Source organism: Malus domestica, chromosome 04 (genome assembly GCF_042453785.1).
Source record: "Malus domestica chromosome 04, GDT2T_hap1".
Lineage (NCBI taxonomy): Eukaryota > Viridiplantae > Streptophyta > Magnoliopsida > Rosales > Rosaceae > Malus > Malus domestica.
This window is the reverse complement of record NC_091664.1, coordinates 30,148,412-30,203,068: the sequence shown is the minus strand read 5'-3', so window position 1 is coordinate 30,203,068 and position 54,657 is coordinate 30,148,412. Positions and strand designations below refer to the sequence as shown.

Below are 54,657 nucleotides of genomic sequence, written 5' to 3'. Positions count from 1 at the left end.
TTACTCAAATTACATATATCATGCCAGGCAATTTATCGAAAGGAAGATACATGGCCCTATAGAATTTGTATGCTTTTAGTTCAATGCTTGATTAGTTAGACCATCTCGAACCGAAATGACTAAATATGTTCCCGTTTAGAATCTATAGTCCCACAAAAATTTATTTTAAAATGAACAGTATCAGGTCATACTTATATATGCGATAATAATTCGATGTACGAGATCCAGGGAAAACAATAACCCAACAATGTCTCTTGCAAAGACAATTTCGTATAGATTTTCCTAGAGTCCTTGTCCAGCCTACCCAACTGATATATTATCTCCAACCGAATTGGCTAAACATATCCCCCTTAATACATACCAAAAACAGTAGCGACCAGTCGGTCTTAATGAACAACGTGTTGATGCGTATTTCTATAAAAGGATTTCACGGGTCTATTCATATATACATTTCCGCGGTTGAACGAACTAAATTGTTTTTGAAAGGTTACCTCAATTAAGGTCTAAATTAGAACAATATATTGCGACTCATCTAATAGGTTGCAACCTTTGGAACTGTCTATATAGGTTAGATATTAGAATTTCAAAAGCATTCATTCCGTCCATTTATCTTCGAGTGAAACATATGTACTCTTCTTGCTAAATTCTAACGATTAAGTGTTAAGACGCTTAAAGATAGATGATTAAATTTTGATTAGATATCGTTCAGACTCTAACGCAGCACACGAGTGGAGAAGAAATTCTGTCCAAAGAACATTGCCGAAAAAGATCTTTAACAAACCATTCTGGTTCAAAAGAGCTCAAACTGAATGAGAAAGGGTTCCTCCCTATTTAAGTCAAAACACAAAAGGAGCTAACCGACTAGAAGTACTCTTGATATCTTTATGTATGAGTTGTTTGTTGGAAAGAAAAGCAGCAAAGCGGTGTGTTGGATTGGAAGTCTTCATATGGCAAAAACTTTTACTTAATTATTCTTTTGTTTTGTTTTGCTTTTAGTTTGCTGATTCAAAGTCTATACTCTTATACAACGCCGGCAACGCTTACACCTAAATTTGTACGCAATTTCAGTGAACTTACAAGCCGAAATTAAAGCTACTCAAACCTAGCCACGACTTTTCACATGCAATTTCAAGGTTAATTTGTTTTTGTTTTTTTTGTTAAACAATAGATTTTGTTAGATTAGATATTATATTAGCAGAGGTTGAACCTACTCCGTCATGCAAGAACTCAACACCATTCTACCACTGTTGTAAATGGTCACTTGCTTAAGGTTAATTTGTTTGCATGACCTATTGAATGTCGTTATACAACATGAACTATTGTTTAGAAGAGTAGAAAATTCATCAACCATAATCAAAATGACCAAAAGACTTATTTTGCACTGCTTCTAACTACGAAAAATCATGGTTGGATTATATACAAAATATCTAACTGAAACCGCAAAAATAAAAAAAAAAAAAAAAAAAAAAAATATATATATATATATATACGCATAGATCTGGATTTTTTTTTCTTTTTCTTTTAATATTTTGGGACTGAAACTTTTTGGTATTGACAACCAAAAAAAATTTAAATTTTGGCTCACCCTGAATTCTTTTTATTTTTCATTTTCCACATGGCCTCCACCCAAGACCAATTCCTGCATCTCAATGGACGCTAGTTTAGTGGGTCAAACATATATAAAGTAGAACACCGCGGCTCCAAGTCAAACTAATCAGACATAACGCACTAAACTCCAGTTAAACCCTAATTTATTACTATTATCTACACAATTATTCATCTCTATACATACCAAACCCTCCCACTCCATTAATGGCATAAACATAGAAGATTTCCATTAATTTCATATTGTTTGTAGGTATACAAAAATAGCCTACTTTCTTAAAAAAAAAAAGTACCAAAATGTTGCATTTGCTTTCACAATATTGTTATGGGTATCTGGTTTCCATGAAGTTTTGGCTATGAGGCCATTAGAGGGAGATCACCGGACACAAAATGATTCTCTCCACGTTCAATCACTTCGGGGTAAGGTGCCTCCGACCGGGGGCAATCCTTGCACTCATATTCCGGGACGCGGCAACGGACGGTGCGCATTTGGAATGGACGTTGCCGGTGGAGGACATGCAACGCAAGAAGCCTTCCCAGGCCACGTTGTTAGTCTTGCAGCAACTACTGCTTCTGTTCCCAGTGACATTAAAAAGCTAAGACCAAATTAGTTCTTGATGATCATGGTCGCCCAAGGTAGCTGAATTCAGCTATAAATAGAAAAATGGGTAAATTACACAGTAGCCCCTCAGGTATTGAGGTTATTACAACCTAATACAACAACTTTAAAACATTTCACTTTCATACATCATGTACTATTTTATTTCAAAACAACACCTCCGTTAGATTTTCCATCCAATGGACTGTTAAATGCTGACGTGGCTGCCACATTTGTGCTGATGTGGTTGCCACATGGCAAAAATAAATAAATTTTTATACATTAATAATATTATAATATTAACCCTAAAAAAAAAAAAAAAAAAAAAACCAGAAAACCCGAACCCAGATCCCCTTCCCCACAACCCCACATCTCACCCCCACCCCCTTACCCATCTCTTCCTTCCCGTCCGTCTGTCCCCACCCCCTTACCCATCTCTCCCACTCTTCTTCTTCCTCCACACCAACCCCAACACACTCCTTGACACCCTTTTTTAATTCCTTCATTCCCTCTCCTTCTCTAGGGTTTGAACTTCGAATTCCACCCATCTCCCCACCTCTTCCCCCGCCACCCTCTGCCTCCATGTGTCTCTTTCCCCCAAAACTCATATCCCCCTCCACCTCTCCCGCCTCAAAGCCCCCACCTTTAATCACTTATCTGCTTTTTTTTCACTAGTTTTCTTAGAAACCCCTGCAACCCAAATACCTGCAAAACCACAACCCGCAACCCACTACCTGCAAAACCACAACCCACAACCCACAACCCAAATACCTGCAACCGTCGCCCGGGGGGGTCGCGAGCTTATCATCGATGGGAAGGGCAGAGGTGCCTAGATGGGTCATCGCAGGGGGGTCACGACAGGTGGATCATCGCGCCGGGGGGTGTTCACAGCAAGTGGGTCATCGTGGGGGGGGGGTCACGACAGGTGGGTCGTTGCGCCAGGGGGGGTGGGTCACTGCAGATGGGTCGTCGCGCGGGGGGGTTTCACAGCAAGTGGGTCGTCGCGATGGGGGAAAGGCAAGTGGGTCTTCGGCGGGAGGGGGAGGGGTTTGGTTTCTTCTTCTTCTGGGGGAGTTACAGATAGGTGGGGGAAATGAAGGGGATTGGGTTCGGGTTGTTCTTGTTTTTTTTTTTTGTTTTTTTAATTTTTTTTAATAGGGTTAATATTATAATATTATTAATGTATAAAAAATTATTATTTTTGCCATGTGGCAGCCACATCAATACAAATGTGGCAGCCACGTCAGCATTTAACAGTCCATTGGATGGAAAATCTAACGGAGGTGTTGTTTTGAAATAAAATAGTACATGAGATATAAAAGTAAAATGTTTTAAAGTTGTTGTATGAGGTTGTAATAACCTCAATACCTAAGGGGCTACTGTGTAATTTACCCTAGAAAAATATTGACATTGTAATTATTTTTACTGTTTTTTCCTTAAATTTGTTTATTCTTTTTACTGTTTTTTTTTTTTCGTTAAAATAAACAGTACTGGAAGCCTTTCATTAAAGTTCTCATGTTAAAGCTCAAGCAAGAAGCACTGTTGTTTTGCAACCCCATTTAAGGAATCCATTGTTTAACAATTTACAAGCAGTAGTGCTGATGAAATTTAGATGATGTTTCTTTTTAATTTTATGGACGCTTTTTTATTATTGATATGGACTCGGAGAATTCAAATTTGTCATGCATGAACAATTATGTAGGTTATAGGTACAGCCTGCAAGGTTTGGATCATTGGATGGGGCCTTAAATTTTTTTGTCTTTCTTTGGGTCATGGGGCCTCTTTCTGGGTCTAAAACCTTCCACAAGTGCTTATTTTTTACAACATTCTTTCTCAATAGACATAATGAATTTGACACCTGTTTCCACTCATTAGGGGTGCAACTCAGGTGGGTCGGGCGGGTTAGACAATCAACCCAACCTTCATAATACGGGTTTTAGTTGGGTTTAATTGAGTTCAAGCTTATTCGAGTTCGTTTGGGTAAGTCCAACTTTACGAGTTCAATCTTTTTTTTTTTGGGTCAAATGTCGAGTTCAATTTTATAACACCGTATGTTGCATGATTTTTCAATTTTGCAACCAAACAACGTCAATATTAGTTAAAATTTCATTTACACATCACCATCCACACAAAAGTTAGAGCAAACAACTTGGAAACTATTTCTAATGTTTCAACCATGCAAAGTTGAAATTAAATTACAAGATGTTTAACAAAGCTTCAACCAAAGGAAATGTAAAAGTAACACTATCATTCATTATCCATATTAAAACCAACAATAAACTTCAAATATAGTCATTCCAAAACTTTCACATAATTTATAATATGATGAGGGATGGGTAATATGTGCATGAGCAAATTCGAGCTCAAAATCGGGTTGGGTTTGGGATGACATGAGCGGCAAGGCATCAACCCTGCCCCCCCCAATAAATGATGGGGTTGACTTCGGGTTGGGTTTTTGGAGGATTTTTCTTCCTTCTAACCCGCCTGATTTGGTTAAAAATCAGGTTGGGAATTAGTTGATTCGGGTTGACCCAACCCCTATTATATCTCTACCACTCATTAATGTATTACAATTACCTACATCATTGGAGATTATAGTGCTTTCTAGCCCTTGCTCTGCCATCTCTCCGTTTCACTCGGTCTCTCTCTTGTCTCTTGAACTCAAAGGCTCGAAATAAGACCCCACCCATCATCTGATCATCTACACCGTCTCAATCAGACCAAATTAAGTTGTAGGATGTACGATTGAAAAATAAATTGTTTTCTAGATTTAGAGATTTTGTTGGACGGTGCGCATTTGGAATGGACGTTGCTGGTGGAGGACATGCAACGCAAGAAGCCTTCCCAGGTCACGTTTTTAGTTTTGCAGCAGCTATTGCTTCTGTTCCCAGTGACACTAAAAAGCTAAGACCAAATTAGTTCTTGATGATCATGGTCTCCCAAGGTAGCTGAATTCAGCTATAAATTGAAAATTATTGACATTGTAATTCTTTTTACCATTTTTTTCCTTAAATTTGTTTATTCTTTATTACCTTTGAGAGCAAACAATAATGTTAAAGCTCAAGCAAGAAGCATGGTTGTTTGTTTTGCAACCCCATTTAAGGAATCCGTTGTTTAACAATTTACAAGCAGTAGTGCTGAATGAAATATAGATGATTTTTCTTTTTAATTTTCTGGACACTTTTTTTATTATTGATATAGACTCAGAGACTGCAAATTTGTCATGCATGAACAATCATGTATGTTATAGGTATAGCCTGCAAGGTTTGGGTCATTGGATGGGGCCTTGAATTTTTTTTATCTTTCTTCGGCTCATGGGGCTTCTTTTTGGGTCTAAAAAACCCCTACCAGCGCTTGTATTTTACAACATTCCCTCCTCGGTAGACATAATGAATTTGACACCTGTCTCCACTCATTAGAGGTGCAACTCGAATGGGTCGGGCATATTAGACTCAACCCAACCTTCATAATACAGGTTTCAGTTGGGTTTAACTGAGTTCAAGCTTATTTGAGTTGGTTCGGGTTAGTCCAACTTTACGAGTTCAATCTTTTTTTTTTTTGAGTCAAATGTCGAGTTCAATTTTATATCATCTTATGCTGCATGATTTTTCAAATTTGCAACCAAACAACGTCAATATCAGTTAAAATTTCGTTTACACATCACCATCCACACAAAATAAACTTCAAATTAAATTACAAGACATTTACCAAAGCTTCAACCAAAAGAAATGTAAAAGTAACACTATCATTCATTATCCATATTAAAACCAACAATAAACTTCAAATATAGTCATTCCAAACTTTCACATAATTTGTAATATGATGAGGGATGGGTACTATGTGCATGAGCGAATTTGAGCTCAAAATCGAGTTGGGTTTGGGATGACATGGGCATCAAGGCATCAACCCAACCCAACCCAATAAATGATGGGGTTGACTTCAAGTTGGGTTTGGGAGGATTTTTCTTTCTTCTAACCCACCTGATTTGGTTCTAAATCAAGTTGCGAATTAGTTGATTCGGGTTGACCCAACCCCTATTGTATCTCTACCACTCATTAATGTATTACAATTACCTACATCATTGGAGATGATAGTGCTTTCTAGCACGACCCAAGTACTAGTCCACCACAGGAAAAAAAAAATTATCATTCGAACAATGTCGCTTAGAAATTTCAAAAGAAAGGTACCTACCATTGTCACTATGACACTGTCAATGATTTGCTCCACCGCAAGCAAGCAACAATACCGATAGCAAAGATACCATCGAAGATCACATGGATGGCTTGTCGACAATTCTAGCACAATTTCCCAAGAGCTCACCAAAACTTCCAAAGAGGTATTTTTGCTCGCATAAGCGGTGGAGAAAATCATTGACAGTGTCGTAGTGACAATGGTTGGTGCCTCTCTATAGAAATTTCTGAGCGACATTGTTCGATTGAGGAATTTAGGGCTTTTTTCTTTTCTTTTATATGGTGGACTGATGTTTAGTTGGGCCAAAAAGGACGTCTTCAATGATGTAGGTAATTGATTAGAATATTGCTTCCTCTCAATATAGAATATCTTTGTTAGTTTCTTCATTGTAAGTTTCTTAACCAACTAATTAGCTTAACTTAATCAAAAAATAAAAAAATCAAGAAATTATTTCAAAGGACACTTCTCTTCCCCCTAATAAACATTTTTGGCTGCCCCATTTCATATATGTTCCATTTTGTTAGTCCTCTGAGAATGAGATGCTTCACAGTATGTGCCTCCTTTCCATAGACAACAATCTCACTTTCTCATATCTTATACCAAATTAAGGACCCAGTTGCCAGCAGTCGCAGATTCCCCCTGCCATTTTTCATATCGACTCATTGGTGCAGGTAGTAGGAGACTCCTCTCATTCACGAAAAAAGCATCCAAAAAAATGAAAAAACTGGCTCTTTTTTTATCTATTTTTATTCGAAGCCATGAGAAATGAAATTTTAAAGCTTTATTTTGCAGTTGTACAACAAATCCTCCACTCTGAAAACCTTATTTTATTTTTATGTGCTAGAAAAGCAAGTTTGTGTTGTGTGTGTCCTACCAAAAACAGTGTGTCAAACATATGGGACATGTTTCTGTGGCCAGTCACATGGTTAGTGTAGCACAGGGAAAAAAACAAAGTACCATATGTATACAAGTTTTGTTCGGTAAGGGCCCTGCCCCCGCCATAGGACCTACATGTATACAATAATTTCAGTGTGACTATCATATCGACATAAGTGATCCTCTGATGTAGAACTATTCATCATATCATGGTGCCTTTAACTATTAACATTATACTTTGAGTATATGACTCCACGATTCGGGACGTGCATGCGCCTCGTCTTTATAGTTAAGATTATAACAAGGTCAACCCCCTATTTGGACTCGGGAAGAAGTTAACAAAGGAAAGTCAACTCTCACAAGTCATGGAAAAATAAATGATCGAAGCAGATCCTCATCATGTAAGCGTAATTTTTTAATACGTACGATGTTATTATGTGAGCTTATAGTGTTTAGAGTAAGTTTTATCAAAATTCAATCTTAATCACACACGTTTTATTAATTTTCTTGTTGGATAATGGGAAAGCAGGAAAGTTTTTCCAAATAATAGAATGTGAGTATATATACAACCTAAAACCTTTTTTTAATTTTCAAAGTTATTTTCTATGTTAGCCTTTAGGACGAAATAATCAATAATATAAATTTCCTTATTCTCGTGGATTTAGTTTTTCATGTGCCATTAAGAATGATATGTATTTCCCGTTTTTAGGTAATCTCATATCTTGTTTTCCTCTCAAATAGATCATTACTAAGAAGAATAAAGAAATTCTTTATGTGTGTGGCATCATGAGAAAAATACCGATACATTGTTTAACTATTCTTCATCCACCTATATGGTATTTATGTGGCGGCAAATATTCGTACATAAATATGAAAATTCGTACTATATATGACGAATTATCAGTGATGTATATATATTTTTTTTTGGATACAAAGTAATGTAAATTTTTCATATCACATATTAAATGTATAAGCGTGTTGTAATCATCGCATGTTACTTTAATATGTGCCGTAATCACTTGCGTCACATATGTCAATTCAGATACCTATTAAGAACATCGTGTGATGAATCAAATATTTTCTCTTTTGTAATCTAAAATTACAATTTTTAACAAATATAAAGTAACTCTTCAGTCAATCACTTTTTCATATTAAACATATAAGATCAATATATACACCCAAGTGTACATCCCAAAAACTAACATAAACGATCTCAAAATCAATTTAAGTCGTGGTGTCCCATTTCAACTTAATAATAATTCAACATGGAGGGCACCAGCACTAAAAGTAAAGTTTTTCCTACCCTGAAATGCAGAGAGCTCGGATGGATCTCAAGATGACACTATCTGAAAGCTTTGCATAAGGGAATGGTGCTCTTGGTATTTTGAGGTTCATTTGCGAAGGAACTATGAATTGATGTGCTTATAAATAATACTCCTTATATTATCAATTGATTTTACATTGAAATTTTAAATTTTTTTCAAATATATTTAAATGTTTAAGATCTTGTAAAGTGCTTCTTGACTAATGTCTAATATTATACGAAGAATATTTATCTGTCTATTCATCTTCCTATTGCTTGCCATATAATATATGAATGACACATCAACAATTATACTGATATTTAATGAAATAGATTGAATCCAGGTAGAGTGATTTCTCCTTTTTTCAATCAAGCGTTTGGTTTGGTCGTGTGAGCGAATCCATGATTAGCAACGACAAGAAAGCTCCGTTAACTATTATGGCAATTCGCCTCTTTCAAGATCTATTAGATTCGAAAAATACCAATTACCATATCCGCCTACCCTTGGTTGAGTGAATCCCAGGCGATCCATCCCTAATCTCTTCGAGACCCTTGGTTTTTTCCTGCTTAGCTGATTTGGGTGTCTTACAATTCTGCAAACTCGATACCCTTGGTTTTTTTCCTGATTAGCGGATTTGGGTGTCTTACAATTCTACAAACAAACATAACAAGAGAAAAAAATTACAAAAGGATGTGTCGGAGACTCAATGTTTCAACTATAGCTCGAGCAAAAAGAAGAAAAATGTCATGTTAAAAAAGGGTGTCTTACAATTATGTTTATATTTTTTCTTTTTATAATGCTATTTATAAAAGGGTGTCTTACAATTCTTTTTGTTTTGTTTCTTTGTATGACGCTACTTATAAAACCGAGTTGAGAAGTTTTACTTATACTAGAAGTTGGAGTCATGTACTCACAGGACTAGCTCTATTGGATATAGATTTTTTTCATGTATAAATTGACGACTCTCTTCAATTCGATGTTTGTATTTAAAATTCCAAACTTAGGCAACAATCTGCAGTACACAATACTTTGCAAAGTATTGCAGAGGATACATAAAAGGATTACTGATAGTAGTTTTATAAGTGAACTTGTTTTGCAGCATTTTCTCGTTTCTGATCAAGGCGATAAATGATTCTAACTCGGCCCCATCAACATTGTGATCAGAAAGACTATTACGCGAAGAACTCAATTGACAAGGCCTACATCAAGAACTCAAGTTATGAAACAAATTAAACATGCAAAAATCAAACAAATATTTGTTATAAAAAAAAAAGAAAAAGAAAGGAGGGAGTACTCAACGAAAAATACTTTTACGAGGAGTGCGCAATTAAATTTTTATTTTAAAGGCAAGTGGCGCCCATTATAATGATAACGAGAATTTTTGTCTCATGAATGATAAACCAATTAGTATGCGATTAATAGGCAGACTGCATACACATCTTTATTGAATCTGCTATCCACGATTCACTCATTTTCTGTGATCAAGTGTCACAAAACTTAAGAAATTTTATCACCAACTTAATCTCATCAAATATAAAAATAATGTTCAGGAGCAAAGTAATTAACAAACGTACACCCAAAGTAACGAGCTTAAGAATTCTGAAAAGAACTTTGAGTCACATGGAGAAAAACTCAACGACTAAAAAATGGCAATGAAGACCTGCAAATGCATTGTGTATTGCATTCCATTTATTATTAAACACCATTACCAAAGGGCAAGACTCGACACACTTCTTAATCGTTCAATATGTTTTCTTCAGCAGCTTCGGCTTAGAGGATGAGATGAATAGAGGTTTATATGGTTTGTCCTTGGGACGTAGAGGTTTATATGGTTTGTCCTTGGGACGTTCAGGACACTTTTCCGACCAATGGAGACCAATAATCCTACAGTAGTTACAATATGCGACAATAAGACGTCCCTTCGAGGAACCACCAGGGTGGGCACAACGGTTGGGGTTTTTGTAGAGTCTACGAGTAAAAAGACCACAAACTACACCATAGCCATCGCCAACAATAGCGCCTGGTGGGACACCATTCCAATATGGGCAGGCCGAACTGAAGTGTTCATTTTCCTTACGGCAAACTCTACAGCGCCCGAAATTACGTTCTTCTTGTTCAGCTCTTCCCTCGATCTGGAGTTGAGCCTTAGAGTCTCCAACGTCTTTTAGTAAACATTTTTGTTTTTCTGTTTGTTAGCAGTTCCATTGTTAAATACAAGAACAAGAAGCAAATCACACGTATAGAGGTTATAACCATAGCATAATTTTTCTTGCAACACAGTATGTATACTACAGAGTCTTAAGAAACATGTAACGAGCCAATTACACAATTATTAAGTAGCAATTGAGTTGAATAGAACTGTGAATCTGAAGAACGTTAGATCCATGGGAGATGTTGAGGGTTATTTATATTACTCAATTAGTCAAATAAAAAAAGATTCAAGGTAATCTTCCCAGCACAAACCCTAAAACAAAAATCAAAAGCCATACCATGATTAGGTCTCTGGATATGGAGGACTTCTCGTTGGGGTTTCTCCACGGGCCCGGATCTCACACGATACTTGGATTTGGGTTTGGCTCCGAATTTGTAATTGGATTTGGCTTTCACTTTTGTCTTGGCGTCGTCGTCAGAGAGAAAGAGAGATTGCACAAGTAGGGTTTTAGCGTGAGGGAGGTGAGACTTGGATTTCGGTTTGGTTCTAGTTTTTTCTTTGGATTTGGCCATGGCTTTCCACGAAGAAAAGACGGCAGAGAGAGTCAAGAGAGAGATTTTCACAAATTAGGGTTTTAGCGTTATTTGGATTGTCAATGGTGATGTATAAATAGGGAGAGAGCCGACTTCGATCGGTTAAAAAGTGAATTTAAATTGCCTCTTTTGTTATTTCGATAAAATTAAAATTAAAAATTAAAAAAAAAAAACTTCCAAAATATTCTGATTTTTTTATAATTAATTACTCAAATTACATATATCATGCCAGGCAATTTATCGAAAGGAAGATACATAGCCCTATAGAATTTGTATGCTTTTAGTTCGATGCTTTATTAGTTAGGCCATCTCGAACCGAAATGATTAAATATGTTCCCGTTTAGAATCTATAGTCCTACAAAAATTTATTTTAAAATGAACAGTATCAGGTCATGCTCATATATGCGACAATAATTCGATGTACGAGATCCAGGGCAAACAATAACCCAACAATGTCTCTTGCAAAGACAATTTCGTATAGATTTTCCTAGAGTCCTTGTCCAGCCTCCCCAATTGATATACTATTTCCAACCGAATTGGCTAAACATATCCCCCTTAATACATACCAAGAACAGTAGCGACCAGTCGGTCTTAATGAACAACATGTTGATGCGTATTTCTATAAAAGGATTTAACGGGTCTATTCATACGTTTCCGCGGTTGAATTAACTAAATTGTTTTTGAAAGGTTACCTCAATTAAGGTCAAAATTAGAACAATTGCGACTCATCTAATAGGTTACAACCTTTGGAACGGTCTATATAGGTTAGATATTGGAATTTCAAAAGCATTCATTCCGTCCATTATCTTCGAAAGAAACATATGTACTCTTCTTGCTAAATTCTAACGATTAAGTGTTGGGACGTTTAAAGATAGATGATTAAATTTTGGTTAGATATCATCCAAATTCTAACACAGCACACGAGTGGAGATGAAAATCTGTCCAAGGACATTGCCGAAAATGTCTATATCTTTAAAAAACCATTCTGGTTCAAAAGAGCTCAAACTGAATGAGAAAGGGTTCCTCCCTATTTAAGTCAAACACAAAAGGAGCTAACCGACTAAAAGTACTCTTGATATCTTTATGTATGAGTTATTTGTCGGAAAGAAAAGCAGCAAAGCGGTGTGTTGGTTTGGAAGTTTTCATATGGCAAAGACTTTTACTTAATTAATCTTTTGTTTTGTTTTGCTTTTAATTTGCTGATTCAAAGTCTATACTCTTAGGGGTGTAGTCAATTTGGATTTTAGAAGATTTTAATGGACTTTTTTAAGTGACAGATTTCAAAGAATTTTAATATACTTTATAATCCTATATGAATTTGGCAGATTTACATAGATTTTCATTACGATCTTTGTGAATTTGTATAGATTTCTTTCATGGATTTCTAAGAATTTTTGAAAAAATTGAAAATCACACGCAGAACCGTCGGATCATTTTTAATGAAATCATGCGGCTGGGACTAAACAACTCCAATGCGTGTTCAGTTACGGGTCTCCTCTGTTTGACCTTCCTTCATTCCATCTAGCATACCGATCACAAGCTACAAGCATATTCACCATGATACTTTCGTTCCCCTTCAATCCCATGCCCACCATTTTCCTAAACTTCAATGCACACTCTGGCTTCCCACCATTCCAATACCCACCATGCATTACATTCCAAGAAACCATATTTCTCTCATGCATGTCATCAAACAACCTACATGCACCCTTCAAATCACCAAATCCAGACATTTATGTACAATCATCTAAACCTACAACTCAAGTCAGAAATATGAAATTACATAAGTTTATGTGAAATCATCCAAAGCTCCCATCTTTTCTATTAACTGAACTGAACGTTTAAAACCCTAAAAAATTAGGAATTATGTGAAATCAGAAATTGGGCATTAATTAAAATCCTAAAACCCATCAACATTGATTCCTAAACATCAGAACCATGGTTGCATCATCGCTCACCTTGCCTCTCATTTTCCTCTCCATTTACAATCTCAACCTCTCTCGCTATAACTCTTCTCTTACTCCCTATCCGCCCTCCACCTCATTCAAATCCAGCTTCTGCAACTCATCAGGTTCTCCATCCCTCTCCTCCACCTTCTCTTTCAAATCCATTTACAGTGGCTAAAATGTAGCACCCCTTATTTTTTTCCCACGACAGCAGCCCCAATTATAGTATGAGAAACATACCAAGCATCAGAACCATGGTAGATATAATAGAATTTTACGGCTTAATTTTCATGTTTTGCGTAATTGGGAATATAATACATACAATCCTTGTTCTCCAAGGTAAACTAGAAAAGTATATTGGCTCTCTTGCCGCTCAAGCATGCAGCAGCTACAAGTATTCTTTCTAGGTGATGGTGGTATTTCTGGGCTTTTACCATAACACTCAACTTCTATCCCAGCTAAGCTTTAGATATGCCAAATGGGTGAATCATGTGTTGGCGCAACATAAAGACCCGAACGTAGAACGACTAAAGGCTTGCTTCTTTCTAGGTTTTTGCAATGCAAGTTCCATTGATAGCTGGATTCAGTTTGCATTAGAAAAGAGAGTTCAAACACTTGAGTTGGAGTTTTTCACTGACATTTTTGCTTCCAACGACATGCATTTGCCCACAAGCTATTATGTACTAGCTAGTAGTATCAGTGCAAATAAAGGGCCTACGTTGGAGCAGTTCTTGCATTATGCATGGGAGAACTTGATGAGTTTTGACAATCCAAGTCTACACTCTTGTAGACACACTCCTAGTTTCAAGTCCCTTAAAGTTCTTCATTTGCGACAAATTAGAGTGAGTGATAAAGTTCCCGAGCAATCTAACTGTACAGTCCTTGTAGAGTGAGTGATGGCTGAGATCTTTGAAGTTTTCATTGTGGGTGGTAGGAGAGGTGGTGGTGGGGGGTTAGGGACGGGTAGAAATTGGGGGCGGTCGGGGTTTGGAGAGATGGGGTGGTCGGAATTTCTTAGTGTTGTAATTTTATTTTTTATTTTTTTGTTCTTTTTCATTATGGGTGTAAAAAGAGAATTATTGGACACTTTTAGAATTTAAAGACAAAAGAGGATAAGTTTGGTGTAAAAAGAAGATAAATGAGTCTGAATAAAATTTCTCGACGAGAAATGAAATGATATGAATTTACTTTAATTTCTTCTACTTTTTATGCTCTTTCCTTTCCCGTAATTTTCTTTTCCGATTATGGGGATCAATGATCCTATCAGCTTATAATTCAATCAGTATTCAAGTATAGAAAAACAATTCAAGGAAAGTCTTTTCGGACTCAGCTGAAGCGTCACACAAGTACCATTGAATTGGAACTAAACCAACACTGCGATGGAGGAGGAGGAGGAGAAGTCCATGTTGTAATTTTGTCGTTGATAAATTGTAAAAAACAATAAATCTAAAAAAACAAAAAACAAAAAAACAAAAAAGTTAGAATAATAAATGTAAAAATAAAAATAAATAGAATTCGAACAACTCTCAGCCGTTATATCGTCTCAAAGGCGTTCATCTCTACAGAGAGATATCTTCATTCGTAGCAGAGACCGACGACGCGAGACAGAGAGTAGAGAGAAAGAGAGAGAGAGATGGAGATGGCGAGGAAGAATTGTGGGGTTTTGATACGAGAGACGATGATCGGGATTGGGATTGGCAATCGCTATAACCCCCGAATCCCAATCCCAGGTCGTCTTCTTCATCATCACCGTACGGTCCAAACCCTAGCCCCCCCCAATTCAATGCCAACAACCGCAGCAGCAGCATCTGCCATTCCTTCCTCCAACGCATACGCCTCCTCCTTGGCCTCACTCCCAGCCAGGGTCTCCGCCTCCGGTGCACTCTCGGCCTCGGCCTTAGGCCCAGGCTCAAGTAAGTACCCCTCCCGCTCGCTCTTTCTCTCTCTCTTCCTGTTTTTTATCATCTATCTGCCACTGACTGCGCTGCCGGCTGTTTCTACAGAACTTCTGTTTCCGAGTCCCCAAGACATGATCATGTTGACGGAAAAGAAGGAATATAAGAGAGCAATTAAACAAGTTAAAGGTAAACAACTGCAGATTACTACCTATTATTCCATTGGATTGAACACAACATGTATGATTTGGACTAGTTAGTTAATTACATTATAATGAGAAAAAACAATCATGAAAAAATGATCCATAATCTGATCAGAATTGCTTCACAATTCCCACCCATAAGTGCATATTCAGTTCAGTTGGAACTCGGATATTCCTCCCTTGCTGGCTGGCTGGCTTTCCAAAAGGACCGCCTTTGCATTTAACATGGACAAAAAACTTTCAAAACCTTGCTTGTTATTCTATGCAGCTTCTTATTTATTTTGTAGGTGGACGTTTGCCAGCAGTTTTCTACTTTACTACATCTGCTTGCCCAAATAGTAAGTTGTGATGCAATACAATTTTATCGGTCAAGTTATTTCTTGTAAACTGCTCCTCTGCAACTTGTATTTGGGTGTACTATTCTTTTTGCAGCCGTCACGTACTCAATTCCAATCGTTCGAAAGATCAGGGAGCATTTCCCACATGTAAAACTATACAAGGTTCTGATTACTGTTGAGGTATGGTGTCCTAATCTGCTAACTTGATTGGATCATTTGGGAACTATATTTTCATATTGTAAACTGTTTGTATCCCATCTTAAGATTAAGGTGAAAACAACATGTGGGTTCTAGTTTTTTGAATCTTAAATCTTAATAAATTACTAGACAAGTATTTAACTTTTATTTTTCACTACCTGGCTATCTGGCAGTTGCTATACTGTTTGAAATTAAAGTTTTTTACTTTTGTTTTTTTATAATGATTTCTTTATGAAAACAACCTTTTATTTCTTTATGCACTGGGTACGACCTTTTATTTCTTTATGAAAACAACTTTTTTTTTCCCAACAGGATCGTATTATAATGTGAAGCTAGGAATTAGAAATAATGTTAAGAATATTTAAATTCATTTCACAAATTCTATGTAAAATGCTCTTCTGTACCAAAACAAAATTCAAATTTCTTTTGGTTTCATGGATAACTTGGCGAACAAAGGGAACTTCATTTTGGATTACGTGATAACATCAGTAGTGCATAAGTTCAAAAAAAAAAATTGATGAATAACAAGTGAAAATCATTGATTTAATATGACTTGGAGGTATACAGTTCACCCACTAGAGTTCATATAAATATTAGACCAAAGATTGTAAAATTCTATGGTTTTACCTTTTACTTTCCAAATATATATAAGGAAGAACTGCTGTAAGTAGAATTTAGCAGTCCATGATACTAAGAACAAATAAGTTTTCTATCATAAATCAAGTTTCTTCTCAGAGTTTTTCTGGGCAGTTTGTGATCGCATCACAAATCACAAATCACAATGCTTAGTGCAACTAGGTGCATCTTTATCTCTTTTGCTTACCCTGTTCTATACATTGCCTTGGTAAAACATACATAAATATTGTCATACCTGATAAAGCAAATTTGCTGGAGTGATCTTTTATTTCGATACTCTAATTATCATTTGTCATGCAGTATGGTATATAGAAGGCTTATGGTCTTATATCTTGTTATGCCCTTTAAATTACTGTCCTAACATTGTTTATTCTATTTATAGAGCGACTTGCGCCCAATAGCACATGATTTGGGTGTTGCCATTTTTGTAAGTGATTCTGTCCCTTTTGTTATCATTGCATGTTCGTAACATAATTAGTTCATTGATTGCTCATGTATGTAACCTTTGTGTTTATATTATGATTAAAAAACTTGTGGTGTTTTCTTACCATCTACTAATTGAAGGTTTAGAATAGCTATACATGCTATACATATATACTTGTATTGGCTAATTAGGCCGTTAGATTAAGCTGAGTAAATAATTCGGCCTCGCTTTCATCTAAAAATTGCATTTTGCTGCAGCCAACATTCCTTTTCTATCAAAACGGGGTTAAGGTTGATGAGGTTGTTGGTGCTTATGCTGATCCCGTGATGGATATATGTGAAAAACTTTACAGGTAATTATTTTCTTCATTTTTTTACATTTGTTTCTTGGGAGCAGCCTCTCCATAAATGGGGGTAAGGCTAGCCGACATTCACCTCTCCCAGACCCTGCGTAAAGCGGGAGCCTTGTGCACTGGGTACGAAATTTTTTTTACATTTGTTTGTTTTTGCATATTTGTGAATGCAGTCATATACTATATATTGGTGTCGTTTGGGGTTTTTGATGGTTCAGTTGAAGTTTACATCAATGTGATCACGCAGTATCTCACTTGTTTTGAATTTATATCTCTCTTATATATATATATATATAGTTAGTTAGTTAGTTAGTTAGTTAGTAAACCCTATTATTGAATTTCCTCATATGTGTACTTTCCAATAAAGATACGTCAGGCCAGTCGAAACCCCTCAGCGGACGAGGTCATCCTGGAAGGGGAAAACGGATACTCAACAACTTGTCCTACAAGCTAAGAAAGATGAGAATGATGTAGTAGTTGCAGGAGGGTGGAAAGTGGGAGATGGTTCGATGTTCTTCCAATGGAAAGGTGGTGCGGTAGCTGTTGATAGTAGTGACGTACCTTCAGTTAGTGAAGTGATGAAGGATGTTGAATCTTTATGTACGGCACCAAAGGGTTTCAGTATGTGGTGTTTTGCGAAAGGATTATTTACAGCCAAGCCTGAGAAGAGAGTGATATTTTCAAACATTAAAGATCCTAGGCTCAAGATTGGTTGGTTTCGTGAAGAAATGGAGGTGGAATAAGTTGGATGCACTTAAATTTATGAATTTATATGCTGTTGACATCATATATATGGTTCGGACGGGTGGGTTTATTTAAATTTGGACAAGTAAGTTGTACTAGTAGATGTTTGTGCTACGTTGACTCGTATTTGATTATATAATATTGAGCCTATCTTTGGTTTCCTTCTGGTACTAGCATTGTTATTATCTGCCAGTGTAACAATTTTTTGCCCATTTTATCATATGTTTACCAGCTGTGATTTGTCAGAACTGTTCTCCTAAACCCTAGGGGTGTTTAGAGGAAATGGGTCACCCACCGTTAGATTAAAGATCTAACAGTAGGTGCTTATTTTTAAGTTGTACTTTCTCTTATACCGCTGTTGGATTAAGATCGAACCCACCGTTTGGTCTTTGATCTAACGGTAGGTGCTCGTTTAACTTTGTTGTTGTACTTTTTATCTTTCACCGTTGGATTAAGATCGAACCCACTGTTTGATCTTTTATTTAACGATAGTTGCTCATTTAACCTTTCTATTGTACTTTATCTTCCACCGTTAGGATTAAGATCAAACGATAAGTGATCGCTATTTCCATCATTATGGTGGAACATGACTCGGGGAGATGGTGAATGACTGATAATTAGTTTAATCATAAGCCATGGGTTCAATGTTAAATGCTCCATAATCATGGTGGATCTCAAGAAAACTGCCACATGCTTGATCGATGCACTATATTACTCCAAAGTAACATAAAACTTTTCCAAGAGCCGATAGTTTGTAACTTTCTTTAACAGTCATGAAATTAAAAACCAAATCCTCATCATTGTGTTGGAATGTACCCTAAGATAACACACAAAAATGACTTTTTTTGGGTTTTTAAAAACTTTTTTCGATTTTTTTTTTCTTAAAATTTTCGTATTTTCGTTTCAAAACACATTAAAACACTTCAAAACACAATATAACGACTATTATCAAGTGCTATTACGTAAATAAGCAAACAAGTCGAGCGTTACATTTACTTACATAATTATCCGAATTCCAAACCAGGACACTAAGTGGTCTGGACCATAGTGTCAACAACCTCACATAACATGATTCATAATCCTAATATAAATAAATACATTATTCCTAAGCCATGTTGGCATGCAGCCATTCATTAGAAAACATCTCTCCTTCTTCCCCCACAGCCATCTCACTACACAGCCATTCAAGCTTGGCATCATCATCTTCCAGCTTGGTAAATGTCTCTCTCTTCTCCTGAGATAAAAATAGCCCTTTTGCAAACCACCATAGCGTGTCACCTGGTTCTATCCCAGGTAAAGACTCAACTGCCTCCATCGCTTTAGGATATGATGATGCAACAAAACTAATCGGAAGTACCTCAACAAGTTGTGATGGATCCACTTCGACTTTTTTAGCTTGTCTTTCCTTTTTCTTCATCCCAGATGGACTAATTTACACACATTAAGCAAGTCATCAAACGATCGAGGAAATTCAACATATATGACTCCATTAACAAATACACAAAATCACGCAAACAAAAAGTAACCAAGAGATTGACCACCAACCAAAAAAAAAAAAAAAAAACCCAAGAGATTGAAGGATTACTTGTAAACATTTGCGAGAGTCTTTAACAAGCTGTTGATAGAAGGTTTGGCCAGTTCATCAACCTTTTCCCCTTTTAGAAAGAAATGGAAAGTTGGCTGCAGAAAAATGCACACATCAGCAAAGTAACACACACAAGCACACACAAGGTTTCAAGAACAGACATGTGCGCTATAAAAAATACAAGGATCAAATCATGTACCGTCTTGTAAACTCCCAACCGGTACAATGAGGAACAACCTCCAGTCTATAGATAAAATATACAACGTCAGGTTCACAAATTTAAAGGCATAGTAAAAAGAAGTTATCGTACGATTCTTCTATGTGCAGCCACACGACGGACCCATAACAGTTTAGCATGCTTGTTGCTCCTAGGAAAAGAATAAGGACTAGGGATCTAGACTATTCAGCTATTAGCACATAACGAGGAAGTAATCAGAGAATTGCCAAGTTAGCTAGCGTTTCGAATAAATTAACCATCTTCAAATGTTAAAAATACAAGAACTATCAAACTTAACTTAGACCAGTAACTGGATCCCATACCTTGGAAAAGAAAACCTTAAATTTTGTTATGTGTGGGTAAAACACACACATGTAATTCAAGATTGGATCATCACTCGAGTAAGTGACTGCACAAGAAGAAACATGGATTATTATTGGGTTTAGGGTTTAAGGTTTACTTAATTGATCACAGTAAATTCAATTCATTGCACATAAAATGAAAGGGAATTCGATCATTACAACTTACCAAAACCCGGTCCCGAACGTTCGGTGAAGTAGAAAACCGCTGAAAGACTTTCATCTGTACCAATAAATTACCAGAAAACAAAATTATACCCTAAAACTAAACATTTTCAAAAAGAAATTACTAGTAAAATAATAGCACGCACACCTTCAACTTGTTTGAGTGCATCGTCATATTCGGCTGCGACATTCAAGAAGAAAACGTTGGGAGGAGGACGAGGAGCCGGATCTCGATCTCCATCTGGAAGTGGAACCGAGTGCTTGTGTCGCACAAAATGGAGGTTTGGGTTTGGGTGGTAGTGAAGGAAGGAGTACCGGTAGTAGACGGAGGAGGTGGCGGCAGCAGGGGCGGCGGCTAATTTCCAATTAATTGCCGTCTGTGGTGGGGAAGTTTTTGATGGTCTGGAGGAATTTAGGGTTTCGATAGAATTAGAAAGGAGACGTGCGCAGAGCTGGTGCTTGTTGCGATTTCCTCCGACCAACTGCCAGGCCAAAACCCCCCCGAAATTTATCCTCGCCATTTTCGCCTCTCTCGATCTCGATTCGCTGATCCGCGTTGGTAAATAATAGGGTTTGGCCTGGGCGAATTTCCAAGGGAGTGCAAAAGCCCATTATAGAGCTCATATTCAAAACTCTGTTTACACCCACATTTAAATGTTGGGCCCAAAAATGTCAAGCCCAATCCTATCTCAGAGCCGAATTGTTGTTTGACGGGTTCGACCGGCATACTCTTGTAGTGACTCGTTCGGCTTTTGGCGAATAGTGTACAAGTCATTTGTAGAATGCAAGCAATCGGTCTAGAAGATGTGTTGAGAGATAAACACTTTCCTCAGTTTCTCAAATGAGTCTACTGTCTCAGGTGGAAGACGGCAATACCAGTTTAGAGCTCCGCCAGAGAGGGTGGAGGGGAAGAGAAGACATCGCTCTTCGTCGGTGTTCATCCGATATGCCATGGTGGACTCAAAGAGGTTAAGGTGTTCAATTGGGTCCTCCTTTCCAGTATAGAGTTGTAAACCAAGCTTTTGTTTTGTCTTCGCTTGAAGGGGGTGTCGAGGATCCTCCTTGTGAGAGGGCCAGGCCTGGGTTGGTTCCAATCAGGTATCTCGGCCTGACGTTCGGCCTTCAACTTGTTTACTTCTTTAAGGAGCTGTAGGACAAGGGGGTCCTGAGTGGAGTCATGTACCACTGGAATTTTTTTTCGTAAGTCTCCATTGCCTCTTGTAAGTAGGAAAGTTTGAGTAAGGGCGTGTGGTTTTTTCTTGGACTCGCCGTACTGACTTCTAGGGCGAGTCTGTCGAAATATCTCAGAGTCCCATGTACCTTCATGTTCCTCTAAGACATGTTGTTCCATCCCTAGATTGGCAACTGGCCAGGGTCGTGGGAGGGGACCAAGTCTTTCAGAAACCCTTGGGTTATTGATCTTCGAGCGTGGAGAGGATTCTCTTGACGTTGCTTTAGGAAGTCTCGGCAGTCACGATAAATGACTTTCGATCCTTCCAACCCTTTTGCAAGAAAGTGTCTTCCTCCACTTCTCCTGCTTCGGGTCGAAGCATCTGGGTTGAGATAAGTCTCATGTTGATCAATATTTTGATGATTAGCTCGCTCTTTATCAGGGATACCCATGTCGAAGGGAGGTGACTCTCCGTGTTGGGGGTACCCAGATGATGGTTGATGTCCACAGGGGCAACGAGCTCGCGTGTTTGAGTACGCCTAGTTTCGTGGAGCGTCTCAAAGAGCTTCTGATACTGCTCCTGGAAGACCTCATTCTTTATTGTTATCTTGTTGTTCTGAGCTTCTAGCTCATCGACTTTAGCTTGAAGAGCAACCATCTTTCCTTCCTTCTTTCGTTGCTTCGCACTAGGTGCAAGAGGGGTGTCATTCTGTGTGTTTTGGCTTCATTCGCACCCTATGTTGGAGAGGGATGCCTGGTCCAAAAAGAGTGTACAAATGGTGGAAACCTTCTTGGCAAAGCTAAATAGAGTGGGAATAAGTGTCGTTCCCACAGACGGCGCCAAATGTTGATGCACAAAATCAGTGAGGACTTTGGTACAACAGAAAATGTTAAGTTTGTGACCTTCGGTAGATTGCTCCGGTCACTAGTGTGGATAAGTATGTAAATGGATAGAGACAGCAAACACAAGATGTACGTGGTTCACCCAGATTGGTTACGTCCACGGGGTAGAGGAGTTCTCATTAATTGTGAAGGGTTTACACAAGTACATAGGTTCAAGCTCTTATTTAGTGAGTACAAGTGAATTAGTTAGTACAAATGACATTAGGAAATATTGTGAGATAATGATCTCTATTTATAGAAGAGAGTTTCTAGTTTCATTCTGACATTGACACGTGTCGTGTTGTGATTGGCTTCTAATATTGACACGTGTCGCACTATGATTGGCTTCTGATGTAGACACGTGTCGCGCTGTGATTGACCTTCTGGTTGGAGGGAAACTCTTCTGGGTCCTTGACGGTATAACGTTGACCGGTGCTCAGTAGTTTCGAAATTGGTCAAGTATGGTACAAACATCCTTCTTTTCTTAATTCTAATTCAATGGGCTTTAAAGTCCCATCTTATTAGTCTTCTTATTTATTTCCTTACAGACTTTTTAGCTTCTTCCAACTAGTTAAAACTCCTAATAAATAGGAATTTTAATCTTCATTTAATCTGCCACATTGATACACGTTTGTAGAAAATTTCGTATTCGCGTGTAACCTGACCTTCATTTACCATCTCAAAGCCGAATCGTTGTTTGACGGGTTCGATATCACTATCTGCTCATTGGAAAGTTAGCAATTTGAAACGTGAATTCTTGCAATGATTCAGAAAGTTAGCAATTTGAAAGAGAAAAAATAAAAATTCCTCCACCTGCATCTTCTTCTGGCTACCGGATCTCCCTCCCTCTTCTCTGCCTCTGCATCTCCGACCCCTTCAAACAAAGATTTCTCAAAAAAAATTTCCTTTTCTTATTTACTTCAGTACCAACACACGGTATAAATAATACGATTATTAGTCCGATACTGCACCAAACGCTCGACTAATTTAGTCAGTGTACTATCCGGTGACTATTTATCCTATCTGACAAAAATAGTCAGTACAATCCGAGCTGTCAAACGAGGTCGAGGAGGGGAGTTCGGCAAATCCACACAATAAGCAGTCTAATTTGGTATTGAATTCGCCATCTACAAGATTCGACCATAAGACGTCTCACTAAGAATAATAAATGTAAAAATAAAAATAAATAGAATTTGAACAACTGTCAGCCGTTAGATCGTCTCAAAGGCGTTCATCTCTACAGGAGATATCTTCATTCGTAGCAGAGACCGACGACGCGAGAGAGAGAGAGAGATAGAGATGGCGAGGAAGAATTGTGGGGTTTTGATACGAGAGACGATGATTGGGATTGGGATTGGCAATCGCTATAGCCCCCGAATCCCAATCCCAGGTCGTCTTCTTCATCAGCACCGTACGGTCCAAACCCTAGCCCCCCAAATTCAATGCCAACAACCGCGGCAGCAGCATCTGCCATTCCTTCCTCCAACGCATCCGCGTCCTCCTTGGCCTCACTCCCAGCCAGGGTCTCCGCCTCCGGTGCACTCTCGGCCTCGGCCTTAGGCCCAGGTTCAAGTAAGTACCCCCTCCCGGTCGCTCTTTCGCTCTCTCTTCCTGTGTTTTTTTCATCTATCTGTCACTGACTGCGCTGCCAGCTGTTTCGACAGAAGTTCTGTTTCCGAGTCCCCAAGACATGATCATGTTGACAGAAAAGAAGGAATATAAGAGAGCAATTAAAGAAGTTAAAGGTAAACAACTGCAGATTACTACCTAGTATTGCATTGGATTGAACACAACATGTATGATTTGGACTAGTTAGTTAATTACATTATAATGAGGAAAAACAATCATGAAAAAATGATCCATAATCTGATCAGAATTGCTTCCCAATTCCCACCCACAAGTGCATATTCAATTCAGTTGGAACTCGGATATTCCTCCCTTGCTGGCTGGCTTTCCAAAAGGACCGCCTTTGCATTTAACATGGACAAAAAACTTTCAAAACCTTGCTTGTTATTCTATGGAGCTTCTTATTTATTTTGTAGGTGGACGTTTGCCAGCAGTTTTCTACTTTACTACAGCCGCTTGCCCAAATAGTAAGTTGTGATGCAATACAATTTTATCAGTCAAGTTATTTCTTGTAAACTGCTCCTCTGCAACTTGTATTTGGGTGTACAATTCTTTTGCAGCCGTCACGTACTCAATTCCAATCGTTCGAAATGTTAGTGTGTAAATTGTGATCTGATGTGGTAGTTGTATTTCTAGCTTATATTGCTAGGATGTTTAGCTAAATTGGTTGTATGCTTTCTTATCTAAGTCTCTTAGTTCTTAAGTAAGTGAGTGTACATGTGTCTTCATCTCATAGGGTGTAAGATGGATGGCTAGGATTACTTGGATGTAATTTTGAATACTGCCAAAAGATTGGAAGTGTAACTGTTATGTGTAGAGAGATGTTTCTCTCTCACTGTGAAGCAATAAAACAGTGTGTGTGTGAAGAATTGCAGAGTCATATTCTCTGCTCTCATTCATTCCCTCTCTCTCACTCTAGTCATTGCAGCATATCCTCCATTGTTGTACTACATTTTCTTCTAATTCTAACATGGCCTCAGAGCCTTGTTGGGTCTGAATCTCTGGGCGTCGATTCTGTGAGAGATAGTGAGCAAGTGTTTGCAACACATCGTTGCAAAGGAAATAGTAGAGAGAGGTGTGATCTGAGTCTAACATGGTTGGATCTGGTGGAGGGGAGCTTCGAGCTCCGGTGTTCAACGGAGAAAACTTCGATTTCTGGCAGATTCGAATGAAAACAATCTTCCGATCTCACAAGTTATGGAATATTGTTGAAAAAGGTTTTACCACTTCAGCGAAAGGGGAAGGAGACCTCACTGAGGTGGAAACGAAGTTGCGGAGTGAAAATCTGGTCAAGGATGCAAGGGCTCTTGGAATCATTCAGGGAGCCGTATCGGATCAAATTTTTCCACGCATTGCAACTTTGGAAACTGCGAAAGAAGCTTGGGATATTCTGAAGCAAGAGTATGTAGGGGACAAACAGGTACGATCTGTGAAATTACAAGGTCTGCGTCGTGATTTTGAATATACCCGTATGAGTGAAAGTGAATCTCTAGCTGCATATTTAGCTAGGTTGTTTGATCTGATAAATCAGATGCGAAGCTATGGAGAAGATCTTAGTAATCAGAGAATTGTGCAAAAGCTATTGATCAGTTTACCCAAAACATATGATAGCATTGCTTCTGTTATAGAAAATACTAAAGATATTGATGTAATTGATGCACAAGATGTGGTTGCCATATTGAAAGGGTTTGAACTGAGATTAATCAGACATGAAGAGAGTAGCACAGAACGTGCATTTGCTAGCTTAGATATCTCATCTAAGAATAGTAAATTTGGCAATCAACATACCAATACTGGTGGATCAAAATATCCGAAGAACTTCAAGTTCAAAGGGAAGCAGTGGACTAACAGGTTTACTCCAAGTGTAAGAAATGAAGCTAACAACACTGGAGGGGCATGCAAATACTGTGATAAACTTCACTATGGTGAATGTTGGCTAAAAGGGAAGATTAAATGTCACAAGTGTGGAAAACCTGGTCATATTGCTAGGATCTGCAATCAAAACAAAAATGCTCAGCAAGGAAATTTTGCAAACAAAGTGGGAGAGCAAAGAAACTTTACAAACAAGGTGGGAGAACCTGGAAATCTCTTCATGGTCAAGCAATCAACTGAAGTGAAAGCTGTGAGTGATGCCTGGTATATTGACAGTGCGTGCAGTAATCACATGACTTCCAGAGAGGAGTTACTTGTGGAAATTGATAGAAGTATTAAGGCAAAAGTGCAAGTTGGCACAGGGGTTCTTGTTGATGTGAAAGGCAAAGGAACCTTGGTCATTGATACGGATAAAGGAAAAATGTACATAAGAGAAGTTATGTTGGTACCTGGAATTGCAGAAAACCTTCTCAGTGTTGGGCAGATGACTGAACATGGGTATTTTCTGTTATTTGGTGATTATAAGGTGGATATTTTTTATGATAGAACTCTGACAAATTTAGTTGTTAGTGTGAAACAAAAAGGAAACAGATGCTTTCCACTTGTGTTCAAGTCAAACGATCATTTGGTACTGAAAACCAATGTGCATCAGAGTAGTACAATGTGGCATAAACGGTTTGGCCACCTGAATTTTAGAAGTTTGCAACAATTGCAGGAGCATGATATGGTTCTTGGGTTACCTGAAATGCATGACAGTGAAGGTGTATGTCAGGGATGTGCATTTGGTAAGAATCATAGAGTGTCCTTTCCAAGGGAGTCAATCTGGAGAGCAAGAATGCCATTGGAACTTATACACTCAGATGTGTGTGGTCCTATGCAAACACCAACCATGAGTGGAAATCGATACTTTGTTACATTCATTGATGACTATTCGAGGATGTGCTGGATATATCTCTTGAGACACAAGTCAGATGTCTTTCATGTATTCAAGAAATTCAAAGCTATGGTGGAACTTCAAAGTGGTTTTTCAGTGAAGAAATTGAGAACAGATAGAGGAGGAGAATTTACCTCAAATGAATTTGAACAGTTTTGTGAAGCTTTGGGTTTGGAGAGGCAGCTTACTGTTGCATACTCTCCACAACAGAATGGAGTTGCAGAGAGGAAAAATAGAACTATAGTGGAGATGGCAAAGTGTATGCTTCATGAGAAAGGTCTTCCTTATAGTCTTTGGGGTGAAGCTGTAGTTACATCTGTCTACTTGCTAAATAGATGTCCTATAAAAGCATTGGAAAATGTGACACCTTTTGAGAAATTCAGTGGAAGAAAACCTGGAATTCAACACTTGAGAGTGTTTGGCTCATTAGGTTATTCTCTTATTCCTGGAAACCTGAGACAGAAGCTGGATGAAACAAGTGTCATTGGTATTTTTATTGGATATGGCACTTGTGAAAAGGGGTACAGATTGCTCAATCCTGAAAATCAGAAAGTAATCATTTCAAGAGATGTTATTTTTGATGAGAATGGTACATGGGATTGGGATAGACAGAAGATTAAAGAAGTGTACATTCCATTTGCTGCAAGTGAATCTTCAGAGATGAAAGAAGCTGATGAGGATTCGGATTCCATGGAACAAGCTGTTGCTGAAGGTTCTCAGACTCAACTTACAGATTCTCAACTCATTGAATCTGGAAGTGCTAGTGACTCAACTTCTGCATCTCAGATTGATCATACTCCTTTGAGATATAGAAGTTTGAGTGAAATCTATGAAAGATGTCAAGTGTGTATTGTTGAACCAGAATCCTATTATGAAGCTGCACAGGATGAAGCTTGGAAGAAAGCTATGAAAGATGAAATCAGCATGATTGAGAAAAATAAGACTTGGGAATTAGTGAAAAGACCATCTGATAAACCTGTGATTGGTGTGAAATGGGTGTACAAAACTAAATTGAATTTGGATGGATCAGTTCAAAAGAACAAGGCTAGGCTTGTTGCAAAAGGCTATGCACAAAAGCCCGGAATTGATTATAATGAAACCTTTGCACCTGTGGCAAGGTTGGATACAATCAGAACATTAATTGCCCTGGCAGCAAAGAACAAATGAAAGTTGTTTCAATTGGATGTAAAATCGGCATTCTTGAATAGGGTACTAGAAGAAGAAGTGTATGTTGATCAGCCGGATGGATTTATTGTACAAGGGGAAGAAGATAAGGTCTACAGGTTACATAAAGCACTGTATGGTCTGAAACAGGCACCAAGGGCCTGGTATGGTGAAATAGACTCATACCTTACACTCTGTGGGTTTAAGAAAAGCACTAGTGAAGCAACTCTGTATACCAAGTGGAGGAAAAGTTCAGAAATGATTATTGTGTCTATCTATGTTGATGACATAACATACACTGGAAGTTGTCAGGAATTGATGGATGATTTCAAATCTGATATGATGCTCAAATATGAAATGACAGATCTTGGACTCTTACATCACTTTCTTGGTATGGGAGTAATGCAAACTGATGAGTATATTTTCATTCATCAGAGAAAATATGCTTCTTCTCTATTGAAGAAATTTGGACTTCAAGACTGTAAGTCAGTGAGTATTCCATTGGTTCCAAGTGATAAATTGAGAAAAGAGGATGAAAGTGGGACTGCGGATGAAGCTCAATATAGACAAATTGTAGGCAGTTTGCTGTATCTCACAGCAACTAGACCTGATATAATGTATGCTGCATGTCTGCTATCACGGTTTATGCACTGTCCAACCAACAAGCACCTTGGTACAGCAAAGAGAGTACTAAGATATGTTCAAGGGACTCTTGATTTTGGCTTGGAATACAAGAAAGGCAAAGGAGCAATCTTAATGGGATTTTGTGACAGTGACTGGAGCGGTTCAGAAGATGATATGAAAAGTACATCGGGGTATGCATTCACCTTTGGCAGTGGAGTTTTCTCTTGGTCTTCAGTCAAGCAACAATGTGTTGCATTATCAACAGCTGAAGCAGAGTACATTAGTGCATCTGAAGCAACTGCACAGGCTACATGGCTGAGATTTGTTTTGGAGGACTTTGGTGAAATGCAAACAGTTGCAACACCAATGAATTGTGATAATACTTCAGCCATAGCTATTACTAAAAACCCTATTTTTCATCAGAAGACCAAGCACATCAACAGGAGATACCATTTCATAAAGGAAGCATTGCAGCAAGGAGTAATTGAGCTGTTGCATTGTCCTACAAAAGAGCAAATTGCTGATATCTTTACAAAGGCATTGGCAAGAGAACAATTCAGTTATCTGAGGGAACTTCTTGGAGTTAAATCAGTTCACAATTTAAAGGGGGCTGTTAGTGTGTAAATTGTGATCTGATGTGGTAGTTGTATTTCTAGCTTATATTGCTAGGATGTTTAGCTAAATTGGTTGTATGCTTTCTTATCTAAGTCTCTTAGTTCTTAAGTAAGTGAGTGTACATGTGTCTTCATCTCATAGGGTGTAAGATGGATGACTAGGATTACTTGGATGTAATTTTGAATACTGCCAAAAGATTGGAAGTGTAACTGTTATGTGTAGAGAGATGTTTCTCTCTCACTGTGAAGCAATAAAACAGTGTGTGTGTGAAGAATTGCAGAGTCATATTCTCTGCTCTCATTCATTCCCTCTCTCTCACTCTAGTCATTGCAGCATATCCTCCATTGTTGTACTACATTTTCTTCTAATTCTAACACGAAAGATCAGGGAGCATTTCCCACATGTAAAACTATACAAGGTTCTGATTACTGTTGAGGTATGGTGTCCTAATCTGCTAACTTGATTGGATCATTTGGGAATTATATTTTCATATTGTAAACTGTTTGTATCCCATCTTAAGATTAAGGTGAAAACAACATGTGGGTTCTAGTTTTTTGAATCTTAAATCTTAATAAATTACTAGACAAGTATTTAACTTTTATTTTTCACTACCTGGCTATCTGGCAGTTGCTATACTGTTTGAAATTAAAGTTTTTTACTTTTGTTTTTTTATAATGATTTCTTTATGAAAGCAACTTTTTTTTTTCCCAACAGGATCGTATTATAATGTGAAGCTAGGAATTAGAAATAATGTTAAGAATATTTAAATTCATTTCACAAATTCTATGTAAAATGCTCTTCTGTACCAAAACAAAATTCAAATTTCTTTTGGTTTCATGGATAACTTGGCGAACAAAGGGAACTTCATTTTGGATTACATGATAACATCAGTAGTGCATAAGTTCAAAAAAAAAATTGATGAATAACAAGTGAAAATCATTGATTTAATATGACTTGGAGGCAGTGGCGGAGCCAGAATTCTGAATGAGGAGGGGCCTTTCACAAATATGTGTGTGTATATATATAAACATGTTGACATATGCAATTTGTGTAATCCTCACAAAACTGAAAAAAAATTCTCTTAAATTCAATACTAAGAAGAAAAAAATGTAAAACAAAGAAGTAGAAAAAGAAGGAAAAGGGGGAGAGGTCTGCAAATAAAAAAGGTGGGTTGCTTTAGAAAATTATAGGGTGTATATTATTGTTAGGTGAGAGAATCGAACCAGAAGTGGGATTGCTTTTTCCATTTAAAATTGCACCTCTCTTTTAAAACTCCCCTGCCAAACTTATCATTTCATTAGACAACCGAAAAGATTTAAAATCAAAACAGCTTAACGACGTCGTTTGCTTCATCTTCTTCCATGAGGTTCACACCTCATATTAAGTCAGGATGGGCCGGGGACTACCCTAGTCCCTTGGTGGCTCCGCCCCTGCTTGGAGGTATACAGTTCACCCACTAGTGTTCATATAAATATTAGACCAAAGATTGTAAAATTCTATGGTTTTACCTTTTACTTTCCAAATATATATAAGGAAGAACTGCTATAAGTAGAATTTAGCAGTCCATGATACTAAGAAGAAATAAGTTTTCTATCATAAATCAAGTTTCTTCTCAGAGTTTTTCTGGGCAGTTTGTGATCGCATCACAAATCACAATGTTTAGTGCAACTAGGTGCATCTTTATCTCTTTTGCTTACCCTGTTCTATACATTGCCTTGGTAAAACATACATAAATATTGTCATACCTGATAAAGCAAATTTGCTGGAGTATCAATCTTTTATTTCGATACTCTAATTATCATTTGTCATACAGTATGGTATATAGAAGGCTTATGGTATTATATCTTGTTATGCCCTTTAAATTATTGTCTTAACATTGTTTATTCTATTTATAGAGTGACTTGCGCCCAATAGCACATGATTTGGGTGTTTCCATTATGGTAAGTGATTCTGTCCCTTTTGTTATCATTGTATGTTCGTTAGTTCATTGATTGCTCATGTATGTAACCTTTGTGTTTATATTATGATTAAAAAACTTGTGTTTTCTTACCATCTGCTAATTGAAAGTTTATACATGCTATACATATATACTTGTATTGGCTAATTAGGCCGTTAGATTAAGCTGAGTAAATAATTCAGCCTTGCTTTCATCTAAAAATTGCAAATTAATTTGATGACCTGTGCATTTTGCTGCAGCCAACATTCCTTTTCAATCAAAACGGGGTTAAGGTTGATGAGGTTGTTGGTGCTTATGCTGATCCCGTGATGGATATATGTGAAAAACTTTACAGGTAATTATTTTCTTCATTTTTTTACATTTGTTTGTTTTTGCATATTTGTGAATGCAGTCGTATACTATATATTGGTGTCGTTTGGGGTTTTTGATGGTTCAGTTGAAGTTAACATCAATGTGATCACGCAGTATCTCACTTGTTTTGGATTTATATCTCTCTCTCTTATATATATATATATATATATATATATATATATATATAGTTAGTTAGTTAGTTAGTTAGTTAGTAAACCCTATTATTGAATTTCCTCATATGTGTACTTTCCAATAAAGATACGTCAGGCCAGTCGAAACCCCTCAGCGGACGAGGTCATCCTGGAAGGGGAAAACGGATACTCAACAACTTGTCCTACAAGCTAAGAAAGATGAGAATGATGTAGTAGTTGCAGGAGGGTGGAAAGTGGGAGATGGTTCGATGTTCTTCCAATGGAAAGGTGGTGCGGTAGCTGTTGATAGTAGTGACGTACCTTCAGTTAGTGAAGTGATGAAGGATGTTGAATCTTTATGTACGGCCCCAAAGGGTTTCAGTATGTGGTGTTTTGCGAAAGGATTATTTACAGCCAAGCCTGAGAAGAGAGTGATATTTTCAAACATTAAAGATCCTAGGCTCAAGATTGGTTGGTTTCGTGAAGAAATGGAGGTGGAATAAGTTGGATGCACTTAAAATTTATGAATTTATATGCGGTTGACATCACCTCTCCATAAATAGGGGTAAGGCTAGCCGACATTCACCTCTCCCAGACCCTGCGTAAAGCGGAAGCCTTGTGCACTGGGTACGACGATTGTAAACTGTTTGTATCCCATCTTAAGATTAAGGTGAAAACAACATGTGGGTTCTAGTTTTTTGAATCTTAAATCTTAATAAATTACTAGACAAGTATTTAACTTTTGTTTTTCACTACCTGGCTATCTGGCAGTTGCTATACTGTTTGAAATTAAAGTTTTTTACTTTTGTTTTTTTATAATGATTTCTTTATGAGAGCAACTTTTTTTTTCCCAACAGGATCGTATTATAATGTGAAGCTAGGAATTAGAAATAATGTTAAGAATATTTAAATTCATTTCACAAATTCTATGTAAAATGCTCTTCTGTACCAAAACAAAATTCAAATTTCTTTTGGTTTCATGGATAACTTGGCGAACAAGGGGAACTTCATTTTGGATTACATGATAACATCAGTAGTGCATAAGTTCAAAAAAAAATTGATGAATAACAAGTGAAAATCATTGATTTAATATGACTTGGAGGTATAGAGTTCACCCACTAGAGTTCATATAAATATTAGACCAAAGATTGTAAAATTCTATGGTTTTACCTTTTACTTTCCAAATATATATAAGGAAGAACTGCTGTAAGTAGAATTTAGCAGTCCATGATACTAAGAAGAAATAAGTTTTCTATCATAAATCAAGTTTCTTCTCAGAGTTTTTCTGGGCAGTTTGTGATCGCATCACAAATCACAATGCTTAGTGCAACTAGGTGCATCTTTATCTCTTTTGCTTACCCTGTTCTATACATTGCCTTGGTAAAACTTACATAAATATTGTCATACCTGATAAAGCAAATTTGCTGGAGTATCAATCTTTTATTTCGATACTCTAATTATCATTTGTCATGCAGTATGGTATATAGAAGGCTTATGGTGTTATATCTTGTTATGCCCTTTAAATTATTGTCCTAACATTGTTTATTCTATTTATAGAGCGACTTGCGCCCAATAGCACATGATTTGGGTGTTTCCATTTTTGTAAGTGATTCTGTCCCTTTTGTTATCATTGCATGTTCGTAACATAATTAGTTCATTGATTGCTCATGTATGTAAACTTTGTGTTTATATTATGATTAAAAAACTTGTGGTGTTTTCTTACCATCTACTAATTGAAGGTTTAGAATAGCTATACATGCTATACATATATACTTGTATTGGCTAATTAGGCCGTTAGATTAAGCTGAGTAAATAATTCAGCCTCGCTTTCATCTAAAAATTGCAATTAATTTGATGACCTGTGCATTTTGCTGCAGCCAACATTCCTTTTCTATCAAAACGGGGTTAAGGCTGATGAGGTTGTTGGTGGTTATGCTGATCCCGTGATGGATATGTGTGAAAAACTTTACAGGTAATTCTTTTCTTCATTTTTTTTACATTTGTTTGTTTTTGCATATCCCGTGATGGATATGGAGCTTTGGATGTTTTGTAATCTAAAGGTTTAAAAGAAGTGTAAAAATGTTTGAATTTCCTCATATGTGTAATTTCCAATAAAGATACGTCAGGCCAGTCGAAACCCCTCAGCGGACGAGGTCATCCTGGAAGGGGAAAACGGATACTCAACAACTTGTCCTACAAGCTAAGAAAGATGAGAATGATGTAGTAGTCGCAGGAGGGTGGAAAGTGGGAGATGGTTCGAAGTTCTTCCAATGGAAAGGTGGTGCGGTAGCTGTTGATAGTAGTGACGTACCTTCAGTTAGTGAAGTGATGAAGGATGTTGAATCTTTATGTACGGCACCAAAGGGTTTCAGTATGTGGTGTTTTGCGAAAGGATTATTTACAGCCAAGCCTGAGAAGAGAGTGATATTTTCAAACATTAAAGATCCTGGGCTCAAGATTGGTTGGTTTCGTGAAGAAATGGAGGTGGAATAAGTTGGATGCACTTAAATTTATGAATTTATATGCTGTTGACATCATATATATGGTTCGGACGGGTGGGTTTATTTAAATTTGGACAAGTTGTACTAGTAGATGTTTGTGCTACGTTGACTCTTATTTGATTATATAATATTGAGCCGATAGTTTGTAACTTTTCCATCATTGTGTTGGAAGGTACCCTAAGACAACACACAAAAACGACTCTTTTTGGGTTTTTAAAAACTTTTTTCCATTTTTTTTTTCTTCAAATTTTCGTATTTTCGTTTCAAAACACATTAAAACACTTCAAAACACAATATAACGACTATTATCGAGCGCTATTACGTAAATAAGCAAACAAGTCGGGCGTTACATTTACTTACATAATTATCCGAATTCCAAACCAGGACACTTAAGTGGTCTGGACCATAGTGTCAACAACCTCACATAACATGATTCATAATCCTAATATAAATAAATACATTATTCCTAAACCATCTTGGCATGCAGCCATTCATCAGAAAACATCTCTCCTTCTTCCCCCTCAGCCATCTCACCACACAGCCATTCAAGCTTGGCATCATCATCTTCCAGCTTGGAAAATGTCTCTCTCTTCTCCTGAGATAAAAATAGCCCTTTTGCAGACCACCATAGCGTGTCACCGGGTTCTACCCCAGGTAAAGACTCAACTGCCTCCATCGCTTTAGGATATGATGATGCAACAAAACTAATCGGAAGTACCTCAACAAGTTGTGATGGATCCACTTCGACTTTTTTAGCTTGTCTTTCCTTTTTCTTCATCCCAGATGGACTAATTTACACACATTAAGCAAGTCATCAAACGATCGAGGAAATTCAACATATATGACTCCATTAACAAATACACAAAATCACGCAAACAAAAAGTAACCAAGAGATTGACCACCAACCAAAAAAAAAAAAAAAAAACCCCAAGAGATTGGAGGATTACTTGTAAACATTTGCGAGAGTCTTTAACAAGCTGTTGATAGAAGGTTTGGCAAGTTCATCAACCTTTTCCCCTTTTAGAAAGAAATGGAAAGTTGGCTGCAGAAAAATGCACACATCAGCAAAGTAACACACACACACGCACACACAAGGTTTCAAGAACAGACACGTGCGCTATAAAAAATACAAGGATCAAATCATTTACCGTCTTGTAAACTCCCAACCGGTACAATGAGGAACAACCTCCATTCTATAGATAAAATATACAAAGTCAGGTTCACAAATTTAAAGGCATAATAAAAAGAAGTTATCGTATTATTCTTCTATGTGCAGCTACACGACGGATCATAATTTATATCATTTAGTAATCTTTAACCCATAACAGTTTAGCATGCTTGTTGCTCCTAGGAAAAGAATAAGGACTAGGGATCTAGACTATTCAGCTATTAGCACATAACGAGGAAGTAATCAGAGAATTGCTAAGTTAGCAAGCGTTTCGAATAACTATTAAAATGTTCAAAAATACAGGAACTTTTGAACTGAACTTAGACCCTTAACTAGATTCCATACCTTAACTTAGACCCTTAACTTAGACCCTTAACTTTTGAACCCTTAACTTAGACCCTTAACTAAGACATTAATTTCAAATTGATTAATGTAACTGAAAATAATGTGTTTTCTCTTTAATTGGACAACATAATCAAGTTCTTGCTAGACAATCATCCCTGGGTGTAGAACCCACTTTGTGAGGGGCTTCTTGAGGACTAGGGATCTAGACTATTTAGCTATTAGCACACCTTAAAAAAGCAAACCCCAAATTTTGTTATGTGTGGGTAAAACACACACATGTAATTCAAGATTGGATCATCACTCGAGTAAGAGACTGCACAAGAAGAAACACCGATAATTATTGGGTTTAGGGTTAAAGTTTACATAATTGATCACAGTAAATTCAATTCATTGCACAAAAAAATGAAAGGGAATTCGATCATTACAACTTACCAGAACTGGGTCCCCGACGTTCGGTGAAGTAGAAAACCGCTGAAAGACTTTCATCTGTACCAATAAATTACCAGAAAACAAAATTATACCCTAAAACTAAACATTTTCAAAAAGAAATTACTAGTAAAATAATAGCATGCACACCTTCAACTTGTTTGAGTGCATCGTCATATTCGGGTGCGACATTCAAGAAGAAAACGTTGGGAGGAGGACAAGGAGCCGGATCTCGATCTCCATCTGGAAGTGGAACCGAGTGCTTGTGTCGCACAAAATGGAGGTTTGGGTTTGGGTGGTAGTGAAGGAGGGAGTACCGGTAGTAGACGGAGGAGGTGGCGGCAGCTAATTTCCAATTAATTGCCGTCTGTGGTGGGGAAGGTTTTGATGGTCTGGAGGAATTTAGGGTTTGGATAGAATTAGAAAGGAGACGTGCGCGGAGCTGGTGCTTGTTGCGATTTCCTCCGACCAACTGCCTCGTCAAACACCCCCCCCCCCCGAAATTCCTCCTCGCCATTTTCGCCTCTCTCGATCTCGATTCGCTGATCCCTAAAACCAGCGTTGGTAAATAATAGGGTTTAGACTGGGCGAATTTCAAAGGGAGTGCAAAAGCCCATTATAAATCGTAGTATGAAGTGGTATATTACAAAGTAAACACTTAAATTTCCGAAAGATTAATAATTACCTTCAATTCCACTCCGCCGGCAATGTATAATCCAAATGTACATCGAGGACTAATAGTCTGTATATAACGGAGTCCAACATTTGTTGTTCGTGTAACAGGTTTAGAGCCTTTCAAATCTTTAGGTGATACGTTTTCCTCCAAGTGTTTACAAGCTTTTTCGCATTCTTCAGCATTCCCCCCCATCGTTACAACTATATTGGTTGGAGTTACTTTTGAAACTTTTGAAACTTTTTCCTGTGTCTCTCTAACTGAAAATATGAAATATATATTCAATGATTAAATAAATTAAGGTGAAGCTAATAAACCCTAAAACCTGTAAAGAAAACGAAAACAAAAACAAAATAATAGAAGGAAAAGGAGAAGGAAATAAAAAAATTACCTACGCGGCGTCCCTCATCTCTTGTTACCCTAGAATAGTAACCGATTACTACTCCTTTACGTAAGACCACGATAATAATTGTGATTCCTTCATGCTATATATATATTAAGTAGAACCACAAAGAATTATTAAGATATTCTGTATAGTAGAGAAACAAAGAGAAATTTTAACAATCGTGTCATCATATGATTAGGTTTTTTTGAATGAGGTAGATCCATTAATTGATTTCTTTTTGACGACGACGGTGCAAGCTAGTCTTAGACAGAGGGGAGTTTGTCCGAGGCAAATTGTCTCGACTACGTTGGAGTACTCTATAGAAATTCCAAGTTTGAAAGGTGATATTTGTTGGTGTGTTCAGGATGTGCATGCGCCTCTTCTTTATGGTTAAGATTATAACAAAGTCAACCCCCTATTTGGACTCGGGAAGAAGTTAACAAAGGAAAGTCAACTCTCACAAGTCCTGGAAAAACAAATGATCCAAGAAGATCCTCATCATGTAAGCGTAACTTTTTTTTAATACGTACGATGTTATTATGTGAGCGTATAGTGTTTAGAGTAAATTTTATCAAAATTCAATCTTAATCACACATGTTTTATTAATTTTCTTGTTGGATAATGGGAAAGCAGGAAAGTTTTTCCAAATAATAGAATGTGAGTATATATACAACCTAATGATGAAATATCCCACATCGACCGTATCAATAAGAAAAGAAGAGTTTAAATATCATAACCCCACTCCAACTAACACTGAGGCCTTTTGTGATAAAACTCCACACCTGATGGATTGTGCATGTGATAATTATTAAGTTGGGGACAATATCGGTGTTGTTGGAAGTGGGCTGTATGGCTCGTCTCTGATAATTCTACATAGTATCAGAGCCAGGGAACGGGCACGTATTCACATTTTATCCAAAGATGGTCTCCCTTGCCCCCCCATAATCCTTTGGAAGCTGAGTTTGGGAAGGATAGCATATTGGACCTCAGCCTCGCTTTTGTGTCATGCTTGTGTCGTGCTCTGCCTTCTTCCCAGGCTCAGCTCTGGGCGAGACCTATTTTGGTTTTTTTGTTATGTATTTCTTTTCTTTTCCTCTGCCTTGTTTAGTCTTCTTTCCTTGTATTGTTGTTTGGCTTCTGGGCTCTGCCCCTAATGAAATGTTCTCTCTTGTCCAAAAAAAAAAAAAAGGTAATCTCATATCTTGTTTTCCTCTCAAATATATCATTTACTAAGAAGAATAAAGAAATTCCTTATGTGTGTGACATCATGAGAAAAATACCGATACATTGTTTAACTATTCTTCATCCACCTATATGGTATTTATGTGGCGGCAAATATTTGTACATAAATATGAAAATTCGTACTATATATGACAAATTATCAGTGATGTATATATATATTTATTTTGGATACAAAGTAACGTAAATTTTTCATCACATATTAAATGTATAAGTGGTGTCGTAATCATCGCATGTTACTTTAATATGTGCCGTAATAACTTGCCTCACATATATGTCAATTCAGATACCTATTAAGAGCATCGTGTGATGAATCAAATATTTTCTCTTCTGTAATCTAAAATTACAATTTTTAACAAATATAAAGTAACTCTTCAGTTAATCACATTTTCATATATCAACAATTAAACATATAAGATCAATATATACACCAAGTGTACATCCCAAAAACTAACATAAACCATGTCAAAATCAATTTAAGTCGTGGTCTCCCATTTCAACTTAATAATAATTCAACATGGAGGGTACCAGCACTAAAAGTAAAGTTTTTCCGTCCCTGAAATGCAGAGAGCTCAGATGGATCTCAAGATGACACTATCTGAAAGCTTTGCATAAGGGAATGGTGCTCTTGGTATTTTGAGGTTCATTTGCGAAGGAACTATGACTTGTGCTTATAAATAATACTCCTTATATTATCAATTGATTTTACAGTGAAATCTTAATTTTTTTTCAAATATATTTAAATGTTTAAGATCTTGTAAGGTGCTTCTTGACTAATGTCTAATATTATAAGAAGAATATTTATCTGTCAATTCATCTTCCTATTGCTTGCCATATAATATCTGAATGACACATCAACAATTATACTGATATTTAGCGAAATAGATTGAATCCAGGTAGAGTGGAAGGGTTAAGTGACAAAATTTGAATTCCAAAAGGCAAAATGAGACCAAAATAATATTTCAAGAGCATAGCAAAAAATAAGCCTGGATAAATATTCTTTTCATAATATTAAAAATGAGTACTAAAGCCACTCACATGTCCTATTTCACCACCCACTTTTTAATAAAAAAAATTCTAATGACATATTTTATCTTTTGTAAATGACTTATAAACCCTAATAAAAAGCCATAAGAACAAAATAAAAAAGAAGTTAAGAAAGGAGAGCCCAAAACCTCTAATCTCTTTCTTCCCGTTTCTCTCTCTTTCACCTCCTGCCCTCTCTTACTTTCTTTCCAAATCTACTCTGTCTCTATGATTGATAGCTGTTGGGGAAGAATTACAACGGATATGGTGAGAGGCTTCAATTCTTGACAATAATCTCTAAAATTTTGAAATCTCATATATAGTTCTTGATCTTGACAGTCTTTATATTTGGATTTGGTATGGGAAGAGAGAAAGAGAGAAGAAGAGAAAGGGAGGAAAAAAATGGCCGGCAGCAAGGAGAACGACAGCAGGTGCGGTGGTGAGTTTGGTTGATGGCGGGTAATGAGTTCCAACGCTATGTTGCTACGTGGCGGTTGAATTTATGCTTTTTTCTCTATCTTAATTAAGTTTTTGTTATAAGTTTAAAAATAAAGATATATTAGGAATAACAGTAAGTGGAGAAAGAGAAGTAATTTTTTTGCATTTTTATATGTGATTGAGAAAACAAAACAAAGAGATGAATCTAGCAGCTCCCAATAAAAATTTACCGGACTCAATCTTCCTTGTATTACACATATCACATACACATGGAGGCATTATGGGCTCTTACGTTTGGTCCAATTTGCTATTTAGCTGATGCATACATGGAACTCATCAACATGATTTGAATTATGTATACTCATTCACAAGTCATGAATATGAAAAAGTGATTTGGAAGCATTGTTTCAATGTAATTATTTTCAAGAAGAAAAGATTAATGTGTGCATGGTCTATAGGAATTTGGAAAAGTTTGGTGCTTAATTGGTTATTGTGAAACATACCAATCGGACATCTAAAAGATCGAGGAAAGACTAATTATAAACTAGTGGATTTTTTTTATTTTTTTTTTTGCGAGAATAGGAGAATGATGTGTGAGGCACATACCTTGAGGAAAACAATTTAAAGGTTTTGTATTTTAATTACTTAGATATTTGTAAAGTTGTTTTGGGAGTTGTGAGGATGTCATAGAAACTTGAGGTCTATTAATTTGTAAACCCTTATAAATATTGTACTATAAATCCTTAAATGGAAGACTTGATTGAATGAAAAATAGTTTATTTGTCTTGTGCACTTAAAGTGAGTGATTTCTCCTTCTTCAATCAAGCGTTTGGTTTGATCATGTGAGTGAATCCACGATTAGCAATGTCAAGAAAGCTCCGTTAACTTTTTGGCAATTCGCCTCTTTCAGGATTTATCAAAATCGAAAAAGACCAATTACCAGATCTGCCTACCCTTGCTTGAGTTAATCCCAGGTGATCCATCCCTAATCCCTTCGAGACCCTTGGTTTTTTCCTGCATAGCTGATTTGGGTGTCTTACAATTCTGCAAACTCGAGACCCTTGGTTTTTTTCCTGATTAGCCGATTTAGGTGTCTTACAATTCTGCAAACAAACATAACAAGAGAAACAAATTACAAAAGGATGTGTTTGGGAAATTTGGAAATATAGCCCTTTTGAGAAACACTTGATGAAATATGGCCAATCTTTTTTAATTGTTATAAAATTAACCAAAATTGATGTTAAAAAGACTTAATTACCCTTAAATTAAAATTCTCTCTTCTCCTATTCCTCTGACGTCTGGAGTTCATCTATTATCCTTATGACCAAAAACGCTGGTCTCTGCACCAGCAAGTTGAAGAAAGAGAATCATTTCTTCTCAGCCGAAGAATCTCCTAAATTCAATCCAATACAACAAATTCTCGTTTCCTTGTCCTGATACTCGTATATCCCACCAATTTCCCCCAGAAAATTCCCAACTATTTTCCCAAAAAATTCCCAACTTTCCCGAGAAAATCAGGCCCAGGTTCCTAAATCCGAAAATGATGACAATCAAAGACCCAAGTCTCGCAATTGACTAATCGGGTAGCGCCATTTACTTCTCCAATTTCCCTGAGGATGTCCAGCTCTGCATCATCTCCTTCCTCACGCCTTCCGAGATCGCCAGCTTGGTCTGCACATCAGAGCGGTTTGTTTCGCGCTGCAAATCCAACGACAAGCTATGGTTCAACATGTGCGATCGTAGGTGGGATTGCAAATCAGACGGCAATTAAGGAGATATTGGAGAAAGATCTAGGATTGGATGCGATCATACAAGTTACTAAATTATTGTTTCCTCTTTTAGAACAGAAGATTGGCAATTATACTTACATACGAAAAGTTCATCTTTTCTAAACATGTGTTGGTTTTTCGAGTCGCCTGGCGCATAGACTTGCAGTTTTTGGTCATATGGATAGAATCGATACCACATAAGCTATTCTACAGAGATGTATTCTTTGCTGCAATTTATTTTTTCAGAATGATCTTTTACAAAGTTTTACCATATGGAGTGATAGATATAAAGATGAGCGAATGACTGATAAAATTAAGGAACTTTAACTAAAGCTCCCGGTACTATTTATTTTAACGAAAAATCACATTTTTACATTAAAAAGTCAATGCTGGTACTATTTACTTTACCTTTTATTTTGTCCTTATCGTTAAAACTCAAAGTTTTTAAGCCATTTTCATTAGTTTTCCTTAAAATTAAAGATGGCTTAATGAAACCATGGTAGCGGTGGAATGCAGGTTCCACTGTACAAGTAAAGGCTTAAGTAATTCAATATTCAACTTAAGGAGTAATTAAGTCTTTTTAACTGCAATTTTGGTTACTTTTATAATAATTGAGAAAGATAGGTTATATTTCTTTAGTTGGTTCTCAAAATGGCTACATTTCTAAATATACCCTCGATGTTTCAACTATAGCTCAAGAAAAAAGAAGAAAAATGTCATGTTGGTTGTGGAGCCAAAAATATTCACTAGGCGACACGTGGACTTTTGGACAAAAGAGGACAAAAATACCCTCGAGGCATACCGGGTTTCCTACACGCGAGCAGTGGAGAATCATCCATCAACCAAGTCAGGAGTACCCAAAATGGGTAACAATTCAAAACTTATTTCATTCCATATATGTTTTTACCTCATTTTTTCCTTATTCAATTAGCCATTTATTTCAAACATTCCATAACATCCTCAACCAATTAATATAATCAATATATTAAAGGCTAATTACATCACCAAATTAAGCCCAAAAATCACCCTAAAGGCCGGTTATCCCTTCTCCAAAGGGAGCCGGCCATTTCCTTCTTTTTTCACCATAATTTTCCTTTTTTGTGACATTGATTAGCCAATTATACAAAAAACCACCAAAACATTCATTTTATGTTTAATAGCCAAATAAATTGGCTAATTAAACCTAAATCAAACCCAAAAAACCCTAGCCACCTCCTATCCCTATACATATACTCTCATTTCTCACCAAATAGCCAATTCCAACACTTTGGCAAAAATCCCAAAATTCTCTAAACACTCTTTCTCTCTAAATTCTAACTTTGGCATCGGAGGTTCTTCGGCCAAAGCCCACTCCATTCATCGTGGGCGCGTGAGGCTCTTGGCTTTAACCTAAGGTATTAATTGTTTTGTAGGTGCAAAATTGTCCAAGATCAAGGAGGAAGAAATTTGCATCCACATTGGTGTCTTACAATTATGTTTATATTTTTTTTCTTTTTATAATGCTATTTATAAAAGGGTGTCTTACAATTCTTTTTCTTTTTTTCTTTGTATGACGCTACTTATAAAACTGAGTTGAGAAGTTTGACTTATACTAGAAGGTGGAGTCATGTACTCACAGGACTAGCTCTATTGGATATAGATTTTTTCCATGTATAAATTGACGATAGACTCTTCAATTCGATGTTTGTATTTAAAATTCCAAACTTAGGCAACAATCTGCAGTACAAAATACTTTGCAAAGTATTACAGAGGATACATAAAAGGATTACTGATAGTAGTTTTATAAGTGAACTTGGTTTGTAGCATTTTCTCGTTTCTGATCAAGGCGATAAATGATTCTAACTCGGCCATCAACATTGTGATCAGAAAGACTAATACACGAAGAACTCAATTGAGAAGGCCTACATCAAGAACTCAAGTTATGAAACAAATTAAACATGCAAAAATCAAACAAATATTTGTTAGAAAAAAAAAGGAGTACACAATAAAAAATACTTTTATGAGGAGTGCACAATTAAAATTTTATTTTAAAGGCAAGTAGCGCCCATTATAATGATAACGAAAATTTCTATCTCATGAATGATAAACCAATTAGTATGCGATTAATAGGCAGATTGCGTACACATCTTTATTCAATCTGCTATCCATGATTCACTCATTGTCTGCGATCAAGTGTCACAAAACTTAATAGAAATTTTATCACCAACTTAATCTCATCAAATATAAAAATAATGTTCAGGAGCAAAGTAATTAACAAACGTACACCCAAAGTAATAGAATTCTGAAAAGATCTAGGAGTCAGATGGGGAAAAACTCAACTACTAAAAAAAGGCAATGAAGACCTGCAAATGCATTGTGTATTGCATTCCATTTATTATTAAACACCATTACCAAAAGGCAGGACTTGACAGACTTCTTAATCGTTCAATAAGTTTTGTTCAGCAACTTCGGCTTAGAGGATGAGATGAATAGAGGTTTATATGGTTTGTCCTTGGGACGTTCAGGATACTTTTCCAACCAGTGGAGACCACTATTCCTACCGTAGTTACAATATGCGACAATAAGGCGTCCTTTCGAGGAACCACCAGGGTGGGCACAAAGGTTGGGGTTTTTGTAGAGTCCACGATCAAAAAGACCACAAACTACACCATAGCCATCGCCAACAATAGCGCCCGGTGGGACACCATTCCAATATGGGCAAGCAAAACTGAAATGCTCATTTTCCTTACTGCAAACTCTACAACGCCCGAAATTACATTCTTCTTGTTCAGCTCGTCCCTCGATCTGGAGTTGAGCCTTTAAGTCTCCAACGTCCTTTAGTAAACATTTTTGTTTTTCTGTTTGTTAGCAGTTCCATTGTTAAATACAAGGACAAGAAGCAAAAGAAAATATTCAAATCACACGTATAGAGGTTATAACCATAGCCTAATTTTTCTTGCAACACTAAGTATACTATAGAGTCATAAGAAACATGTAATGAGCCAATTACACAATTATTAAGTAGCAATTGAGTTGAATAGAATTGTGAATCTGAAGAACATTAGATGCATGGGAGATGTAGAGAGTTATTTATATTACTCAATTAGTGAAATAAAAAAAGATTCAAGGTAATCTTCCCAGCACAAACCCTAAAACAAAAATCAAAAGCCATACCATGATTAGGTCTCGGGATATGGAGGACTTCTCGTCGGGGTATCTCCACGGACCCGGATCTCACACGATACTTGGATTTGGGTTTGGCTCCGAATTTGTATTTGGATTTGGATTTGGATTTGGCTTTCACTTTTGTCTTGGCGTCGTCGTCAGAGAGAAAGAGAGATTGCACAAGTAGGGTTTTAGCGTGAGGGAGGTGAGACTTGGATTTCGGTTTGGTTCTAGTTTTTTCTTTGGATTTGGCCATGGCTGACGACAAAGAGAGTCAAGAGAGAGATGGAGAGAGAGATTTTCACAAATTAGGGTTTTAGCGTTATTTGGATTGTTAATGGTGATGTATAAATAGGGAGAGAGCCGACTTCGATCGGTTAAAAAGGAAATTTAAATTGCATCTTTTGTCATTTCGATAGTAAAAAAACTTCCAAAAACTTCTTATTTTTTTATAATTAATTACTCAAATTACATATATCATGCCAGGCAATTTATCGAAAGGAAGATACATGGCCCTATAGAATTTGTATGCCTTTAGTTCGATGCTTGATTAGTTAGGCCATCTCGAATCGAAATGATTAAATATATTCCTGTTTAGAATTATAACCCTATAAAAAATTATTTTAAAATGAACAGCATCAGGTTATACTCATATATCATTTACAACCGAATGAACTAAATATACCCGCCTTAATACTGACCAAGAACAGTGGTGACCAGTTGGCCTTAATGAACAACATGTTGATGCATATTTCTATAGGATTTAACGGGTCTATTCATACATTTCCGCGGTTTAACTAACTAAATTGTTTTTGAAAGGTTACCTCAATTAAGGTCTAAATTAGAACAATATATTGCGACTCATCTAATAGGTTGCAACCTTTGGAACTGTCTATATAGGTTAGATATTAGAATTTCAAAAGCATTCATTCCGTCCATTATCTTCGAGAGAAACATATGTACTCTTCTTGCTAAATTCTAACGATTAAGTGTTAGGACGCTTAAAGATAGATGATTAAATTTTGGTTAGATATCGTCCAGACTCTAATGCAGCACACGAGTGAAGACGAAATTCTGTCCAAAGGACATTGCCGAAAAAAGTCTATATCTTTAACAAACCATTCTGGTTCAAAAGAGCTCAAACTGAATGAGAAAGGGTTCCTCCCTATTTAAGTCAAAACACAAAAGGAGCTAACCGACTAGAAGTACTCTTGATATCTTTATGTATGAGTTGTCTGTCGGAAAGAAAAGCAGCAAAGCGGTGTGTTGGATTGGAAGTTTTCATATGGCAAAGATTTTTACTTAATTATTCTTTTGTTTTGTTTTGCTTTTAGTTTGCTGATTCAAAGTCTATACTCTTGTACAACGCGGCAACGCCTATACCTAAATTTGTACGCAATTTCAGTGAACTTACAAGCCGAAATTAAAGCTACTCAAACCTACCCAAAGCCACGACTTTTCATATGCAATTTCAAGGTTAATTTGTTTTTTTTTTTTTTTTTGTTAAACAATAGATTTTGTTAGATTAGATGTTAGATTAGCAGGGGTTGAACCCACTCCGTCATGCAAGAGCTCAACACCTTTCTACCACTTTGGTAAATGGTCACTTGCTTAAGGTTAATTTGTTTTCATGACCTATTGAATGTCGTTATACAACATGAACTATTGTTTAGAAGAGTAGAAGATTCATCAACCATATCAAAATGACCAAAAGACTCATTTTGCACTGCTTCTAACTACGAAAAATCATGGTTTGATTATATACAAAATATCTAACTAAAACCGCAAAAAAAAAATATATATATATACACACACGCGCATAGATGCGGATTTTTTTTCTTTTTCTTTTAATCTTTTGGGACTGAAACTTTTTGGAATTGACAACCAAAAAAAATTTAAATTTTGGCTCACCCTGAATTCTTTTTATTTTTCATTTTCCACATGGCCTCCACCCAAGACCAATTCCTAGATCTCAATGGACGCTAGTTTAGTGGGTCAAACATATATAAAGTAGAACACCGCGGCTCCAATTCAAACTAATCAGACATAACGCACTAAACTCCAGTTAAACCCTAATTTATTACTATTATCTACACAATTATGCATCTCTGTACATACCAAACCCTCCCACTCCATTAATGGCATAAACATAGAAGATTTCCATTAATTTCATATTGTTTGTAGGTATACAAAAATAGCCTACTTTCTTAAAAAAAAGTACCAAAACGTTGCATTTGCTTTCACAATATTGTTATGGGTATCTGGTTTCCATGAAGTTTTGGCTATGAGGCCATTAGAGGGAGATCACCGGACACAAAATGATTCTCTCCACGTTCAATCACTTCGGGGTAAGGTGCCTCCGACCGGGGGCAATCCTTGCACTCATATTCCGGGACGCGGCAGCGGACGGTGCGCATTTGGAATGGACGTTGAGGACATGCAACGCAAGAAGCCTTCCCAGGCCACGTTGTTAGTCTTGCAGCAACTACTGCTTCTATTCCCAGTGACATTAAAAAGCTAAGACCAATTAGTTCTTGATGATCATGGTCTCCCAAGGTAGCTGAATTCAGCTATAAATTGAAAAATGTAATTATTTTTACTGTTTTTTTTTTCTTCGTTAAAGTTATCATGTTAAAGCTCAAGCAAGAAGCATGGTTGTTTTGCAACCCCATTTAAGGAATCCATTGTTTAACAATTTACAAGCAGTAGTGCTGAATGAAATTTAGATGATTTTTCTTTTTAATTTTCTGGACACATTTTTATTATTGATATGGACTCGGAGAATGCAAATTTGTCATGCATGAACAATTATGTAGGTTATAGGTATAGCCTGCAAGGTTTGGATCATTGGATGGGGCCTTAAATTTTTATGTCTTTCTTTGGGTCATGGGGCCTCTTTCTGGGTCTAAAACCTTCCACAAGTGCTTGTTTTTTACAACATTCTTTTTTCGGTAGACATGATGAATTTGATACCTGTCTCCACTTATTAGGGGTGTAACTCGGGTGGGTCGGGCAGGTTAGACAATCAACCCAACCTTCATAATACGGGTTTTAGTTGGGTTTAATTGAGTTCAAGCTTATTTGAGTTCGTTCGGGTTAGTCCAACTTTACGATTTCAATTTTTTTTTTTTTTGGTCAAATGTCGAGTTCAATTTTATAACACCTTATGTTGCATGATTTTTCAAATTTGCAACCAAACAATGTCAATATTAGTTAAAATTTCATTTACACATCACCATCCACACAAAAGTTAGAGCAAACAACTTGGAAACTATTTCTAATGTTTCAACCATGCAAAGTTGAAATTAAATTACAAGACGTTTAACAAAGCTTCAACCAAAGAAAATGTAAAAGTAATACTATCATTCATTATCCATATTAAAACCAACAATAAACTTCAAATATAGTCATTCCAAAACTTTCACATAATTTATAATATGATGAGGGATGGGTAATATGTGCATGAGCAAATTCGAGCTCAAAATCAGGTTGGGTTTGGGATGACATGGACGGCAAGGCATCAACCCTGCCCAACCCAATAAATGATGGGGTTGACTTCGTGTTGGGTTTGGGAGGATTTTTCTTCCTTCTAACCCGCCTGATTTGGTTAAAAATAAGGTTGGGAATTAGCTGATTCGGGGTGACCCAACCCCTATAATATCTCTACCACTCATTAATGTATACAATTACCTACATCATTGGAGATGATAGTGCTTTCTAGCCCGACCCAAGTACTAGTCCACCATATAAAAGAAAGAAAAAAAATTCTCATTCAAACAATGTCACTTAGAAATTTCAAAAGAAAGGTGCCTACCATTGTCACTACGACACTGTCAATGATTTGCTCCACCGCAAGCGAGCAACAATACCCATAGCAAAGATACCATCGAAGATCACGTGGATGGCTTGTCGACAATTCTGACACAATTTCCCAAGAGCTCACCAAAACTTTCAAAGAAGTATTTTTGCTTGCATAAGCGGTGGAGAAAATCATGGACAGTGTCGTAGTGACAATGGTTGGTACCTCTCTATAGAAATTTCTGAGCGTCATTGTTCGATTGAGGAATTTAGGGCTTTTTTTTTTTCTTTTATGTGGTGGACTGATGTTTGGTTGGGCCAAAAATGGCATCTTCAATTATGTAGGTAATTGATTAGAATATCTTTCTCTCAATATAGAATATCTTTGTTAGTTTCTTCATTATAAGTTTCTTACCCAGCTAATTAATTAGCTTAACTTAATAAAAAAATAAAAATAAATAAAGAAATTATTTCAAAAGACACTTATTTTCTCCCTAATAAACATTTTTGGCTGCCCCATTTCATATATGTTCCATTTTGTTAGTCCTCTGAGAATGAGATGCTTCACAGTCTGTGCCTCCTTCCCATAGACAACAATCTCACTTTCTCATATCTGATACCAAATTAAGGACCTTGTTGCCTGCAGTTGCAGATTCCCCCTGCCATTTTTCATATCGACTCATTGGTGCAGGTAGTAGGAGACTCCTTTCATTCACGAAAAAAGCATCAAAAAAATGAAAAAACTGGCTCTTTTTTTATCTCTTTTTATTCGAAGCCATGAGAAATGAAACTTGAAAGCTTTATTTTGCAATTGTACAACAAGTCATCCCCTCTGAAAACCTTATTTTTATTTTTATGTGCGAGAAAAGCAAGTTTGTGTTGTGTGTGTCCTACCAAAAACAGTGTGTCAAATATATAGGACATGTTTCTGTGGTCAGTCACATGGTTAGAGCAAGTCCACCGGGACTTGCTTTGCCCAGCCCCCATCACAAAAAACAGCCTGGCCCTCAGTGAAATTGCTCCAGCCCACAAAGTTGCCTGGCACCCAGCCCATGCCAGGCAACAGGCCAGCCCAATTTTGACAGACCAAGAAGCCGGCCTATTTGGCTGGCGCGTGCACGACAAGCGTGCCTGGGCGCGAGTAGCCGACAGGCTGCGGAGGGGCTGTCAGCCCACTTGTGTTCCGTATCCCATCAGCGACGTGGCATGCTCATAGCCGTTGGATTTCCAACGGTAAAAAAAATTTAAATTTTACTTTTAAAATAGACCGTCCGATCACAGATCAACAGTCTACGTTAATTAACTAAATTAAAATTTATTAAAAAATACATTAAAAATATTAAAAAATACAGAAAATTTAAAAAAATTTATTTATTTTTTCTATAAATACCTAACTCTCATCTTCCCCCTTACACCACATTTCAATATTTTCTACACTTTCTACCAAAGCTTTCATATGCTTTTTGTGTGAAAAAAAAAATACCAAAAAGCTTGTGGTTGAAGAATAAAGTGTATTTGATGAGTTTATGTAATTTCATTTTAGTGTGTTTTTTTTTATAGTTTATTTGATGAGTATGTAATTTTATTTTAGTGTGTTTTTTTTTTTAAGTTTATTTGAAATTTTATCTGAAATTGGTTAAAAATCTTATCCAAAATAAACTTTAAAAAAAAAAACACACCAAATAAATGCGCCAGCGCATTTTTTTAGGGGTGGAGATGCCTTGGCCTATTACTGTTAACTCCAGTCTATTACTGTTCACTTGAGTGGATAAATGCGCTGAGTGCTGGCGCAAAGTCCTTAGGGGTGGAATTGCTCTTAGTGCAGCACAGGGAAAAAAACAAAGTACCATATAATTACAAGCTTTCTACAGCAAGGGCCCTTGCCCCCGCTATAGGACCTACAAGTATATAATAATTTTATTGTGACTATCATATCGACATAAGTGCCCTTTGATGTAGAACTATTCATTGTATCATGGTGCATTTAATTATTAACACTATACTTTGATTATATGACTCCACGACTATCGATATACAGCTGGTGAGGATCGAGGAGTGTCAAAGAGATATCCATAGGACGTTGGATACCGCCCTGGAGTCTTCGACGTCAACAAAAGCCGAAAGAGCGACACCGCATTAAAAAACAATTAGTCGGAAGTTAAAGAACCACATCTAAACCCAGCCATAAAATTCCAAACCTTTTGACAAAAGTCAACCTGCCATAGGCGCATCCGATGAACTAAGCTGAACCCAGCCACAAAATAACAATTAATACGCCATGAAACTATAGTCTGACTGTTACATCATATTATTAATGGAAACTTTAACGAAAAGCTTCAAGTACTGTTTACTTTAACGAAAAAACACATTTTTACACTAAAAAATCAATTATGGTACTAATCACTTTACCCTTTATTTTGTATTTATTAAAAATTTTCAAGACATTTTCATTAGTTTTTCTTTTATTAATACTATAGTTTCATGGCTTATTAACTGTTATTCGCCTGTTTTCTAATACAATTACATTATCCTTATTACTTTTATGTCATTTATTTATATTATAATACGTAAAATATTAACATTGCGCAACAGAATCCCGTTAAAAAAAATCTCTCCCTGGGCTGGGCCCAATGGCCATGGGATTGCTGTGCGAAACTGGGAATGTGGTGTGGCATTTCAAGCCAAAAAACATTACAGACATGTGGAACTGTGCATGTCATATTGAATGGTACTCTAGCAGCAGCTTAGCTGTCGTTTTGACTGCAAAACCTAGTCATATAATTTGGCACCCTCTTCTATGTGCTTCGACTCGCACAATCCCACCCACCACTTCAATTCTAAACAAATGGTTGGTGACTTAGTTAAATTATTACTTTAGTAAATATCTGAACTTTAGGTCTCGTTTGGCAACTCGAACTGTACTGATTAAGATAAATAGTCAACAGATAGTACTGACTAAATTAGTCGGGCGTTTGGTGCAGTATCGGATTAATGACCATATTATTTATACTGTGTTTGATTTTATACCGGATAGGAGGAATCGAACTTAAAATAAATTAAACTTAAAAAAAAAAAAAAAAGAAACCATCTCTTTGTTCCCAGATCTCTCCGATGCACCCCTCAAACTCCCTCCCTCTCTCTCCCTTCTTCTTCCCTGGCTGCAGAAGAATCCCAATAATTGTTCCCCAAATCTCTCTGTCGCACCCCCCAAACTTCCTCCCTCTCTCTCCCTTTTTCTTCCCCGACTATAGAAGAATCCCAAATAAATTCAAACGACCAATTGCGAAATAATCCCAAATTGAAATCATCTCTCCGCCGCACCATGTTTCTTTGCAAAACCCAGTTGCCGGGAAGGATGGCGAGTAGGCGATGAGGAAGGCCACAAGGAGAGGACGATGAGGAAGGCGACGAGGACTAGGAGAGCAAAGATGGTGACAGAGACAACGACACCGAGAGAAGGCGAGAGAGAGAGAGAGAGAGAGAGGGCCGAGAAAAGGCGAGAGAGAGAGGGCCAACTAATAATCCAAGCCTTTTGGTTGGTTTTATTAATCCGGCGTATACCGTGTTAAATAAATAGACCGGTTAAATTATTAATTCGACGCTTATTTAGTACGAATGAACGCCAAACACCCGTGTCCGTATAACTAGTCCTTTCCGATCTTTTATCCGATCTGCCAAACAGGGCCTAAGGATTGGGATGTGATATTCACACACTCTATTTTACTTCACACATTTTTAATTTTCAGTCATCGGATCAGATGAATTGAAAAAGATTAATGGACATAAATTATCAAAGAATGTGTGGGAAGTAAAATGAGATGTATGGATAGCACACCCCTAAGGATTCTCAGCCACTCAAGGCTATAGGGAGGAGAACAATGCAACGAGAGTATCATCGAAAATGTTTAAAACGATTGCATGCATGATTGAGAACGAGTGAATGTGCATATATAGATAATGTATGAACAAAAATAAAATAATAGAGGATCAATATCAATGACTAAGATCATGTGATTATATGAGTTGTTGTACTCGCGGTTTCCAATGCTAATACTACAAATTTATGTGATCTCTATAAGTTGTATATTTAAGCGTTCTCTAATATTAAAAGACTCAAATCTTAAATTACGTAAAAATATAAAATGAGGGGTTTTCAATTGCAACATAAACTCAATCAAATTCCACTTTTGTTATAAGAGTAATGTCAAGGGGACTATCTTTTTAAACATATTTTGTAAACCATGTACATGGTTGTTGATAATTGGATTACTACGTAAGTATGGATTAACGTGCTTATTTCATATTAATAACATATCACATGGTTTGCAAGTTTGGTATAATAATTGGTCTAGCATTACGCTTATTACAAACTCGGACTCAGTATTTGAGTCATGTCATGACAACCATCATTCTTCATTTTGCATAACCAGCCACATGTGTTTGAGCACCTAAAGATTAGTGTTGACAAATATATCTAACGACTTAAATTAGGTAGTTGAGTTCTAACATGTCAAATGTGTGTGTTGGTAATGGTATGAAGTGTTATTGTGTGTCGCGCCCCATAAATATGGCACTTAGTAGTGTTTAAGCAAGCATCCATATTCATCCTAATTTCATAATACTCCAACAAAAAAGAAAAAAAAAATTTCATCCCAGTACAGATTACCTTGAACATTGCATGGGAAGTCAATTTTGATACTTGAATGCTTCTATGCACCTCTGGTCTGTCTAAGTGTCTATTAGCTAGGTTTTGATATGAAGGAATCAATATTTACAGTAAAGAAAACAGAAAAATGAAAAGAAGAATTTGATGATTCTCTTCATAGTAAATTAAGATGAGGAAAATATCAAATTAAGGAAAGTGGCAATGACAGCTTTTAGCTAGGGTTTGATATAAAGGAATCAATATTTGCAGTAACAAACAGGAGTACCACTCTCCTTTGAATTTGATACTCTTTCAATTTTCTGTAAATGTACTCTTTTATATCTTTTAAGAAACAATTTTGCAGAAACTCATAAAACGACGAGGTTTTTGGACTTGGTCTGTTTACGTACTCTTAACCTTACACAACTATGCACGAATCTTATTCTTAAATACTGTGTTTTATTAATTAATTACTAGTTTTATTTAATTCGTATTTGCAGATGGAATCTTCTTGATTAGGATCATGGTCTAAAATATCGATATTATCCTGATATTTTCATCGAAATTTCCGTGTTTTTGGACTACCGATATTTCCGATATCATCGATATTTTAGACCTTGATAGTAACTCTATGTGGTACTAAGTCACTCATGTATCTTACCATGCAATGTATAAAGTGTAAAATATTGTACTAATTTATTATATATAAATGATTATGGTGTGTTTAAACTTCTTTCATTAATTACTACATATTTTATACCCTCGCAATGTTTGCCAGCTCGCTATATAATCAACTTAAATCAATTAAATCCATCATGCAATGCATTTCCTTCCAATTTTTTGTGATAAACTAATAAATAATTGACTAAATAAACATCCTGCAAAGTTTCAATAAAAATTTCTAAGTTTTTCTTACAATTTCCGTGGTTTTTATTTAATTTTTATCGATATTGATAATATCCCGATATTTCCATCGCAATTTCCTTGTTTTTGAACTATCGATATTTTCGATATCTTCGATATTTTAGACCTTGATTAGGATAATGACCTTGTGCTTTGTAAGTTGTAAGTTGTATAAATATATAAATTCTGGTGTAATTCCATCACGTCATTGGCTATTACTGGGCTAATAAAATATATATTAGCAAACCCTAATCAGTCGAGACCCTAATATAATAAGATGAGATACAGTCATGTGGCTGTTATCGAGGAAACATACTTTCTGGGATACTGACATGAGACAAAATAATATTTATCACCAAAAAGGCCAAGTGGAATCCCGAGAAAATAAAGTACAGAGTCAGAGTCAAAGTATGTATAAATTGTTTGAAGTTTTTACTGTGGGAGCTACTGTAGCAGTATGCCAGCCCAGCAAAATTCCACCTATTTACA

At 36.7% G+C, this 54,657-nt stretch overlaps 4 protein-coding genes and 1 long non-coding RNA gene across 7 annotated transcripts; 2 read left to right on the top strand and 3 right to left on the bottom strand.

Annotated features, from left to right (window-relative positions):
* Window positions 1–9,537: 9,537 nt before the first annotated feature.
* Window positions 9,538–11,368, bottom strand: LOC108171593 (uncharacterized). Of its 2 annotated transcripts, XR_011579844.1 has the most exons (3): window positions 11,064–11,368; window positions 10,607–10,759; window positions 9,538–9,686 (listed from the first exon to the last, which is right to left on the bottom strand). It is a non-coding gene; the product is annotated as an uncharacterized lncRNA (long non-coding RNA). The 2 variants fall into 2 exon arrangements; XR_011579845.1 differs by lacking the exon at window positions 9,538–9,686 and having other exon boundaries at window positions 10,234–10,759.
* Window positions 11,369–14,747: 3,379 nt separating this feature from the next.
* Window positions 14,748–18,216, top strand: LOC103434191 (uncharacterized). The gene is made up of 7 exons (XM_070820883.1): window positions 14,748–15,178; window positions 15,269–15,349; window positions 15,651–15,701; window positions 15,796–15,881; window positions 16,918–16,962; window positions 17,217–17,311; window positions 17,679–18,216. Exons 1-7 carry the CDS (start codon window positions 14,899–14,901, stop codon window positions 18,052–18,054), a joined length of 1,014 nt encoding a protein of 337 aa, XP_070676984.1. The 5' UTR covers window positions 14,748–14,898; the 3' UTR covers window positions 18,055–18,216.
* A 761-nt stretch (window positions 18,217–18,977) lies between these two features.
* On the bottom strand, window positions 18,978–21,005 carry LOC103419505 (thioredoxin O1, mitochondrial-like). Its single transcript, XM_070820884.1, has 6 exons — window positions 20,530–21,005; window positions 20,386–20,439; window positions 20,181–20,266; window positions 19,840–19,884; window positions 19,641–19,735; window positions 18,978–19,482 (listed from the first exon to the last, which is right to left on the bottom strand). Exons 1-6 carry the CDS (start codon window positions 20,900–20,902, stop codon window positions 19,161–19,163), a joined length of 975 nt encoding a protein of 324 aa, XP_070676985.1. The 5' UTR covers window positions 20,903–21,005; the 3' UTR covers window positions 18,978–19,160.
* A 2,731-nt stretch (window positions 21,006–23,736) lies between these two features.
* On the top strand, window positions 23,737–34,346 carry LOC114823285 (thioredoxin O, mitochondrial-like). Of its 2 annotated transcripts, none has more exons than XM_070820886.1 (8): window positions 23,737–24,006; window positions 24,099–24,179; window positions 24,477–24,527; window positions 24,621–24,652; window positions 29,652–29,705; window positions 31,165–31,209; window positions 33,586–33,680; window positions 33,826–34,346. In XM_070820886.1, the coding sequence occupies exons 1-8, from the start codon at window positions 23,877–23,879 to the stop codon at window positions 34,199–34,201; spliced, it is 864 nt and encodes a 287-aa protein (XP_070676987.1). In that variant the 5' UTR covers window positions 23,737–23,876; the 3' UTR covers window positions 34,202–34,346. The 2 variants fall into 2 exon arrangements, with proteins under 2 accessions (XP_070676987.1, XP_070676986.1); XM_070820885.1 differs by lacking the exons at window positions 33,586–33,680; window positions 33,826–34,346 and adding exons at window positions 31,466–31,560; window positions 31,836–32,450.
* A 1,184-nt stretch (window positions 34,347–35,530) lies between these two features.
* On the bottom strand, window positions 35,531–37,081 carry LOC103427760 (uncharacterized). Its single transcript, XM_070820888.1, has 5 exons — window positions 36,834–37,081; window positions 36,299–36,697; window positions 36,155–36,208; window positions 35,950–36,035; window positions 35,531–35,722 (listed from the first exon to the last, which is right to left on the bottom strand). Exons 1-5 carry the CDS (start codon window positions 36,874–36,876, stop codon window positions 35,669–35,671), a joined length of 636 nt encoding a protein of 211 aa, XP_070676989.1. The 5' UTR covers window positions 36,877–37,081; the 3' UTR covers window positions 35,531–35,668.
* Between the last annotated feature and the right edge of the window lie 17,576 nt (window positions 37,082–54,657).

Excerpts from the sequence above, each read along its gene's own strand:
- LOC103427760 (XM_070820888.1), bottom strand. The coding sequence starts at position 36,876 with ATGTACATTTGGATTATACATTGCCGGCGGAGTGGAATTGAAG. Across the intron at positions 36,698-36,833 it reads CCGGCGGAGTGGAATTGAAG|GGATCAGCGAATCGAGATCG; the intron begins GTAATTATTAAT and ends CGCTGGTTTTAG. Across the intron at positions 36,036-36,154 it reads ACGTCGGGGACCCAGTTCTG|TCTCTTACTCGAGTGATGAT; the intron begins GTAAGTTGTAAT and ends CTTCTTGTGCAG.
- LOC103434191 (XM_070820883.1), top strand. The coding sequence starts at position 14,899 with ATGGAGATGGCGAGGAAGAATTGTGGGGTTTTGATACGAGAGACGATG. Across the intron at positions 15,350-15,650 it reads AGCAATTAAACAAGTTAAAG|GTGGACGTTTGCCAGCAGTT; the intron begins GTAAACAACTGC and ends TTTATTTTGTAG. Across the intron at positions 17,312-17,678 it reads ATATGTGAAAAACTTTACAG|ATACGTCAGGCCAGTCGAAA; the intron begins GTAATTATTTTC and ends TTTCCAATAAAG.
- LOC114823285 (XM_070820886.1), top strand. The coding sequence starts at position 23,877 with ATGCCAACAACCGCGGCAGCAGCATCTGCCATTCCTTCCTCCAACGCA. Across the intron at positions 24,180-24,476 it reads AGCAATTAAAGAAGTTAAAG|GTGGACGTTTGCCAGCAGTT; the intron begins GTAAACAACTGC and ends TTTATTTTGTAG. Across the intron at positions 24,653-29,651 it reads CAATTCCAATCGTTCGAAAT|ATCAGGGAGCATTTCCCACA; the intron begins GTTAGTGTGTAA and ends CTAACACGAAAG.
- LOC103419505 (XM_070820884.1), bottom strand. The coding sequence starts at position 20,902 with ATGGCGAGGATAAATTTCGGGGGGGTTTTGGCCTGGCAGTTGGTCGGA. Across the intron at positions 19,885-20,180 it reads TTAAGGTTTTCTTTTCCAAG|ACTGGAGGTTGTTCCTCATT; the intron begins GTATGGGATCCA and ends TTTTATCTATAG. Across the intron at positions 19,483-19,640 it reads ACTCTCGCAAATGTTTACAA|TCCATCTGGGATGAAGAAAA; the intron begins GTAATCCTTCAA and ends TGTGTAAATTAG.